The sequence below is a fragment of the Hyaena hyaena genome, unplaced genomic scaffold (genome assembly GCF_003009895.1).
Source record: "Hyaena hyaena isolate Hyena2069 unplaced genomic scaffold, ASM300989v1 scaffold_40, whole genome shotgun sequence".
Taxonomy (NCBI): domain Eukaryota; kingdom Metazoa; phylum Chordata; class Mammalia; order Carnivora; family Hyaenidae; genus Hyaena; species Hyaena hyaena.
Window position 1 is genome coordinate 198238 of NW_024080672.1, and position 72089 is coordinate 270326.

Consider the following 72089-nt stretch of genomic DNA (forward strand, 5'->3'; position numbering starts at 1 on the left):
GACACACTAGAAGGCAAACTTCCAGATACAGACAGAGAGACACTTAAAGAGCTATTTAATAATTGCCTTTTTTCTTTTTATCTCTCTTTTTAGAAAAATTTTAACCTATCATAGAGTCACTAACAATTGATGCAATGGAAAATATGGGTGTATAAAAACATATTTGTAAGTGATTTGTCATTCTAGTTCATCTGTCAACCATATTGCTCTCTTAAATTATTTAAATATCATAATAATATTTGTCAGGTTACCCCTCTGTTTAATTTTTTACTTCATTGTGGTTGTGTCCATGATATTTACATAAGAGAGTGGTATGGCTTCAGCCTCCCTGTGTCCCTCTTCCCCTCTTTCCCCATTATCAGAGGCTTTTTAAGTGTTTGCAATGTTCTTTTTATTTAGACAAAAATTATTTCATCGTTACATTATAATATTCTTTAAAATATTTTAAATAACTTTTAAGATACTAGCTCTAGTGACAAAGAAAAATTGTTGCCAGTGACAGCCCATCAAAAGAGTACCATGACTCTTCATTCATTGTTGCCTTCACAGTAGAGTTGTTTGCAGATTACCGGCCACAGCTTTACATCATCTTTAGGGACAAGCTCCAGATTTCTTATTTTTCTTGTTTCAGTTCTGAATCCTCTATTTTCTTGAATCCCATTCTCCTAAAATGTAAGTAGTACAATATGCTCTCATCCATCATAACAGTAGCACAAGTGCATATAAAAATACAAGCCATGATCCTAATTGCTTAATTGTACTTGAGTTGAATTGCATTGTGCTTCAAATGAGTGACATATTGATGAGATCCTGAATTTGTAATGGGGTACTCAGACTTACCAACTTACCCTGGACTCTCTTCTCTCCCTCCTCACTGCCCCACTTCCAGCATCTGGTTACTTGCCAAATTCTACCCCCAAATAATATCTCAGGACCTCAGCAGAATGTCAGTGGTTCTCCTTTTCTTTTTTAATGTTTACTTATTTTTGAAAGAGAGAGAGAGAGAAAGAGAGAGCATAAGCATAAGCAGGGCAGGGGCAGAGAGAGAGGGAGACACAGAATCGGAAGCAGGTGCCAGGCTCTGAGCTGTCAGCACAGAGCCCAACAAGGGGCTGGAACAAAGGCTCCTTGAGATCATGACCTGAGCTGAAGTCAGACACTTCACTGACTGAGCCACACAGGTGCCCCGTCCTTTGCTTGATGAGTAACATCCAAAGTCCTTTACTTAGCCCTGAGTCTGCACTGTCTGATCTTACCCCAGCCTTGTCGCCTTCTTTCCTCTCCTCTTTGCACCCCTGCTTCTCTCACCAAACCGAACCCTAGCTGGGCTGGGCTCACCCTTGGTTTAGTACCATTGTTCATACTTCTCTCTTGGCCTGAAAGTATCTTCTCTTTTCCCAGCTGTCTCTGAATGGTCAAAACAGAGCCACCTTTCAAAGTCTAACTGATGAAACTCTCCCGGATTTCTATGTGTAAAAATACTCTCCCCTCCCCACCCCAGGCACTGTCCATTGTGCCATGCAATAGACAAAAAGCATGGGATTTATGGACCTGAAATTCTAGTAAAGAAGAATGGACCCTAAAAATATGTCAGACGGGAATAAGAGCCATGTGAAAATAAACTAGGAATGTTCTGCAAAGGTCTCACTTATAAGGCATCACAGCTTGCTACCTGACTTTCTACAGGCCTTAAAGTGTCATGTTCTACTCTATATACATTTTTTGTGGTTGTTCTTATATATGCTCTCTACTAGAAAATGAGAAGGGTCCCTGGGTAGCTCAGTTGGTTAAGTGTCTGACTTTGGCTCAGGTCACAATCTTCTTCTGGTTTGTGGGTTCAAGCGGGGCTCTGTGCTGACAGCTCGGAGCCTGGAGCCCGCTTCAGACTCTGTGTCTCCCTCTCTCTCTGTCCCTCCCAAACTCATGCTCTGTCTCTCTCAAAAATAAATAAACATTAAAAGAAATTAACAAAAAAAGAAGTTGCTTGCCTATTAATTTTTTTCAAACTCTTGCTTTTTGATTTCTACATAGTAGATAATAAATACTTATTAATACACACTGATAGTAATATAACTCATTTATAAAATGAGATCCATAAAAAAGAAAAAAATTGATTTAAAGTTGAGGAAGAAAACCTTCTGAATTTGAGACCTGGTGTATTGAAATGGCATCCTCTGTACTTGTAGACAATTCCCTCATAAGGGACCTTTTACGTTAAAGAGATCAAATGTTGGACAGTATGTCATAGGCTTAAATTCCCAATCCTGTCATTGAATTTTCCTATTCAGTGTGTGGCTATAAAGTGATGAGATTGATGCCCATGTGTGGCTTAGGGGAAACCACCTCAGTACTTTTTACCTATGGGCATGTTTATATCTGGCCCGTCTATAGTTCTCAGTTCACGTATTCATTTCCCTGTCTCTTTACCATTTTCCTTCTGAGAAACTTAACTTTCTCAGAAACTTTTGAAAAGAGGTCATCCTTTTTAATGTTTCCGGACCAGCTGTATATAACTGCTCATGCATTTTAACTGGTTTGCAGGTATTTACCATGGGTGCTTTTGATCAGGGTTCTGGATTTCTCGGGGCTGGCAGTTCATAGAGTAAAGTAACTCATTGGCAGATGGTGAAAGCATGGATCGTGGGAGCAAATCACTCCACGTCTTGGTGGCACCTTTGGCTGTTCTTCCAAACCTTTGGGGCAGATTAGGAACATGTCTTGAGATACTTTCCTTTATATTTCTTCCAAATCTCAGAGGCAGATTGGCCATTGCCCCAGTGCTTCTTTCTTCTTCCATGGTCCTCCCAAATCTCAATGGCAAATTGGCTGCTGAGTGTGGCATTTTGTTGACTGTGGGTGCACTCATTTTAATGACAGTTTTTGGACCCCAGTCTTGTAGTTCTTCAAAACTGAGACTTCTTTCCTTTTCTCCCTTAGGGTCTCCTTTAGGCTATGATTAGAGATGAATATTAAAATCAGTTATTGTTATAGGTAGCAGGTGTAAACCCCAAATTCACTTACGTCCAGACTTTAGTTTGCATACGTCTTAAAGCTATAAACAAAGTTTGTGTTTTTATGTGCAGAATTTTTAAATAAAGCATTCACATTAGGCTTCTTAAAGCAATCAAGTTTCTTTGTCCCTGGACTATTGTAAGACAACCATAAAATATTAATAAAAAATATAGTGAATACAGCAATATGTTTGAGCAGCAGGAACATAATAAAGTATTGAAATGAGGCAAAAGTTTATTTTGCTGAAGTTATTCTCTTTCGGTTTTTGATTCATGCTGTTTATGAAGTATTTCATATATTTTTATATTTTGAGTTTAGAGAAACCTTCCACTGCCTCTTCATGTCTCTTGCTTCTCCTCATTTCAAATGCCAAAGTGATGGATACATGAAACCTGCTAGCCATGTTTTGGGGAAGAGCTGGAGGAGGCTCCACTGAATTTCTTTCTTACCTGTTCATATTCAGAGCTCTACTCTAAAAGCATTGCTCAAGAAACCGCTTGCATTTTTATCAGTAAATAATCACATTTTTATTAAAGCAGTGGTTGGTTTGTGGGTTACTGCACCATTACTATAACAACTTTAAAGGAACCACGTAAGGGGGGCCTGGGTGGCTCAGTTACAATCTCACCATTTGTGAGTTCAAGCCGTTTAGTGTGCTCTGTCCTGACAGCTCAGAGCCTGAGCCTGCTTCAGATTCTGTATCTCATTTTCTTTCTGCCCTTCCCCCACTTGCACTCTGTCTCTCTCTCTCTTAAAACTAAATAAACATTAAAACATTTTTAAAGAAACCACTTAAAATACAACAGATATTTAATTAGATTTAGCTTCCCCATGAAAATTTGTCCCTAAGAAGATTAAAAAAATTTTTTTTTGAATGTTTATTTAGTTATGGGATGGGGGTAGGAGGGGCAGAGAGAGAGAGGGAGACACAAAATCCGAAGCAGGCTCCAGGCTCTGCGCACAGAGCTGGGCGCCGGGCTTGAACTCACAAGCCATGATATCATGACCTGAGCTGAAGTCTGTTGCTTAACTGACTGAGCCACCCAGGCGCTAAGATTTTTAAATGATTATTTTTCTGATTATAAAAAGTAATATACATATTATAAAAAGTAATATATACTCATTTCAGCAAATTTGAAAAATATATAAAAGCATAAAGAAGAAAATAAAAATAACTTGCAATTCCACCATCTAGGGATAACTCTTTTACTTAGATGAAGATTTACCATAAACTTACCAGCTCATCATTGCTAAGTAGAAAATATAACCTTTCTATTTTTGTTTGTTTGTAGTTGAAGCCCATTCAAATGTTCTGTGTATCCAGATCTTGTATCAGCAATTATTTATTACAACCGTGTACTTCTGGGTCCATTGAAAATTACTAATGCACCTTATATTTGTTACATAAATTGTACATAAATTTCACTCAAGAGGCCAGGCTGTTTGCTGTTTGTTAAAAATTACAAACTATATCAGTGCATTGTCATGGGAAGGCTCCAGTTAGACAAACAACAAAGCACAGACTTATTCCTTACTCTTTACAAAATACAAAAAAGCATTAGATTTAGGACATATATACATAGTTAATGCTAGTCATGTTAGATAGAGTTAAAAGACTTACCTCATAATATTTGTCATAATTTTCCTTGCTGTGAAAATTGGACATCATTAATTCATCTTTGCAAAAGATGCTTGATGTTAACAAGCTTGAAGTGGCTAAAGTCAATAAAATAAAGCATTTTGATGAAATAACTTTCATTTTGCTCAGAATCTAGAATTTTCTGTGTGCAGCCTGATGTCTGCAAGATGGGGAATTGTGGTCTTTTTATACTGTCTAAAAACAAAGGAAAGATTGATTTAACAGTGAAACCAAATCCCACATGTTTTAAGTACTAATATTAATTAATACATACACTAAACTATGCATTTAAGGAATGTGGGTCATTCATTCTAGAAGGGCAGCTATGTTCCTGTTTGCAAATTCATTAATTTTGAAAATAATTTTCCTCATTATGAAGGAGTTTCTAATTAGGTAAGTTTGGGGCCATGGTAATTAAGATTCCAAACAAACAGAATGCTTCGTTTCTTTCAGCTCAAATGAAAAATATTTTGGTGTTTGCGTCAATTCTTCAGAAGGAAAAAATAATACTATTCAATACATGCTAGCTATGTTAAACAAACAAAAAAAATATATTTTTTACCCTCACAAAAGAGTGAGGCATAGTAATTTCAAACTATCAAAGAAAGTTAAGAATGTAAAAAGAATTCTAAGTCACATAATACCCAAATAAAATGCCATTAATTAACTTTTTGTAAAATGCTGTTTGGTTATGAAAAAGCTTCAGGAGTAAATGTCAGCTGCGACGTGAGAGGTGGGCATCAGACCATGTGCAGGCATTCTGACAAACTGGCTGTCTCAGGAGAGGCTGGAGAAAGTTCCATGCCTTTTGTATTTGCCCTGTGGGCCTTATTTGGCAAAACCATATAAATCACTGGGATTTTATTTCTGTGGTGTGGCTGCATCCTACTTTCCTCCTCAAAACCCTTAAGAACCCTAGTAGAGGTTTGATAAGTCACACACATGCTAATTCTGTTAGTCCCCAGGCCCATATTATTTAGGTAATCTCGCATTGCCACAGGCATACTGACATCATGGCATAAGAAAAGAATTTATAGAAATAAGCGGCTATTTACTGAAATGCCAAAGCGAGTCTCTTTGGGAACATATGACTGGTATTCTTTTTTTTTTTTTAATGTTTTATTTATTTCTGAGCAGAGAGAGAGAGGGACAGTGTGAGCAGGGGAGGGTTAGAGAGAGAGGGAGATACAGAATCTGAAGCAGGCTCCAGGTTCTGAGCTGGCTGTCAGCACAGAGCCCGACACGGGACTTGAACCCATAACCGTGAGATCATGACCTGAGCCGAAGTTGGAGGCTTAACCAACTGAGCCACCCAGGCGCCCCTTGACTGGTATTCTTAAAGACTGGTCTTATCGTGAGAATACCTAGATTCTAGAGAAATTATTACTTGTTCCCATCTGCCCATTCAACCCTATCAGGGAAAAAAGACCTTACAGTGATTGATTTTTAGCTACTTCTAGATACAGACACTTAGAGGGGAGTTCACAGAAGATTGAACTATAAAATCACATCTTTTTGTGTCATGGATTATACCATCTGGAACCTTTTCCAGAACCTACCATGATTTGAGGTTTGATGCGCAGAAGTGAAGACCTTTTTCTATATTATAGATCTCCAGAATAAATTAGGGAAACAACGATGGGTAAACTCTTGAGTACCCCAAGGTCACACTTGCCTGCAGCCTCTCTTAAAGGCAGCTGACATCATTGGCCTCATTTGTTTTAGTCTGTGCTAGCCAAGAAACCCCACAGTAGGAGGCAATTAATTCAATTCATAGTCTAGGGTTAATTTTGTAACACTGTTATTGGATTATTTGAGCTTAATTTCCCTGAGGATTTAATGCATTTCTCTTTCAAATTGTTCCTTTGCAAACTGCTGATGGAACTTCCTTTTTTTTGTGGTCAGTAGATCCAAACTTTTGAGAAATGGGTGAAGCAAGGAGCAAGTTATGTTGGCCAAGTTCACACCCTGGAAAAAGAAGAAAGAATCAACCTGGGTCTCTTTCAAAGTACATTCTCTTAATCTGGTTGTTTTTAAACATTAACAGTGCATCCGTTTTCAGTACTGCTACTTGAGGTTCTGACACGTCTATTAGAGTTTTTCTGATTATAGTCAACATCTAGAGTAGCTGATATGACTAATTACTCCCCTGCCTCCACGAGGTTCAAACTTCCAAGTTTAGAGTGTAATTAGAGTTATCTTATTAATATAGGACTTGGCACTTTTCAACTGCATTTCAGTTAGCTTTGAAAACATTAGCTATAACATGACCTAACATACATAGTACGAAATCACCATAAATCTTTTGATGAAATGTGCTGCCACATGTATAACATATTTTGGGATTCTTGCTGAGACATATGAGCATAAAAAATATGAACAAAAATCTATCTCCTGGACATGTGGCATTTACATACAAGCTTCACTTACTAAGATTTTAGGGACCTGAAGGCTATTCACTTCTAAGCTTCTCTCTCCAGCTTGGACACTTCTGAGCTTTAGGCCTCCAGATCCTTGGCTTCTGACCAAACGGTCGGGATAGGGATGCTCCACAGGTATCTCAAGTTACTCAAGAAGCATTTGATTTCATGATTGCAGAAAATTCATCCTCGCAATATTGGAAAGAAGTGGCAGAAAAACGGAGGAAGGCTCTCTATGAAGCACTTAAGGAAAATGAGAAACTTCATAAAGAGATTGAAGAGAAGGACAATGAGATTGCCTTCCTGAAAAAGGAAAATAAAGAATTGGTGGAAGTAGCAGAACATGTACAGTATATGGCAGAAGTGATAGAGAGACTGCATGATGGACCTCTGGATAACTTGGAATCACCAAATAGTCAAGAATTTGATTCTGAAGAGGAAACAGGAGAGGACTCTACAGAGGAAAACTCAGAAATTGGTACAAATGCTGAAGAAGTTAAACCTTCCTCTACAGACGCAAAGCCACATGTATGAGATTCATTAATTCCTGACTCTTGAGAAATACACTGCCAAAGTTTACCTCCACTATAGTTCTTTGTAGCAGAGCAGACAAGTGTATAATGCAAAGTGGGAATCAAACTTACTTGTTTGAATCCTGGGACCCTGTTGTATTAAAATACAAATACTATGTATTTTAAATCTGCAATGATTTATGTAAATAGCATTTTCCCAGTTGTCAGACATGACTTGTGTATATTATGAATAAACTTCAGTTTCTTGTTGAGAAAAAAAAATAAATTGGAATTTATCTTTTTCATATAGGTCTCTCCTCCTATGTTTTCCATTTCAATGAAGAGTACTCTTTCTGTCAGGGTCCAGTCAGAGGATAGAAAATACATAGTAATTTGAGCAGTAATTTGATTAATATAAAGAATTATTAATTATAATGGGGATTAACTATAAAAGGGTAAAAAATACATTAGAGCCAAGGGAGAGTATCCAGGGAAAGGATAGGCTGATTGGGATTCATACCATATTGGAGAAAGTATGCATGGCAGAGAAGTTTCCTGGGTCACCCCAGGCCAGAGCCTGTCTGCAGTTGCAAGTGGGAGATAGTCTTCCAGGGTGCAGGTGGGCCACTGCTGGGAAGGCAACTTCTGGGGTATCTCTGAGACTCGCTGGGAATCAACTCCACAGGGATGAGTGCTACCAGATGTCCCGAACATGCACCACTGGCAGCCATGTGTAGGAACAAAAAGAAGCAAATGGAAACTCATTTGAGCCAGAAAGAGAAATCCCTTCCTCCTGTAGTAGCTTTCTAATGCCTTTTACTGACAAAACTTAAAATTATTATAGCCACCAAAGATAAATGCTTACTGGGTCCATCTCTGTTATCTCAGAGCATGAAATGAGGAGTGGACTTGGAGCTGAGGGGCAATAAATAGATAACTGGTTCAATCATCCACCCATTGGACCACTCCTAAATCCTTTGTGACTATCTCCTTCCCTTTCCTCCCTCATCCCATCTATAGTTAATGAACAATTGTTTCTAGTTTTGAGCTATTACCCTCAGTAATAATAGATAGTATTTTCTTGAGCACTTAACCACACGCCAAGTACTGTCCTAAGTACTTTGGAAGTTAATTTGTTTATCTTTCATAATAATCTCATAAGCAGTTACTATTATCATTATTCCTACTTTTCAGAAAGGAGGACTAAACTGCAGAAGGGTGAAGCAACTCTCCTGATCAATGGCATGGCCAGGATTTGAACCCAAGCATTCCAAACACGTTCTCACTCTGCCTGTCCAACCAGTCAAGCCTGGTCTCTTCTAGCTTCTAATTAATCTGTTCACACTTCTCCATCCCCATTGCCGTTACTCACTTCACCATTTTCTCTTGCTTAGACCTTTCTCTTGCTCCTATCCAAGTCTTCCTCCACAGAGTAATCACAAACATTTTTACAAAATACAACATATTTATGATTTTTTTAAAAAACCTTTCAGTGGTTTGCCATTTTTCTTGGAATCACTTAGAAAGCCCAATTTTAATTACTAGGAGTCCTCTTACCTCTTCTGCATTCTCTCGCTCACCACTCCCTACCACCTCTGTGCTTTATGATAAACTTCTTTCTTTCTTTAAGTTTATTTACTTTTGAGAGAGGTAGAGAGAGCACAAGTGGGGTAGGGGTGAAGAGAGAGAGATGGAGAGAGAATTCCAAGCAGGCACCATGCTGTCAGTGCAGAGCCTAATGCAGGGCTTGAACTCAAACTGTGAGATCATGACCTGAGCTGAGATCAAGAGTTGGGCACTTACTGTACTGAGCCACCCAGGTGCCTCTATGATAAACTTCTTTTATTCTTCCAAATGGATGCATTTCTCTTGCCTCCAGGCCTCTTGCTTATGATTTTCCTGTGCATGGAATATTCATCCGTTCCCCTCTTTCCTTCTTACACCTCTTCATCGTTTGGGTCTCAGCTGAGACATCACATGTTGCGAGAAGTCTCTCCTGACTTCCAGCTCTAATAAATGGCTCTTTGTTCTCCAGTTGTGGCTTTTTCATTCTGACTTGTCCTGTACTGTACCTTGGCCTCCCTCCCCTGTACTGCTCTGGAAACTACATGAGGGCAGAGCCTTGTTTCTGCAGATCACAGTGCTCTTTCCATTGTTCTATCTCACAGATGCTCAGAACATTTTATTTCTAAATGAATGAATACATTTTTCATTGGTATTAGGAATAGGAGTTAAAACTGAAGGTCCTTCTTAATGGTTTTTCCCAGTTTTGGCTGCTGACCAGAGTTTTCTCTTTACTGTGCCTTTTACATTATCAGAGCTTAAGTTTGTTGGCTTATACCGAGATCTTAACATCTTAACATTCTCCTGGTGAGGTTCACATCTAAGGCTTTCCCAGACTGAGACCCATACGTGGACAGTCAGGTATAGGTAGGTGGAATGCAAGCATGTTTTATCCTGTTACAGTGCAACATGCAGCGAGATAAATTCAATACATTCTGATGGCTCTTGCTGTGTTAATGGGTTCCAACAGCAGGTAAGGTGTGAAAAGGGAATAGACAGCCTTAAGGAGGGCTTCTTGACCATACTTCAGGGTCTTCCATTAGGTGGACTTCATAGGCTCCACTGGCTTAGGGCAGAAAAGGGTTCTCTTATTACTTGTTACTTTCTGATGCCCAGTAGATGTCCCTGACCTTTGACAGGCAGTTAGAGTAGGGGGCAAATCATTTCGACCAATCAGGAACTGAGCTGACTTGAGCTGGGTTTAGGACTTTTGTAAGGTTCTGGTTTATCTGCGCCTCCAGGAAAATATTTAAAATAAGGGGTTGTTTTAGTGCCATGGACTGCAAGTTTTTATTAAAATTTTTATGCAGAAGAGCCACCTTCCTCCACACATTGATCCGTGCCCTCTAAGGCCCTGGTGATGTCTACCAAATAGGTATCGAATATTAATATCCAGGAGAATTTTATTATAGAAACCTGTTCCTCATCCTCACCCAAGCAGTTTATTTCCAGGGCATTTATTTGCCTTTTTACAGTTTATTTCTTTCTTTCCATATAAGCATAGTCCAATTGTTGTGCTATGCATAAGAATTTATGGGCATTATAGTCTTATTTTCATTGCATGTTTGCAAAGTACTTTTTTAGCCATTTGTTAATGAATTTCAGGCCCCCTTTAGAGGTGGGTGATGGTAGTACTGTATAATACATCTCAGTATATTGTGTGCAAAGAGAAAGAAATACCTGCCTTGGTTCCAAATAAAATCATCCTATGCAAATTATATAAAATTACTGTTTTAAAAATGTGTGCTGGTGCCTTTGTTTCAAGATTTATGAGTGGCTTGTTATAATGAGCTTGTCCTATTTTGATGTCAGGATTGTATTTACTTCTATGTTTTTTATTATGACAGATGACAATGCCAGGGCTTTGTAAGGTGCTGATGTGAACATGAGACAGAGATTATTCCTCCATGTAGGAAAAACAGTTGAAATTCAGTTCTCATTGGAGTAACTTAAAGAATCAGTTTGTATGATACAAGAGTACACATTAAATAATTATAAAAATTAATTCAAATGATTTACTTTAGAAGGTTGATTAAATGGCAAGATTCCTATGTCTAAAGGATGTATTATAGAACAATATACTGAACAAACTTTTTAGTATTAAATCTTTCAAATGATCTGGAGTGGTAGTGTTTTAAAGAATTTTTAAAGCAGTTGTGCAAGGCTGATTAGGAAGCAGCCTCTCTACAGCACAGCTTTCCAATTCAAGCTTTAACGCTTTTTAATGTTTCATTTTTATTGACATTTTTTTCCTTGCAGGAAAAATGTGTGATTTTTACTGGCCTGGCAGGGGGTTATGGTACCTCTTGCCAAAGTGTCAAGAAAACTCAGAATTCTCTACATAAGGGACAAAGACCAGATGTTTAGTTAAAACAACACATAGCTTTTATACAAATATAGGTAATGGAAACCAAGACCTTTCCTGGGATTTTTTTTTTTCTCTTTTTTTTGGGCCAGTCTTGCCTTTGATATTTTTAAAATAAGCAAGCAGCCATCTTGTTATTCCAAACTGAGCAGAATAATTTATTCTTTCACTAAGTGTGTGCCTTTTCAGTATCTTGTTTTTGTTTTGTTTTATCTATGAAGGATTCTGCTCTAAAATGTGGAATGTGCTCGTCAAATACTGACTTGCTTTAATGAAAAGAAAAGTCAAGACTTTTAATAGTTTTGGAGTTTTGGAAGGACCTAGCCTAATCCACAGCCTGATTTTTCCACTAGCCTGAACACACCTTCACTGGGGAGGCAATTTTGTTACTTAAACCTACATGGATAGGAGTTTTGGAAGATATTTAGAAGCACACATGTTTTCCCATCTGAAAACAGGAATAAGGGCAGATGGGTAACTAATAAAAAATGAGTGTCATCATTAGACGTGGACATTTCTAGATGCTCTTTCATCTCTGATTAGAAGAGATGATAAGGGAGCTACTTGAAATGTACATGTAAATGGGTTGTTGCCTGTTTCTTTTTTTAAAAAAAATTTTTTTTACATTTAGTTTTGAGAGACAGAGAGAGACCGAGCACAAGTGGGGGAGGGGAAGAGACAGAATGAGACACAGAATCTGAGCTGTCAGCACAGAGCCCAACACGGGGCTCAAACTCACAAACTGTGAGATCATGACCTGAGCTGAAGTTAGATGCTTAACCTACTGAGCCATCCAGGCTCCCCTATCTGTTTCTTTTTGATTAGGGATCGTGTATTTTCTGTGCTCCTGAGTACTATTGGTAGGAGTTTCTCAAAGGCCCACAGAAGCCATGCAGTTACTGTTGTGAGCAGAAGGTGGCCTGGCTCTAACCGCCCTTGCATTAACACACTGGCGCTTTGACTTTATTCTTTTCTGTTACCAGTTGTTTGGCTTTGACCATTCTGCCTGCCCTTCTGTTCTAGATCTGAGCTCATGTGGGCACCTCATACCAGTGGGCACCTGTATCCCTTAGGTCACAGTGGCTGGATTTCATTACTGAGGAGTGGTTTGCACTTTCCTTCAATACTGGTTTTATTGGCCCCTAAAAAGGATGTGTCCACGACATAGCCAGGAATTACAGCATGGCGGTTCTGCTGGTTAAACTCAACCAATTCCATGATAAGTGAAACTCAACCAATTCCAAGCAAGCAAACAGAAAAAACCCTCACTCAAATAGTTGTCTTTGGAGAAGCACTTAAAAGCATACTTTTAAACCTGTAGTGACTTGGTGTATAAATTTAATTAAGGGAAGATTTTTCTGGCAACCTACAGATTCTAAAAGGTGAGATCTAGACAGAAAATTCTGTACTTACTGAAATTCAATAAGCTAAATAAATGTTAATGTAATCCTTTTAAATACCTAATGGATTTAATTTTATACTGGGTTTTATACCAGATGAGTTTAAGAAATCTGATATTTCCCCTTTGAGAAATAATAATAAAGAAACAGACAAAGCTGGTAAAGGTTTTAGAACATATTTAGCTGTGCAAGCAGGCATGTCATATCTAGGGACAATAGTTTATTGTAAACACAGGCTTGAATGACCAAGAGCAATTTTATGATGGTGGGATTTGGCTGATGGGCCCTGTTGGAGCCCTCTCTGTTTCACTGATAAGGAGTAATCGATGATCCATGCTCTAGAAGCATCCAGCTAGGAGACTGATATGGATCATTCAGTGAATACCATCTCTGTCCATGCCCCATTCCCTAATCTCTAGATCTGTCTTTCCCATGCTTCTATATTCTTTGGGCTGATTTGTTTGTTTAAATTTACCATTTCAAAACTTCCCTAGGTGAATATCTTAACCTGATCTAACCTGGATAAAAAATAGCCAGGGAGAAGGCGTTCTAGAATCCTGGGTGTGGTAAGAGATGAAAAAAGAGAGAAATCACTCTTGGCTTGCTTTGGACCTCCCTGCATATTGAGCAGTTTCCTATTCATGTAAATGTTTTGTAGTTGAGGCTTTTCATATAGGTACAGCTGCAAAACTAGGCTCTCCTTTACCTGATATATTACTCAGAGCCCCTTGGTTGCATATAAGTGAAATTTCTAATGTGTTTAAGCAAAATGGAGAATTTATTATGAGGGTATGGGGATGTCTTATGAATGGATTGGGACCTATAGAACATCTGGAGCCTAGGACTCAAATCACCTTTGGGGCTTCCTCCTGAATTTTCATTTCTTCTCTCAGTACATCAGTTTCGTTATTCCCTCCTACTGCTGTCTTGATTTTTCCACCTCTCAGCCCATTTGCTAATGCCTTCTGAGTTTACATAACCTCAGTTTCAGCCACCTCATGAGAAATTGCTTTATTTTAGTTCCAGATTCAAAATAACCAGGGAAGGATTCTGATTGGCCCAGTCTAGATAAGGTGCCCCATCCTGCACCAATCATTTATGGCCAGGGGTGGGTCACATTGCACTAGCACTGAAGATACTATTGCAAACCCGTGAAAGAGTTGGGGGTGGGTGTTGCTACGGGGAAGACAATACAAAAATGTCTAATATGGCTGGATAGATAGAGTGTGGGAGGGGAGAATCTGTAGTCTTCCCTTCCTGAAACCAATTCCCCATGCAGAGGAAAAGTACTTCCCAAGCTGGTTAAACATTTAGGTTCTGAGTTACAGTCAGAGGACAACTTGACTATTCTATTGGTGGGCATTTCTCTGTTTTTCTTTAAAGATGTTGATGAGGTCTTTATCCTAGCTCGGCAATACCAGTAGACAGTGCTTTCATCTGTGCCATCTGGGTCTTTGTTTCTGCAACCAGGTGTTCTTGTGAGATATTTTTGTGGCTCATGTGGGGCTTTGATAGTAAAAACAAAACAAAACAAAACAAAACAAAACAAATTCTAGATCTTCTTCCCCAGGGGCCGCTGAGGGCACAATTCCCAGCTATTTCTCCATATATCCATCAAAAGCAGTGCCAACTTTGAGAGCCTGTAAGACTTCCTTTCTCCCCTGGCAGGTGAGAGCCCTGGCTCAGGTGCTTCTCTTTGGCATTTGGAGGCGCTCCTGTTTCCACTGTTATGCTCAGCACAAGATATGAAGCACTGTCCTGAGAATTTCAAGACCAGGTGGTTTGGTCCCTAAATGGTCCTAGACTCTTTTTAACTTGGGCCTCTTTCCTAAATGTTTCACGCCCTTTATTTTGCTGTGGTGATACTGGCTTGCTTCATTTCTTCCCACTGAGTTTACTAAGGTTGAGTGAATTCTATGACCCAGAGTACAGTGGTTCATTGCTTTATGAGCAAGCAAGTTTATTTTTCTATTAGGTTGGCAGATTTGCCATTCTCTGTCTGACACTTGGGTAGTCTTTGGAAACCCTCCAAAATTCCCTTTCCTTAAATAATGAACTTAAATAATAGATTGTTAAGGGTTATTTTGGAGATAATAAAAATAAGACTGTTATTCCAAATATAAGTATATATTCTTTTGATAATTAGCTTCATTGTTCTATGTCAATTTTTTGACAATATTTACATTAAATTAGAAGTAGTAATAATGGGACATCCTTGTTCAGTTCTCCAAGTATATCTGTCTACAATAAAATATTTGCTTTCAGTGACAGAAAGTATTTTAGAAGTGTTCATTAGAACAATTTGATAACCGCGTATTCATTATTAATAACCTAAGACAGGGAATTACATGTTACGTGACTCATGTAACCAATAAGGAAGCTGCTATTTCCATAACTATAAAGAATTCATACCACATCCTTTTAACTATTCTGTATTATTTGACCCATTTATGGCTCATTTTGAAAGAGTAAGTTTAAAAAATTTATAAAGTTTTTCGAATGAAAAACCTGCCAGTTAATTTCTCCTTTCCACTGCTTGCAGTGGGTGCTCTCCATCTAAGAGTCTGGACCATTTGGTTCCACACCCCTCTCCTCTAACTACACAGTAGGAAAGGAAGTTTTGGGATATGCCGATCCTTCTCCATTGTCCCCCTCCTGGAGACCTTTGGAGGGTGGATTGTGAAAAAAGTTGGAGCCGGGAGGATGGTGTGGGTTGGCCATATTCTGGAACAAATGAAAGGTGTGGGGTGAAGGGCAGCTAGTCAGTATCCATGTACTCTCTGTTCAGTTGCCTACAGTTTCTGAATGGCTCACTTGGGGGGAAAAAGTTGGACAAACATTTAACAAGGCTCGGCTGAGTCATCAACTCCAAAAGTCCCCCAAAATATTGTTACCAATCACTGCTGTCACTCTGCTTTTGTTCTTCCTATCCTCTAGAGTTAATTATGGGGTGGAAGAAAGAGGAAGAGGGTTGCAGTTTAGGAGGGAGGAGAGCATACTTGGAAGGCTGGTAGAAGATGAACTTCTATCTTCAAGGTTTTTTTTTTTTTTTTCTGGCATGGAAGAGAGAATCAGGCCTAACGAGTGATTCTGGGCCTATCATTTCTTTTTCCTTCACCCTACCTCCCATCCCAAATCTCAAAGTGGTTGAATTTGGAGCTTATTGTAATTAGGGTCAAGGGGACCCTCAGATTTTTGTCACAACTGAGAACCTGGGGCAGCACTGTTCTTAACATAGGGCAAATTAGTACCAGGAGACGCTAACCCCTCTCCCACATGATCCCATTGCGTCACCCTCTCTCCCTTTGGTCAGGTCTGTGAACAACAGTTGTTGAAGTGATTTTGATGCAAAGTGACATTTGCAGACTGTGGCTACTGACCAAAGAATCTGAGCTAGGATATCCAACATTTTACAGGCTACAAAATCTAAGCTGGCCAGCATTTATTGCTTGTGCTAGCAGCTCGAGCCAAGTTTCCTAAGCCTACAGAGCAGACGTCTTCCTGCTGCTAATTTTACTATCAGCACACAAAAGGGAAATAGGAAATAATACAGAACAGTTGAACGACAGCATTTGCAAGAATGATACAGACTCAGGTGATCTGAAGAGAAAGTGACTTTCTTTTTAATAAAACCAAAAAGGACTCAATTTGCACAGAAATAAAATGGATAAAAGAAAAAGTAATGTAGAAGTTTTAGCAGAATTTCTGCATTGGTCTCCCAGGATGGCAATGATTGACATATTAAGGCAGCTACCAGGGAAATGTTAAAAACTCTCTAGGGAAACTTCCAATGTGATGGACAGAGCTTTAATATTACTATAGGATTCATCATGATAATGTAAGTCATGGATCTAAGCTCCCTTCATCAATTGGATCAGCCCTTTCCCAGCCTATTATACAGGTGGCACATGCTTTAAGTAGTGTCGTATAACAGGCCTGGAGTCTTTCTTTATCTGCAGCATCTGAAGTTCTGTTCACAGAAATAGTGACCCAGTGAGTCATTGATCTTTTACTATGTTATCTAGACTATCTGCATTTCTCCCCCCTTGTAATAATATTTAGCACTTCTTAAAATATATGTAGTTATACTTTTTTTCACAAAAGAAAAAGCATAATTCAACACATACCTGCAGTGAGTATGAAGGGAAGATCTGATTATTAATCTATTTGTTGATCATTATACAAAGAAGAAAAGTGATTTCTGGGTTGCCATTTACTTTAGTTATTTCAGACGTAATTAGCAATCATATTCATATGTATTATTCAGTCATTTTACTCTGGGGTTTTGGGTCTTCTTCTGACACTGACACCAAACAAAATGGTGGCATAGCCTCTCTAGAATTCTATAAGACAATGCAGCCTTAAGCAGTGGGAATAATTGTAGTGTTGATAGTAGTCATAATAAATGTTAAGATTTGTCTGTTACTTTTCCCACCAGGGATTCGAACATTCACTTGTGGAGCATACAGTCACCTTTTCTTATCTTAGTCTAAAACACACATGAAAATAAATCACAATCTGAGTACAGAACATGAAGTAGATGTAAAGTGTATAGACAGACAAGTAGACCCTCAAATTCTATAAAGAAAAAGGGGCTTTCTGGAGCATCTGAGTGGCTCAGTCAGTTAAGCATCCAACAATAGCTCAGGTCATGATTTTACAGTTCGTGGGTTCGAGCCCCGCATCAGACTCTGTGCTGACAGCTCAGAGCCTGGAGCCTGCTTCAGATTCTGTCTCCCTCTCTCTGCCTGTCCCCTGCTCAAACTCTATCTTTCTCTCTCGTTCAAAAATAAATAAACATTAAAACTTTTTAAATAAAAAAAAGAAAGAAAAGGGAGCTTTCCTTAAGCCAGGGAATCTTTGAGTATTGTGTCCCTCCTTTCTAGATTCCTGTAACACTCACTGACTCCACTACACCCAGTTCTATACCCATAGAGTAACCAATGTTCACACTTGGGTGTATCATTTCATGTATTTTGTTGGCATAAATTTTGAGGATGTAAAGGTTCTGAGAAGTCCTACTATAAATAAAGCTTCCATGTTATAGAATCCAGAATTTCTTAAACATTCTTTTGACCATGGAATCCTTTTTTTCCTTCCCAAATAAGATCTATAAACACATTGAGAAAAGCTGGCCTAATGAAGGTATTCATAAAATTGGCCTCTTCTATTTTCAGGCTTTGATTTTCATTGGAAAATTTGCAGTGAACTCCAACTTCTCCCTAAATCCTGGCTCAGGTGTCACTTCCTCTGTGAAGATTTTCCACTTGCCCTAGAATAGGTATATAATTGTTCATTCCCTTTTGCCCCCTAGCCCCACAGGATTTTTTTTGTAGGGAGGCGGTCTCTGTGGAAAGTCTATGTTAATGTTTAGATCATGAGCTAATCTATTTATTTTGTTTTTATTCTATATGGAGTATGTTTTTATTCTTAGTGCCCTATAGAGTGCCTGGCTCATTGTATGAATTCAACAAGTATCTGCTGAAGGAATGAATGAACTAGAGTCTGGGAACTTAGGCAGAAAAAATATCTTTCTGGTGTGTTGGTATGTGATTAATGAATGAACCTTTTTGAGTTAAGTACTTTTCCCATTATAGTGACTAATTTCCATACAGTTGATTGGATTGACACTGACTCAGATGTGAAATGGTTAATCATTTAGTCTGACAAAAATACAAGATTGATTGTTATTCCTTGTTTTCCCCCTTATATAGACATGGGAGGTATCTGTGAAAAATTCTAGCACCCAGTCATAACAGAGAAATTTTTCTTCTCTACTCACAATCAGCCCATAACTAAGAAGTTTTCTATTTTTAACTGTTAAGGGGAAAAAATGGAATTTATAGACCTTTTCACCTTTCATTAAAAACCTAGCCTTATTTAAGGAATTATAGATTTGACTATATTATGCCTATATACTTTTTATTTGTAATATATACTTCAAACATTTTTTTCCTGAGATACTCTAGGTTTCAGGCTTATAAATTTTATTGTGGCTTAGGCATGTTTTCCTTCCTTCATTTTTTTTTCTCATCTCTTAAAAGATGTTACTAGAAGGAAGAGAATAACCTCCTTCTCTGGTTCTACCTCACTCCAGGTGTACACCCATGGAGTGACGAATGTTAACACTTTAGTATATCACTTCATGTATTTGGTTGGCACAAATTTGGGAGGATGGGGAGGTGAGGACCCAGGCCAGGATAGAGGTTAGAAGTCTACATTTATAACATTCTTTCCTACATTTCCTTGATCTCTTAAAAAAATTTTTTTTAACATTTATTCAGTTTTGAGAGACAGACGGAGACAGTGTGTGAGAGGGGGAGGTGCAGAGAGAGCACAGAATCTGAAGTAGGCTTCAGGCTTGAGCTGTCAGCACAGAGCCTGACGTGGGTTTTGAACTCACAAACTGTGAGATCATGACATGAGCCGAAGTCAGCTGCTTAACCCACTGAGTCACCTAGGCGCCCCTCCTTGATCTCTTTTGAAGATGGTTCACATAGCCTCAGCTGGGTAAGGACATTAAGAGGAATTAATATGCTCAAGAAACTTAATTATGTTTCTGTCATGGAGACTAGGCTGGCAAATTAGCTAAGGTTAAGTCAGCTCATTCTCCAATATTGTTAGAATGTAAGAAAGAGGGACCACACTTCTTACAGGTTGTTAGACTGGGCTCAGGGGCACCCACTATCGATCTTCCCTCCCCCTCCCCCCCCTTCTTTCCTAGTAATGAAGGCTATTGAGCAGATACGGGACACTCATGGGTACCCCTGGCACTCTGGAAAGACCTAAAACAAGATCAAAAACAGTGAGAGCACTTATGAGATAGGGGAAGGGAGGGGAGGGAGGAGAAGAAGAAAGAGATAGAATAAGGGGAGAGTGAGACTATGATATAATGAGAAAAATACTTGATTTAGAAAGTAGATTTCAAAAAGCCCTCTATTTTGAAAGCACTCAATATAGGAAATTCTAGTTTCTGGCTTCTGTGTAACCTTGGGCAAATACCTAAGTGAGTTCGTAGTTTCTCCACAGAAAAGTTTGTGGATTGCTTGATGATCACTAGGAACTCTTTACCTCTAAAACTCAATGTTGAGGGGTGTCTGGGTGGCTCAGTAGGTAAGGGTCTGAGTTCAGCTCAGGTCATGATCTCGGGTTCATGAGTTTGAGACCCACACTGGGCTCTATGCTGACAATGCTGAGCTTGGAGCCTGCCTCAGATTCTGTGTTTCCCTTGCTCTCTGTCCCTTCCCTGCTTGTGCTCTCTCTCTCTCAAAAATGCATATTTAAAACAAATAAATAAGTAAATAAAAGTCCATGTTGATGATATGAGATAAATAATTTGAGAGAGCTGGAGAGAAGAAAAAGATATGCATGTATGTGATTGATAAGAGTTACCCAAGTTAGATGCCCTGGAACGTGTCTGCTCAGGAGCAATTCCTGCTTCCTCAAAAAAGGCAAACAGTTGATTAAATCTAGACATTTTTGTTCATTAGCTGGCATCAAGATGAGAATCTGGCTAATAGAGAAACCTGTTATATAAGCTGCTTTTTATATAACCCCTGCCAGGAAACCAAAAGATGGTGGGCAATAGAGTCCTTGTTAACCAGGTAAGTCTTGCACCTGCAGGTTTATCCCAGGAAACCAAGCATGGAAATGGTGGCTGGATCCTCAAACTTTCAGTATTAGATCAGGCAATTTTTGACAGAGCACAAACTTCTTGGCTAAGAACCAAACATTCTTGGGAACCAATCTCTGTAGCAGGCGTTAATCTCGAGATTGTTTGAAGGCCAAAGCAAAGAGAATGAGTTTCCCATTTTCATGCAACTGCACTGATGTTTGAGTTCCAAAGGTGCTTTAGAAACAAAGCTCAGACTTGGACCCTCGACTATTGGAATTCTCCCAGTAGGCCATTTCAGGGTAAGCTTGGGGACAGTCAACTGTAGAATGTTAGGAGAGCAGAGAATAAGTTTCCAGGGCTGTGGGCTGTTAGTTGATTCCCCAGAAAGTAGTTCTGTGAAGCCATTCTTATTTTTACATATGGCAGAGCTGAAAAAGGGGTTATTCAGCAATCGCAACATTTTTTGTTTTATGTGCCTCTGAAGGCAAGATATGTTTTGTCCTCCATCAAGTCTTAAAAAATATTTATCCTGGAATCTTCCCATTTTTCTTTCCACATGGAAACTCTGATATTTTTAAGACTAGTTGTGAAATCATTCCTAGGTATGCACATTATATGGAGATCTTAGGAAAAGTTTTAAGGAAAATGAATATAAGATGGTATTTCTTTTATGTACCAGACATTACAAATCAGTCTTTTGTTGGGCTTTTCTTGATGAGCAAGATGTAATAAAATGATGTATATTCTCACCCTGTGGCAGATACACTTTATCTAGTGGGACAGAATATTAAGAGCCGGATGGAAGGTTAAAAAAAAGCAGGGCCATTTGAAAAAATGTCCTCATGATAGCATCATGAAAGCAATGCTATCTTCTGGTTAAATAAAGCATGAACAATAATTTTGGGTTCGGTATGTTCTTCAATTATGCATTTGATTTTGGTAATAAAAGACGCATGTTTTTCAATAATGTTTGGAATTTAAATACACTGTTCCTTTTTTCCAGTCTTCAGGAGAGCACTTACCAGTGCAAAAGCTACCTCTAACCCATTCTTGTCCATTAAAAATTAAATGCTTCTACAGTAAATTATTAAAAGAGCTAGGTTGGCTGCAAATCATCAAAGGTACCATAAACCATTATGCAAGCAAGCGAGAAGTCTGATTAAATCTGAGGGATCAGAAGGCATATACATCCCTCGATATCCATCGCAAACTTCTAAACTACAAAAGCAACCATAAAATGCTACATTAAATTACTTTTAAAAACTCTTTCAGGATTTTCAAAATTCAACTGTAACTTGCCTTTTCAATTAAGTATGAACTAAGAACCTTTACTGCAAAGCACAGATAAACTACCATTTAGAGGCTATTTCTACTTTCTTTAAACCTGCAGCAAAATTAGCCTCGTTTTTCAACTGATATCAGTCACTTAATGGAATTGAGGCATTCTAACAGTGTTTGCCAAAAAACTAGTTATTAATTAAGTCCTGTTTCCCCAAAGTGTCTTTATTATCTTTTGATCATATTGGAAAAGAAATTAATGGGCCCTGAAAGTTGCAAAATCATGTTGAAAATGTTGGAAGTATTTAAACAAGATATGTTTAAAGAGGCAAAAAAGAGATAACTCATGGTTTTGGTTTAAATGAGATAATATATATCAAATGTAAGATGCCTAGCTTAGTGCCTGGCACATAGGAGACACTCAGTAGAGGTGTTCTTGTTGGTAAGCCCATTTTTCATTTGAATAACTCAAGCTCCACGATGGCTAACTTGTCCAGTGCTCCCTGGATAGTGTGAGCCCAGTATTGATTGATTCTGAAGCACGTGCTCTTCTCTCTTTCACCCCAGTGTTATGGCCTTCTTAGCATCTGCCCTGTGCAGGCAACCATTGGGCTACTCATGTATGCATAAAATGGTCTACTGAAATAACTCCTCAACAAATGTAAAAGATGCAGGAGAGAGAAAAATATAAACATCGAGGTAACATTTGGCCAAATTGTGATAACTGAGGAGAAGAGGAACAGCCAGTACAAGCATTTACATTTGGGTTTTAGAGCAGGGTCTGCTCCCAGGGCTCCCACCCATTGTTCTCATCAGCCAAGTGTGGTGAGGAGAAATAATTCTACAGTTTAGCTGGGATCGGTATGGGTAGCTAATAAATCTGAATGAGTAAAGAAAAGCAGACATTAGGGCCAAACAAGTATCAATTGATTTCATCTGTCAGTGGTTCGCAAACTCCAGTGTACATCTGTATCCCCTGGAAAGCTTATTAAAACACAAATGGAAGGGGGCAACCCAGAATTTCTCCTTCTGTAGGTGTGGGGTAGGTCCTGAGATTTTGGGTTTCTAAACCAGGTGGCAGGTGATGCTGACGTTGCTGGTTGAAGGCCCTCACGTGGAAACCACTGATTTAGGTTATCTCATTTAATTGTCACCACAATTGTGATGTAGGTGCTATTAGCTCCATTTTACAGGAGAGAAAACAGAGGAGTGGTGAGTTTGGGAAACTTGTCAGGGTAACGGTTTATTTTCTGATTAAAGAGAAGCTGAGAAATTGCCTTCAAAGAATCTTCAGATTTTCTTAATCACTATGGTAGGTGACAGAAATGCACCTTCTTTCCTGCTTTCTTATGACCCTCTGGAGGCAAGGAGGTCATTGGAATGAGACAAAAGCTGTCATTGATACATGCCCAGCGCTGAATGGTCTACAGATGACAATGAAAACTGAAGCCATTCTTCCCGAGATCCTTAAGCATTTTAGATGGAGAAGCTGTGGCATGGAAAGGTTTAATGATTTGTTGGATTATACAGAGTGTATGAGTGGCAGCATTGGGATATCATATGACCTGAAACCCAATCAAGATTTAATTATAAGAGGAAAAATTTGCAGCTTCTGTTTGCCATCTTGATTGGTATCTGCCATGTCACATCCAAAAAGTGACTGAATACAGAGGCAGCATAATGAGATGAGATAGATCATAATACAGGACCCGGAGTTCATTTATATGTTGTATATTTATTGACTCTCTTTCACATGCTAGGCAGTGCTATTGGTGCTGGGGCTAAAAGGGTAAACAAGATAGATGAAATTCTTGTTTTTGCATTCTAAAGGCAGTAAGACAATTAATGAAGTAAAAAAGAAGAGAGAGATTCAGGAAATTTAAGGAGTAATAAATACTTTGAAGAAAATTAAAGTCAGATAAGTCAGAGAAAATGACCACAGACTCAGAAATTTATAAACATGGGTTTTATGGTTTACTAAAGATTCAGAAAGAAATGTGGAGGATTGACTACCAGTCAGAGGCTGGGGCTATCAACATTTCAGTTTTGTGGAAATGGTGGGGTTCTCAGCATTTCAGTTTTGTGGGTTCTCTTTTATCCATGAGTATAATCCAAGATTTCCCTTCCAAACTTCGCCAGAAATTATTTTAGGATCCTCAGATGAGAGAGGCTCCTGTACTTACATGGAAATAAACTGCAAATATGTGTATCTAACAAAAAAATTCAGGTATGCATTTCAAAGATAAGGGCAACAATGAGAGTAATAATTGATTCAAGCAACAATTATCAGTGGCTGGTCCACCTCATGTGTGTGCACATCTTTTCCCAACTTTGACTTGGGGTCTGTCACAGTGTAGCTTGAAGTCAGCCATGAGGTAGTATTTAAATCAGGAAATTGGCAAATGATGCAATGCAGACCTCTGAAAATTACTACCTTTTTCCCAAAGGGCTTGTTGTTATTGGGAAAAAACTCCCCCATAAGCCTCTCATGCTTCTATATGTCTTGTTGGGTATGCCAAGAATGTAAGGCCTGATCTCTCTTTAACCAGGCTATTTCTCAGGGTTGTATCTGGGAAGTTTTGAAGATTAAGGTAATGTCCTCTCTGGGACAAAAGGTAGGCTTGCTTACTGCTTGCTATAAAATTGGTAGATTCTTGAAGATAAGTGTTTCTTTCCTACAGTGCAATACACTGCATATGCATGTATCCATCTGGGTCCTCCTTGTTGTCCCCTTGGGACCTGGGGGAAAGGGGAACCAAATTAAGCATGCTGAAGCTCATGATGCTCACGATGTTTATTGTACTGTGAGTAATCAAGTCCATGGTCTGTGATACAAGCATCTTGGGTTTTCTACAAGCATCCATGAAACAGTAATAGGCTAACTTCATAGCTTATAAAAGTAGGGTAAAATCAAATTGCAACTTTGACTGTTCTGGGGACAAGGATGGGATGTTAACAGAAACGTGACCTTCTGGAAGAGGAAGGTTTGATGAACTAGTTTCAGAGAGCTGAGAATATTTCCTGTGATCTGGTAATGAGTATTCTTGCCCAAGTAGTGGGGAGGAGGGTTATGTGTGGAAGGTGTGAGTGGAAGAAGGGTTTCCTACTGTCCTGTTAATGAGCACAAGTTGAATTAATGCTTATAGGCTGAGCAACAAAAAGTAGGACTAAACAAACTGTCCAAATGGGGCCTGATTGTTACTTATTCTTTCATCTTCATGGGCAGAGGAAGGGGTGTTATCATGACAGTGGCCAAGTGGGCTCCATGGCCCTAGCTGAAAGGCAATATGTCTATGGCTGTTGAGCCAGGAGCCCCCTAAACCAAGTGATTGGTGTCAGTATTGAGATCTTGCTATTTAAATAGAGCTTTGGATGAACCAAAAACGTTGATTTGGATGAATAGAAAGCATTGGTTAATCCATAAGTGGTACGCCACTCAAAAAGAAAAGTGAACCCAAAACCTTGCCTAATAGCACAGAGTCACTGCACTCCTCATCTACCTGGCCCACTTCACAGCTTGGCTTGGTTGGTAAGAAGATGGAGTACTAGGCACAGGGGTCACCGAAAGCACCAAAGGCCCTCAGAACAGCATGGTGGAGCCATAGTGGCATGTGTTCAGGGGCAGAAAGAAACGGGATCTGGGGTCCTGGTGCTTGCTGGACAACAGGAGGTGTATGAAGCAGGAAGTAGTGCTGTGCTTAGGGTCTGATCCTCAAGTGAAGGGTTGAAAGGGGAGACAAAGCCTAGCAATAAACTTCTCTTTTGCTGCCTCTGCCATCCTGTCATAGCCTAGATTCTCCTGCTATGCTTTATTTCTCACCTGTCCACCTGGGAAGTAGCATGATCTGGTATCTTGTGTAGACTCTGATGTGCATCAGACTCCTTGGTGCTTGAATTCAACTTTGGAGATTTGGTAACAGTTCAAAGTGGGGAAGAGAAACTCAAGTGGCCTACTGTGTGGGGCTTCTGGGCCACTTCAGTCTACTATTATTGTGGTTTCCACTGTTGAATGCATAATTGACAATTGATGTTTTATATACTTGTACTGTAAATGCCCGTAAATGTCAGGGAATTTTCCTATTCACGGACTACCCCATATACTGTCCCCCCCCAACCCGTGGCTGTTCCAACAGGAACAATATATAAACCCAGATGGAAAATGGGACATCTCAGCTTTAGTTAAGGGTATAATGATTGCCAGAGGACTAGGAGAGGCAGCACTTTTCAGTACAAAAGACCATTTCTGACAGCCACCAATTGGTATCCCTCTCCCCTTGCCTCACTTTTTTAAGGCAGCTGATAATCTGCTAGTAAGCTCTTGTTGAAACTGAAAGTCTTATCAATGGAGGGACTCTCAGGCTGGGTGTACCCATTTGGGGATGAATCAAAATGGATTCACTAAAACAAGATGGAAGAGTCCAATAAGTCTTGTCAAGTGGAAATGGTATATTTAAGACTGTTAAGTCTAATGACATCTGAGTTTTACATGAAGAAGTGGCAGTCATCTCTTTGGGAGACACTTTATCCCAATTTTACCCCCTATTCCACTCCTGGCACCTTAACCAAATAATACAAGTATCACCAGAAATTGGACAAATGGAAATTGTGTGCTATCTGAAAAAATGCAGTGGGAGGAACACAACATATATGACATTCTTGCCAAAAATATATAACATGAATCCAATCTTGAAACATAGGACAAACCCATATGGAGAGCCATACTATAAAATAACTAGTCTGTATTCTTTCATATGTGAAGGTGGTGAAAGACAAAGACATACTGAGGAATTCTGTGTTAAAGAAGATTCAAGGAGACTCATGATCCTAAACTGGATCTTTGAATAATACAATTTTTTTTTCTATAAAAGAAATTATTAGGACAATTGATGACAAATAAGATCCATATATTACATAATAGCTGGGTATCAATATTTTCTAGATTTTAATAACTGTACTGTGGTTATGGAAGAACATGTCCTTGTTTTTTGATAGAAATACAGTCAGGTATTTGTGTCTGTAACTTTCTCCCAAACAGTTCAAGGGAAACACATACACACACACTTACATGCACACATATAGAATGATAAATGTGTTCAAACATGAACATTTTGTGCATATGAATCAAGAGTGTTTGGGGATTATTTGTGCTATTACTGAAACTCTTCTAAAAGTTTGAAACTATTTCAAAATTAAGTTTAAAAAAATGAGGACTCATAACTGACAAGGTGACACCTATACTGAGAGAAGATTTAGGCATAGTTTAAGAAGAAAAGGGACTACAGTATTCTTGAACTTCTTCAGGGAAGTGGGATGACTTTGAGTGAATGAAACATTAAGAATATTTGTATTTAGGGGCACCTGGATGACTCAGTTGGTTAAGCATCTGACTTCAGCTCAGGTTATGATCTCACAGTTTGTGGGTTCGAGCCCTGCATCAGGCTTTGTACAGACAACTCAGAGCCTGGAGCCTGCTTCAAATTCTGTGTCTCCCTCTCTCTCTGCCCCTTTCCCACTCATACTCTGTCTCTCTCAAAAAAAAAAAAAAAGGATAAAATTAAAACAATTAAAAATAAAATATTTTTATTTATTGAGTTTTTAACCTTTAGAATATTTGACAGAGTTATTTTGATTATGGAGGAGCTTTTTAAAAAATGTTTTATTTATTTACTTTGTGTGTATGAGAGAGAGAGTGAGGGAGGGGCAGAGAGAGAGAGGGAGAGAGAGAGAATCCTAAGCAGGCTTCACTGTGTCAGCTCAGATCACGATGTGGGGCTTGAACCCATGAACTATATGAGATCATGATCTGAGCTGAAATCAAGAGTCAGACACTTAACCGACTAAGCCGCCCAGGCACCCTGGAGGGGCTGATTTTATCATCAGCTGTGGGAAGGAGGTTTTTAGAGGCTTTAACTAGGATGATTGAGCAAAGCCTCTTTGATCTGAGTCCCAAAGGATGAGCAGACAGCTTTGCACAGATGTGGGGGCAGTGACAAACTAGGAGTGCCAAGGGGCTTTTTGGGCAAGATCTGGGTGTGTACAAGAGGCTGCAACACCTATATGCTCCTCCTAATTCTAATAGCTCAGCTGTGAGCAAGTCAGTTTACCAGTTGTGATGTTACTTTTCTCATCTCTGCTGTAGTCCAATCTGTCAGTACATTATAGTTCCTGATAAATATATAGTGACTGAATGAGTGGGTGAATAAATTAATCTGAAACAAGGGCAAGCTAGGACTCTGAAGACCTTATAGTTCTAAAATTTTATGATTCATATAATATTTACTGAATGTTTGCAGAACACCTGCCCTGGTGTCAAATGTTCGAAGTTGGAGGAAGATGGCATGAAAAATGTATGGTTCCTGCTTTTGCTATGTTTATAATCCAGGGAAACAGGCATCCAGAAAAAGTGATGCAAAATTTAGCATTAAAATAAATTTACCCAAGGGTCAGCTCTCCTCTCTGCTCTTAATAGGTGTATTTGTCCTCTTGGTATAAGTTAGTGTGCATTATTCTAGGTGTGTGTAAGAAGATTCAGAGTAAAATACATTTCTACCTGCTTTTTAGGTGAGGAGATCAAATTATACATTTCTTCAACATAGGCAAACTTTTTAGTAGGACGCAGTTTGGGGTTCTGGCTACAGGAAAGAATTGTGTCTGCAATGAAAGTGAATTTAATTCTTTTCTCACAAGGCCTGGAAGATACTGCTACTAATAATGACCTATGAAGGCTACTGTGTTCCATGAGTGGGGTATAATAGATACATTACCTGCATATATATATATACACCTATGTATATGTAGGTGTATATAGGTATATAGGTATATAATATCTGCAAGACAGATATTATTATGTAGAGATTAAAAGAAAATGTTTAAACATGTTAAGATTCTTGCCCAAGGTTTGGAGGGCACAGGGTCGGTCTGGCGCAGCACATATGAGCATATGGTATGTGCTAGGGAGGTGGGTTGACCCGCTGTGTGGTGTGATCTCTCCGATGAATCGATGAATCGTTGACTCCCATTTTAGACAGTGCTTCAGTCCCACAAGCATAGAGCACCGTTGGGTAGAATGAAAGCAAATCTACTGTAACAAAGAGGCCCTATAGTACAGTGCTGAAGGAACGAAGAACTCTATTCTCTTTCCTGAAGCAGTCCTGAATGGTTAGGTGAGCCCATTTGCTCTGTGCAGTCATTCAGTGTCCCTTCCACCTTGTTCCTTCCCACCTCTTAGGGCAGTGTCCTCCTCTACGTGACTGAAGCTAGTTTGCAGGCATGTCCATGTTCCAGCTCTTGAGAACGGCCATGTTTTAAGACCTAGCTGCGAAAGTGGTGCGTATCTCTTCCCCTTCGTATTCCTGATGGGGAGAACTGAGTCACAGGACCATGCTTAGTTGCCCAGGAGGGAGTTCAGGGCAGGAGGCTGGCTATATGCTCAGCTAAAACTCTGTTATTATGGAAGAAGAATGGAAACGATTGTGGTTAACAGCCGTAAATCTTTGCCATGAGGACACCGTGTAAATCGCAAGCATAATATTTGTAGCATAGTTTTATTTATTTATCTTCCCCCACTAGCCGGTGAGCTCACTGAGGACCAAGGACCGTGCTTTCACTTCTGAGCCCTTAGGACCTAGTTCACTGCCCCTCACATGTGAAGCACTCATTATATTTTTGTTGAAGAATGAGTGAGGCAAATTGAGTGTAGGTTTGGGGGGAGTAAGAGCAAAGATGAGCAATACTTTCATTGCCTGGTCCAGAAAGCAAAGCTCAGCCTACCTAGGGCACTGCACGCCAAGTGTGTATGAGGTATTTGATGAAAAGCTTTGCCATGAAAAGAATGAAGTAATTCAGCTTAAAAGAAAAACAAAGGCAAAATTCAAATGTGACACTCTGCAGCTCCGCTCAGAAGAAACAATTGCCTGATTGTCACCAGGTGACCTCACTTTTCTCTATAGTCATCAGCATGGGAGGATATAAAACAGGTGAACCTGTGAGTTTACACAACTTTTAAACAGAGGTGGAGGATGTAAAAGCAGTTTTGAAATGTACGGAGGAGCTGCATATACAAAACCTGGTTTCACAGCCACAGGGTGGGATCAGAGCAGGGGCCAGGGACCTTCATTCTTTGTAGACCTCACCCTGCATTCCTTGTAAAAGGAGGGTTTCCAGCTGGACTAAGTTGGCAGGACCAAGCAGGGCTACCCATCTTGGGCTCCTGGAGACAAGAACAGATGGCAGATAGGCAAAGCAAATTAATCAAGCCACCAAATGCTCTCCGATTTGGTTTTCAAATTCACTAGGCTAGTTATCCATGGCCACTGCTGTTACTGTACGTCATGTCTACTTGACAGCATTGTCCTGACCCTAGATCTGTGTCCCTGGCTCAAACTAAAGAACATGTGCATTGTGTTTCAATAAGTACTCCACTCTGTTCAAGGGAATTCTGGGGCTAAAAAACCCAATATGCAGCAATTCATGTGCAAAGGCTGTCTGTCCTTGGGGGCTATTTCTGTTTTAGCCTAAAAGGGCAAAGAACTGAGCTCAGTCTTTTTGAAACACAGGTTTTGAAAATGTTTCCTGACCATATTACAAGATACCCCATTGGGATTCTTGTCCATCTGTGTGGCAGGGTCAGTCATGACTTTTAAGATCTCTTCCCATTCTTCTTATCTCTTCCCACAGTGCGTGTGAGAACCTGGCTTATTATGGAGCAGACTATGTAACAGTCTAAACACCCATCCATCTCGTGTAGTATCTACTCCTCCACATGAAAGGCTTTTGGCAATAAGTAGTCAGCCACGTGTCAATATGGTACCAAATTCCAGAGGCAGCACCAATCTACACAGATAAGTGTAGGGTATTTGTTCTGTTCATACAGCATTTGGATGTGTTGTGTCACTCCTATAGGATATTTTTAAGATTAAAAAAAAAACATATCCTTCTAGGAAGGACTGTCTAGAGTGCAATCTGGTTATAGGCGGGGAGATAAGGAGACTGGGTAAAATCAGGGTATGGGGCTGGCCATGATGAGCACATCTTTAAGGACTATAAAAATGTCCCAGATGCATTTTACGGTATATTCAGATAAAGTGACCTCAAGGCAGTGTGGCATACTGGACTGAGAGTTAGAAAATCCAGGTTCTGGCTCCATCTCCTCTGCAACCTCCTGTCACCTCTCTGCAGCAGTTTCCTGTTTGAAGATGAGAGGGTAGGACTACCTAATTAATCCTTAACGGGTCATATCTGCCTGGGGTGGCAGGTCTCAGTGAAAATTCGTGAGGATGGAGAAGGACAAAGAAGATAAACTGCAGATGGGGTCAACTCTAGGAACCCCATTTTTGTTAATCAAAGGATGTATTTGACACAGACTTGGTGGGCAAAACCTTAATCAGAATGTTTTGTTTGCTACCAGGAGAGTGAAAACCAGGAAAACAGTTGCCACAATATTTTTGAATCAGGGCTGGTCTTGAGATGAATCACGATACATTATTTGGTTTATACCAAATTTACCACTTTTCAGTTTATAAAGTGCTTTTAAGCCTTACTCTTTGGGGGCAAATGGAAATTATGAATTTATTCTAGAGATGAAGTTGAGTAGCTTCCAAGACCTACCAGCAAAGGGTAGGCAGGTTAGAACTAGAGATGTAATTTAGAAGGCCAAAGCTCTCCTCGTCTATCCCAGAAAGTGTCCCTCAGCACTGCCGAAGTGCAAGAAGTGCCTATTAATTAAACCTTTAGCGTGGACTAGTGATCAGACCAAATTGGTTATCTGTCATATAATTAATGGCAAAATCCTGGAAAAATAAAGCAGAGATGAGATAGGATTTTGTTGAATGGGAAGGTGGAAGGAAAGATCTAGATGCTTTTAGGTGCTCATGTGAGTAAGGCAAGTCCAGGGGGGAGCTTCAAGGGAGACCCAGGGGCTATGCGAGTGCACTGAAAAAGCTTCAGTGCTGAGGCTTGGAGAGGGCTGCTTCGAGGAGGTAGGTACAAGGACAGAAGTAGGTTTACAATGTATGGATTTTGACACCTTTAGTTATTCTATGGTTTTGTCTAAGGTGACCTTGCCTGGAGTACTGCATTTAGCATAATGAAAGAAAACAGTAAATATTTAGAAGGAGGTTCTTAAATGTTAGCATGGATAAGAATGGCTTCAGTTGCTGCTTACACATCTATATTCCAAGGCTCTTTTCCTGGCATTCTGACTGTATAAGTCTGGGATGCCACCTAGGAACCTGCATTTTCAAATAATCATGCTAGACAATTTCAATTCAGTGGATTGATTATTACACTTAGATAAATACTCTTCTGGATTTTCATGCAAATGGACATGTGGCATAATATTTGGGTAGTATTTAGGTCTTCCCTTATCTAGTGGTATTTTGTATATTGTGTGTTACTGCTCCTGGGAAGGGGCAGTGCCAGCCAAATCTAGAGGCAATGGGCAAATGCTCTGTGGAGCTTATACAGCTGCTATGAAAGAGGGATTCCCCCACCACAATCCTGTGCCCAGGCGTTGGATTGCGAGGGTTATGGAGAGCTCCTTCTGCATTTCCTCAGCAAAGATACAGCTTAACCATTTGTGCTTTCTGCCTCTGAGGCAGATTATGAAGTAGTTAGGAGGCTTCTTGGTGTGACTAGAAGGGAGTGGAAGCTAGAGAGGAAATAGGGAAAGTGAGCAGGAACCCAGGCCCCCAATACATCCATTAGAGAATGGAAAGAGCTGGCCAAATTTGAGTTATGGGGCCATAATTCTATCTCAGGATTCTGGCAATGGCATAAGCCATTTGAATTCTTCATTGTTAGTTTATGAACACTTTACCCTCCCTACCCACCCCCCCTGCCTTGGAAGATTAATAGCTCTGTAAATTACATTGTATTAAAATATATGTATTATATCTCAACATGAGGCTTTCATATGGGTCTGAAAGTTCCCTCAACTTGCATGTCCTTCCTTGGGTAACATGTCTCGCTCTGTGCACTAATGCAGTTTCAGTTTTGTTAAATAAAAAGGGACTTCCAGACTGACATAAGCTCCACAAAGGCTGTGGGCCTCACGTCGGACCATTCTGGGCTGGGAACCAGCAAAATGCAAAAGCATGAAGGCAAGAAACACAGGGACATTTGAGGATACTCAGGAAGAGAAAAGTGCCTGATGTAGAGACCTTGAGTAGGTTGAGATTATTTGTGTGTATGTGTGTGTGTGTGTGTGTGTGTCTGTATGAGAGAGAGAGAGAGAGAGAGAGAGAGAGAGAGAGAGATTCTGAATGTACAAGGTATTTAGACTTTGAGGACAATATACCTTTGAAGAGTAATACCTTTGAACGTATATTTGAAGAAATACACCTTTGAAGATTTCTTTGTAGGGAGGTGCTCTGATGAAAATGATACCCAGGATGGATTGGTTGCTCAGAATGGTCCTTGGGATGACAGGCTGGTTGGAATAGGGCCGTGATGGGAATGAGCAGCTCTATTTTGCAGCCACATTTGCATAATGACATTGTTTTTAATTACCTATGTTGTGTGTGTTTGGGTAGCTTGCTGATTTGCTGGTGGACATGATGGGTAAGGTGCCCTTCTGCTTTTCTTTGAAGAGGGCAGAGAAACCCACATTGTCTCCCTGCCCCCTGATTCTATATGGAGGTGTACCTATGTCCAAAGTTCTTAGTTTTCATACAAACATATTACAGTCATCATAATCCAGGGACAGGGTTAAGGCCAGCAAAACCTGTGTTTCCTGATTTCTCATTCAGTATCTGCTAAACTCTCTAGATGTCACAGTATTATCTGTAAGGTGATTTATTGCTTTATTGAAACAGCATTGTCTAAATTCTTTAAATCAGGGGGCACCTGGGTGGCTCAGTCGGTTAAGCATCCAACTTCGGCTCAGGTCATGATCTCATGGTTCATGGGTTCGAGCCCCGCGTAGGGCTCTGTGCTGACAGCTAGCTGAGAGCCTGGAGCCTGCTTCAGATTCTGTGTCTCCCTCTCCCTCTGACCCTCTCCTGCTCTCTCTCTCTCTCTCTGTCTCTCAGAAATAAATAAAAAACATTAAAAATTACAATAAATAAATAAATTCCTTAAATTAGAATCCAGATTCTCTCCCCAGAAGGTCCTTATTAGTTTCAGCCCTTCGTGGCTGGGCTGCTAAGTAATAATACCGGGGAAGGCTCTGGAAGGCAAAGAGGAGGGAAGAAGTATATGTAAGAAAAAGAAAGATAAAAGGAAGGAGAACTACAGTGAAAGGGGGAAGGAGGACAGAGGGAAGAGAAGCAGTAAAAAGCAGCTGAAGGGTAGGAGGGTGATCAAGGGCATGGGTTGCTACAAATACCCTCCAGCTGACCTAGAGTAAGGAGGCATCCGGGTAAGTAAGAGCAACCCCTCGCTTTCACCACGTGGGGGCAGACTCTGCTTACAGGAAAGAGACTCCAAGAGAAGAACAACTTTCCAAGTCAGCCTGGTGAAAGCCTTCGTCCTGGTTCAGAGAGGATTCAGTATTGACCTAATCACTTGGTCCCTATGGCCCTTGGGGTCCCTGGATAGCTACAGCCCTAACTCTGGGCACAATGCCCGGGTAATTAAAAAGATGAAAAAGCCAATTTTCCTCAAACTCAGATTTTCACATAATGTGGAATATGGAATTACAGTTAAACAGGTGCTACAAATAACAAAACACTTTGACATCTTACCTTACTGTTTAAAATGTATGGGGTGCCTGGGTGGCTCAGTTGATTACATGTCTGACTTCAGCTCAGGTCATGATCTCCTGGCTTGTGAGTTCGAGCCCTGTGTCAGGCTTTGTGCCGGTAGCTCAGAGCCTAGAGCCTGCTTCAGATTCTATGTCCCTCTCTCTCTACCCTTTACCCAATTGCACTCTGTGTCTCTCTCAAAAATAAAATAAAAACATTTTTAAAAGTACAGTTACCCACGTTTTAATGCAGCATTCTCTTTTCTGTATGTCTTTCTCTTTACTGCAGGGTTATTGCATATATATTATATGTGTCTTATCGTTCTAGGCATTTCAAAAGGTTGGACAGTGCTCTTAAGTTCTTCTAGCTCTTTCTCAATCTTCACTTCTGTTATATTTTCAATGCAGGATGATGGAATCCAAGGGAATGTGTAGGTCAGTTTCCAATAATAGTAATAAATAGCAATTTACAAACTCTGAGCCTTTGTGTTAAAACATATTTAGCTCAAATATTTTTATTTGGAGAATGGTTGAAAGCAACCAAATTACTGCAATGAGTTCTGTGGTGCTTAAAAAGCTATTGTCGCATGCATCTGACTACTTCTGAACATAATGTTACTAGCATAGTGATAGCAGAGGGAAGTCTGAGCTGAGATATTAAAGGGGAACTACTTTTTCTACTTAAGTTGTTAAGTATTATTATCCCTGATAACTGCATTCCAGTGTCCATGCTGTTTTCCTTCTGGTAGAATTTGCCCTTTTTTGAACCATATAGATCAAGTTAACTCCAGTGAGTTTGTATGTTTTCTAAAATAGACCTCCTAAGTAACCAATTAAAAAAAAGAATCTCTTAAAAATAAAAATCTTCTCTTTGAAATGGTAATTGGGCCTCTGAGATAAAGAATCCCATTTGCAAGTCTAAAAAGAGTAATAAGAACTTTCTCCTATCTACTAGTTGAGTAAGGACTGAGGAAAATGCAACTTTAGTTTTCTAAAAAAATTAAAAAATAAAGGGATAGCAAATTGATCAAACAACTGTGGAAAGTTTGGCTCCATTAGTCTCGTGCTTTTCAGTATGCCTCAGCTAGCAATAAGATTCAGTGTATGTGAGTATGTGAGGCAATGGTTTTATTCAAATTGTCTGTTAAATTTGGTGACATAAGAAGAAATGAGGCAAAACTGCTGTTCTGTTGAAAAATCTTGTGTTCCACCATCTCCTCATCTCTAAGTATAATGAGAAGAACATTACCTCTCTTTAAGATTTACATAACTTTTTATGAAACACCATCACACTAATTTAGTCAATGACCCCTTTAACTTATAATCCATTACAAGGGACTGGGAAATGATTATTTCTGGATGTGGTTTCCGTTTTCTCCTTCTATTTTGCAAGCTGCATGTCGAAGTTATGGAGCCCTTGCAAGAAAAAAAAAGGTCTTCTAAAATGATTTCTGGTTCTTGAAAACAGAACTGACTATAAAGAGTGATTTGCTATTTTGGTGTCTGTCTTTATAGCAGTGGAAAATTGGGAGGGGATCAAACATCCTCTCCAATTTGGCCACCACCTGCTTGGTTTAATAGTGTTTTTAAATGAAACCCCTGATACATCGTCATCAGAGCTATTTACACCTTGCCGAAACATGATTCACAATTTTCTAGGATATAGATCACGGATATGGTTTTATAATGAAGAAATGTAAGGACATTTGGAATTTTCTCTGAAAGCTGATGTGCTCTCTTATCTGAAAATCCAAGGCTTTGACTCAGATTTTCAGATTCCCTCTCCAGGTTGATTAGTGTAGGTAAAGAAAGTCTGATGGATACAGAAGGGTTGACAACACTTGTGAGCTCTGGTTTTTTTTTTTACACCAAAGTGTAGTGCCAAGATTTTGGCTTTCTCTTATTTGAATCCATCCCCTGAGAGCCTTGTTTGTTTTTAGTACCTAATTTTATTGTTCATTCTTACTAACCTTCAAATCTCAGTGCACTTTTAGAAGAAAGTAAACCAAAAGTAATTACTTGGGGAACACAAAGGCCATATCTATATATGAGATCAAACATTTCCAACCTTCCCTTGCTATTTACCTCTAAATAACTACTCTTTTTTTCCTAGTGCTTTCTACTTGTTTTCCTGACAAACAAACAACAGGGAATGTCTTCAGGCTAATTATACAGGACCATTTTGGGATCCCGCAGGGAGTAGGATGAAGTAGAACTCTATCTCCACTTTAGTTTCATGGGGAAACTAAACCCCAAGGGAGGTCAGGCCTATGCTGACTCCTCAGATGACAGGTAATTGTGGTATAGGCAGCCTTTCCCTCCACTAAGCAGAAGGACCCTGAGTATCCAGGGGATGACTGCTAAGCTATTCTGTGGTAGCTTCTAGTGGTCTAGTGTTGTCGCATAACCAGCCCCTTCCATCCCCTCATCCAGAAGGTTGAATGTGGGTGTGAAAAGCATGAGAAACAAAAAGAAGCAGAAAAGGTAACAGCACTGCCCCGGAAATACAGACTTCCCTTCTCTTTCGAAAAACAAATCTCAACATGAAATCCGATAGTTGCATTAAGAATTGTGAGAATGTCTCAGAAGATCCAGTGTTCTGCCCACGCTGCAAGCCTAGCCCCAGGCACCTGCCAAGTCCTGCATGCTCGTAGGAGCTGTGCACACTGGTCCCTAAGAGAAAGGGACTCTTTCGGCTACAGACACCAATTCTGACCTCTTTTAAAAGGAATTTCAGGGGTAGCCTCTTGCTTCAGGGATCAAATGATGTTTCTGAATCTCTGACCCTTTCTGCATCTCTCACTTGTACTTGTTTTTGCCTGTTTATTTTTTTAGGCAGGTAAGCAATATGGCTGCCAGATGCCTGAGACTTAACAATAAACTACCTTAGGGACCCAGCAGCCCAGGGAAGGAATGCAAAGTCAGGTCTGGAGTCAAGGTGGATGAGGTTAGTTCTACTCAAACCACAAGGAATGGGCTTTCTGCAGGAAAGATAGGTTCTACTACCAGAAGCACATGAGGAAGTCATTCTGGGTACACAAACCCTAAAAATGTTCAGTACACAGTCCTTATCTATGTACACTAAGAATGCCACTGATCCAGGATCAATACTATATTGCCATTGTGTTATAGTGTGGGTTTTGTCTCTTAGGGAAACTGCATCACTGCTTTCTTTTCTTTTTGTTTTCTCTTGGGTCCGATTTGAGCCTGTACCTTGACTTCTGCCCACGGCCTTTGGTCTCTGCCTCTATGCACACGTGGGACTTCTATCATAAGGCATTATGCTCACTCATCTTATCAATATTTCTTAACATTTGTAGATTCCTTTAGTGGCTGATACTGCCTTTGGCTTCATCATAGATACTCCCAGAATCCAATATCTGTCTTCTAGAGTGGACATGGCTCTCTGTCCTTGCTCCACTGGTGACCTTGTCTGGATGGAGCATTGTTCTTTATGTCTGTCCAGATTGGCCTGGTCCCTTTTGGCCCCTTCTGGCCTGCTCTATCTCACAGCCAGACCTAAGCAGGTACTGACAGGGAGATGACTCGTTATACTCCAAAGAACCTGCCAACTTTGTGCATGGACTGATCCCTGGCCAACATACTGATTTACTAGCTTGCAAATAAGGTCCTGGAGAAATGTAAGGGTATGAGCCTTTAGATGACAACATCGTACACGTGTAGTGGGTGCACTTTTCCCTTTCATGTGCATGGAAAGTATTAGGAGAGGAAATATTCCCCTCAGGACGTATTTTACATTGGCAGTCATGTTTTCCTGGAAATTGATTTAACTTTTAACACTTCAGAAAGGATCTGATGTAAAACACTTAATAGCCAGAGAAAAGGACTGTATTTCCCGTCTTTCAACACCACCATGGCTGTAAAATGCCTTTCTCCACTGACTATTGTATATTGTTCCATACATTTTGATATCAACACACTTCATTCATTCATCCCCTCATTCATTCACAAACATTTGAACATCAGGCATTTGGAAAGGTACCTAAGAATGCAAAAATAAATAAGACCATGTCCCTACCCTCAAGGGGCTCTGCTCTCAGCAGTCAAAGTCCCAATTAATAAACACAGAATTCAAACATGATGGGACAGATACTCTTAAATGCATCTAGGACATCAAACATGGACTCACAGGAGATAAAGTTGTGGAGTGAAATGGGGGTGGAGAGAGGCAAAGCCCACTGTAAAATGAGCAAGAATTCACTAGGTGAAACATGGAAAAAGAATGTTCCAGGAAGCATATTCCAAGAAGGACCATATTGGGTGCCTTAGGGCTTGAACCAGCATGGAAGATTTGAGAAAGAGTAATAGTTACAGCAGAGCATAGGGTATAGGAGGGAAGAGAGAGAAACAGCAGGATATAAGCTTGGGGTTATAGGCCCAGGCCAGATCATGAAAGATTTTTAAAATTATAGTGAGGAGATTATATTTTATCCAAGGGTAAGAGGAAACTCACTGTAGTATTAGTGATAATGTTGCCTAGAGAGGGCGAGAATGAGGCGGAAAGATCAACTAAGAGGCTATGACTCTAGTTCAGGCCCAGAATGGTGAGGGCTTGAATTAGTGCAGTAAAGGTGGGCTTGCCTAACTGAGGCAAGGGAGCAGATTTAAAATACATTAAGTGGTATCAGAAAGTGATAAAGATTCAGGATAAATGACTGGTTTTAGTGTTGGGTAATAAAGTATGTGGTAAAGCCACTAAACAGGCCTGTGGAGTATATAGACTTAATTTTGAAAATTAAAGTCTCAATTCAGTTTTAGATCTAACCGATTAGAATTTAAAGAGGAACATCCAGATACAGATGTCCCATAGGTGGTTGATATATAAGCCTACAGCCCAAGAGGGAAGTCTGAGCTAAAGATAAAATTGAGAGTTGTTTGCAAGAGAAAGAGCGGCTAAACTATTAGGAGTATGAAGTCATTTAGAGAGGACACACAATGCCAAGGGAAGGGGGCCAAGGACAAAGCCCTAGAGAACACTAACCTTCAGTGAGAAGCAGGGGGAGCTGCTAGTGGACAGAGAGAGAGGTCCAGGACAAATGAGGAGGTTGGGGAGTTCACAGAAATTTGGGGTACAGTATACTTTAGTGAGAAAGGAAAAGTAAACTGTGCCATGAGAAAGAAAGGCAAGATGATGACTGATAGATTGTCACTGAATTTGTCGATGAAAATTTCCTTGATGACTTTGCCTGAATAAAAGATCAGCAGATTTGAGAGGGAGGAGACTGATTGCAGAGACTTGAAAAGCCAATGGAAGGTGGGCAAGTAGGAATAGCAACGTAGAGTATTTGTATGGCTGATTTAATTCCCAGTTCTCTCTCTTTTGACTGTAACCTCAGGGGAGGATGGGCAATGCTGATCTTGGACAACATTATAACCCTGATAATGAGTGCAGTAGGCATTGTAGGCATTTTAATAAATATTGAGTGAATGACAAAAGAGAGATACAGTGGTAGATGAGGGGCATAAAATACAAGAGAGGCGTTTTATTTTCTTCCACTAAATTTGAGGAAAAAATAGATGAGCTTGAAAATACATGTGAAGCAAGGTTTCAGAGAAAGTACAAAGAGAAAGATTTCTGATGTATTACTGCATAAATTTGGCATTGTCTCTAGCTTTTTCTAGAAATCATCCTCAAACAAAAATGAACATAAGAAACAAAAATACAAACTTCAGTTTCACCAAACTTCGGTTTTGGTGAAATTAAGGAACTGTAAATTCCCAAAGCAATGGTAATGGAGAAGGGACAGGATAGTTTATAAGAGTTGGGGGAGGGGATGTAGAGACTGCAGATCTCAAAAAGCCAGCAAAGTGAAATGGGTGCCTCCTGAGGCAAAAAACCACAAACTTCATTGCAACAAGATGCATATACAGGAGCCAGGGGTGCTCCTGGATGTTGATCTTAAGAATCAGAGGAAACAGAGCCAAATAAGTCACGTAGGAAGTCTATATAGAGGAAATGGACCATCTCCATGGTGTCAGGGGAGAAGATAAAGTTGCTATTGTGAGAAGGAACCACTGTTGCCAGTCATCACCACTCACAAAACCCTGTAATGAGAAAATTTCAGTGGCCCTGGCCCTTCACCAACATATACCTGCAAATAGTTGGTCCAGAAAAATTTATGTCTTTCGGTAATGAGGAATCAAGAAGTGAGAATCCATATATATATGGACTGCAGAGAAAAGAAAGAAGGAACAGGGGAAAGTGTTAAACAAAGGATATCCATGAAAAAAAATGTTGCCTTAGAGTAGATGAATATTGCAATGAAACACATTGCATGAATTTTAAAAATAATCAATGAAACAGTTGTTCTTATGAAATAAGAGCTTCAAAAAGAGATGTGAGAGCCCAGGGAAGAGATGGTACAATGTAGGAGAAGATGAAATGTAAGCTGGAAAAGCTCACAAAAGGAATGTAAGAAAGAAAGTAGTAAAATCATCCTAGAGATGGTGGCAAAATTGGAAGGGAAATGGTGAGAATAGGTACTCTAAAACACAGTAGAAGATATAGAGAATTAACTAAGAAGAAAAATAACAAGTAAAGAAAATGTTAAAAAAGAATGAAAGAAAATGATATATGGAAAAAACAGGCAAAGAAGATTCAATATATACAAAAACATTTCAACGACACTCAGCTTCCCTAATATTAAGAGAAAGGCAAATTGAATATACACTGAGATTAAGACTTCTATTTCTAGCAATATCACAAAGACACAAGTAGAGTCTGCTCTGGGACAACATGGATATTGCTTCATGGTTTGAAGAGAAAGAACACCATTTTCTATGAGACTAGAGGGAAGGAAATAGAATTGGTTCAGATACCAGAACTTCAACTTCCTGGCTTCACAGACAGAGTTGCTCTGTGTAGAAACAGTCAGGCACATCTGCCAGGGGAAAGAGGGTGGGTGGAAAGGAAGGAAGAAGCATCAGAAGAGTACTGGAGATTTGGAAAAACATCTGTTGTGGGATGGGGGAGGGTTATTTGGAAGATGTAGAAGAATCGGATGAAAAATGTCTCTGAGTTGCGGTCTATACATTACGGTCTCCTTCAGCATGGCTCAGCTGCCTGTTCGGGGAGTGAGGACGTCAGCAGTTGGAGGCTACAGAGTAGATCAGGTGAAAAGACGAGGAGGAAGAAGTGCTGGCAAAGAATGATTGATGTGAAAATGGAGGGGTGAAAGGAAGGTGGAGATTTAGTGGATTTTAAGATTTTAGAAGTTGAGTATTCCAAGTCATGGGCCACGAGGAAAGGGGAGGTTCCCTTATGTCCTATGTTTCTCCTTTTACCCAAAGTAGAAGACATGCTAATCTCCTTAGGCAGCTCCCAGGATATTAATTAGGTCATATTTACTCATGGTGAAGTCAGTTTTTGAAAAGACATCAGTTCTTGGATGTGACTTCCTCTCTGCTTTCACCCAAGTGGCCAAAGTGGTTTTCTGACGAGAGCTTATTCCAGGGACCACTGTCCACCTTTTCTTTGTCTGCCTTCCTTGTCCATATAGCTTAAAGAGAGAAGCACCATGGAATCACACCTTTGTCCTTTTCCTGCTTGCAGAAAGGAATGTGGTGAGAGCCAAGACACAGGGTTGGGCCTCATATCCTGCTTTAATCTAAGCTTTTTTAGATTATGGGAAAAGGGTGCTCCTTATGGTCCAGGCAAACCCACTATGTTTGCTTTCCAGGGTTAGGGAGTCCTTTGGGGAAGAGTGGTTAAGACCAGAGACTCTTAGCAAATATCTTCTTTATAGTATGGACAATTGCCTCTAACTTCTAGCAACAGGAGGAAAGAGTATCGGGGATGTTCATGGGCATGGGGATCTGCTGTAAGAGAGATTGAAGGCCACTGAAACAGGAGGAGAGCTAAAGCTCCACGTCTTGTGTTAGCCTTAGAAATGTCAGAAGCACTTTTGATTCAAGCTGGTAGTAAAATGCTTTAGCAGGGAGTTGACAGTTCTAAAACAACCATCTCAAAAACCAGAAGACATGTTGTGGCTTTTATAGTTGAAAAGAAAAGGTGTTTAGGACTAGGCAGGAAATTACCACTGCTACTTCTGGTACTGCTGTTGCTACTACAGTAATAATAACTTAGTAATAAGCCAGTAGGTGCAGTAGCACATTAAATGAGTGCTAAATAGCAATTCCTAAACTATCACTATTTACAGCAGTGGACACATGAATATTCATGTAAATACAGAGGTTTATATTTCAGAGAAGTAAAGTCCTGTAGGAAAATAGTTTGTTATAAGGGGGATCCAAATCTCTTTACAGAGAGATGTAACAGAAAATCTGCCATGTGTGATAGAACAGAGTGCTCGTTAATCTCACTTGGGACCTTAACCTTAGTCTTCATTTGAGATTCCTAAATTGTAACTGTGGCTTCTCTATTAACATTGATGGATTGATAGCACAGTGTTTGAATAAATGAAATACTTAATTTTAGATCCAAATGACATTTTTTTTCTCGAAAAATGTATTTCCCTGGGGACAGGGTTGGGTTATCTACATATAATCTTGCGGATTGAAATGGGATTGAGAAAATCCCAGCTTCTCGGTGAATGAGTCCTAAAGGCTCCATAGCTAGTACGTGGGATGAAACTTTTGGCTATAGAGAACACGAATAAAGGTAGTAACAAAAGTTAGACAATTTTTGTGCAATGTTTGTCTCTTAAATAAGTAGTCAACATATATACATATTTTTAATAAAAGAATCAACTTTAGTGAAGGTACCAGGAGTCAAGTTGTAGAAGAAGATTTGAACAATTTATTTTTCATTGATTGGGTGATTTTGGGTAGAGGAAGAGAAAGGCACCAGTACCTAGTAGTGACTTAGCCATTCTCAGTAATCCAATTCTGAGACCTAACCAGCTCTGGAAACTGGCCTTCAATAGATCCTACCTGGGTCCATCTGTCTATCTTTATCTCTCTCTCTCTTTCTCTCTCTATCAGTTTTATACTAGCTATATTGAGATATAATGCACATGTCATATAATTCACCCATCTAAAGTGTACAATCCCATGGTTTTTAATATTTCTTAGAGTTGTGCAACCATCACCACAATCAACTTTAGAACATTTCCACTCCAAAAAGAAATCTGGACCTTAAGCAGTCACCCTCTTTTCCCCCAGTACCCTTCTCCCTCAGCCCCAGGCAACCACTAATCTATTTCCTGTCTCTATAGATTAGTTTATCCTGGATATTTTATATAGGGGAACCTTAATATATGTGTTTTTTTGTGACTAGCTTCTTTCACTTTAGCATAATGTTTCCAAGATTCACCCATGTAGTAACATGTATCAGTACTTCATTCCTTTATTATGGCCAAGTAATATTCCTTCATAGGACTACACATTTTATTCATCCATGCATCACTTGATGGACATTTGGGTTGTTTATACATTTTGGCTCTTATGAGTAATGTTGCTATGAACAGTGTACAAACTTTTGTGTAGACATATGTTTTCATTTCTCTTGGGTATATACCTAGGAGGGGAATTGCTGGGTCTTATGGTACCTCTATGTTTAAACTCTTGAGGAACTGCCAGACTATTTTCCAAAGTGGCTGCAGCAGTTTACATTCTAGCCAGCAGTGAAGGCAGGTTCTAATTTCTTCACATCCTTGCCAACACACTATTTTCTGTTTTTGATTAGAACCATCCTAGTGGGTGTAAAGTGGTATCTCATTGTGGTTTTCATTTGCATTTCCCTGATGGCCACTGGATTATTTGGATTATTTGTCTTTAAGTTTGAGTTGTCTTTATTTGAGTTGTAAGCATTCTTATACATCCTAGATGCAAGTTTTTAATAGGATATGTAATTTTTAAATATTTTCTCCTTCTGGGTTAATTTAGGTAACAGGTTTAGCTACTGTTAAGAGCTTTCTGAAAAGAATGAACAAAAAATTTCTAGGATACTACCTACATTTATGATCACCATATGGTTCTAACCAGGGGCTTTTTTTTTAAGTTTACTTATTTTGGGGATTTTTTTAAAGTTTATTTATTTATTTTGAGAGAGTATATGAGCAGGGGAGGGTCAGAGAGAGAGGAAAAGAAAGAATCCCAAGCAGGCTCTGTGCTGTCAGTGTAGAGCCTGACACAGGGCTTAATCTTAATGAACCATGAGATCATGACCTGAGCTGAAATCAAAAATCTGATGCTCACCTACTGAGCCACCCAGGTGCCCCTAACCAGGGGCTTTTTATATGTGGCTTTAGGTTTAGGGAGAATGAAAAAATGCACTTGCTATATAAAATCAGTCACAAATTTCCTTTCTCTTTCACATTTGGTGACAATACAAGAGGGAGAAGAAATTTGTACCATACATAAGCTCCTAATATTCTACATTAGCTTTAGTGGTTTTCCTTATATTTAAAGTGCAGGAGCTGATTTAAAGTTACTGTGATGGAATAGCTAGATTTTGGGCTTTCGAACTGAAAGGCATTTAAAAGAATTGCATTCTTACATTCTTACATTTGCAAGATCTAACCTTTCCAAAGTTCACCTTTAACTTACTTCTTTTTAAAGGAATTAGAAGTCTTGTTTACTTTGGTTTTTCAATATATTCTTTTAGGGAAAATTTATTTGTTTCCAGTTATTTAACATTGAGTTCCCCAAACAATATCTTTATTTGTTGCTCTATTTTAGCAGCATCACAACATAAGTTTTAGCGGTGCCAACCAAAATAGCTTTCTATGATTCACCTCTAACTGGATGGGCCATAGGAACTTTAATTCCATATTTAAGTTGCCGTGGAGATTTATATACCCAAAATGTTGCCTGGTGCATATGGTTATTCAGCTGCTTTTTAGGGTAACTCTAGACTAAGTACTAAGAACCGTGGAATGTGGGAACTCAATCTTAGAGATGGTTTATTACAACTCCTCTTATGGCTTATAGTAACACCATAGTAAGCACAGGTCAATATATGTGATCATTTTTTCTATTCTTCTGTATTTTCCAAATGCTCTAAATTAGCATGTATTATTTTATAATCTATATGCAATTCTTTCAAAATTTGATCTTTTATTATTATACAAGTACTACTTGCTTATTGTAGAAAACATAGAAACTACTTATCAATAAAAAAAAGAGCAAAATAAATACCACTTCTATTTGTACCCTATGAAGATGACCACTATTAGCATTTTGGTGTGATTCCTTCCAGAAAAATTTAGATGATAAGGCAAAACTGTTATCTACTCTTTCTGGCAGCAGTATATTGTGAAAATCTTTGTATATAATAAATACATTACATATTTGGAGAAAATAATCTTGAAATCCATGTCCATGTTTGCCAATTAAATTAACCTTATGAACTAGTCAGGGAAAGGATGATTTCCTCTATTTTATGCTTGAAAAGATAGAGGTGAAGAGAACTTAATTAACTTGTTCAAATGCTCAAACTAAAAAAAACAGAAATGGGACTAATATTTTAATTTTACTCAAAACTCAGTGTTCTTTTCACTTCTATGCCGTTAATAGGCTGATGACACTATAGACACTGAATTGTCAAGACAGGAAATTACAGAAGATCTTAATTAAGGGCATTCTTGAGTCTAAGTAAACAAAAAAAATATTGGATTGAATTATGAACTACTGTTGAAAGGAATTACATGGCTTTTTGTGCCTCATTAGCAGCTAATTAATTGCTACCATGTAAATACCTTAATTATGCAAACATCTTATGAATAAAGGAGAAAATAATTTATAAACAAAGGAAAGAACAGATGTGATTCCCCACATTAGATAATAAGATGATTGTCTAAAAAGTACTCAACTAGTCAGAGAGGTGAGCTGAATCTATCAAAATGATATGTAACATAAATGAAGGCACAGTTCACCACTTGGGACCTCCTAAGTCTGCTGCATTATCTGTAGAACTCCTCCATCATGAGGGACATCAACTCCTCTCCATGCTTTGCTCAGTTATGGTGGCACCTGGGAAAATATGTGGTGAGCTGAAAGCTGCTGTATCAGGGCAGGAACTGGTAATAAGGATCCATTCTGCTTTGTTCCAACATGCTCCTCCTGGCTCCATGTACTGAGAGGGAGGTTGGCTAAACTCTGCTCCTATACCTGTATCCTTCTTTGCACTCAGAAAGGCACTCAAATTAATGCTCTGTTGTTTAAGACATAGCCCAATGTCAAGGATGCCAAAAGACAGAACAGTGTGGTGAAGCCATTGAAAAAGTCCAGTGGGAGTCTTTCCTTAGTTTGAGAATATCATCTAAGCGAGAGGCCAGCAAATTGTGACGTATTGGTCAAATATAGACTGCCATCTGTTTTTGGAAAAAAAAGTTTTTATTAGTGCATAGTAATATCCTTTCTTTGACATACTGACTATAGCTGCTTTTGTGCTACAATGGTAGAGTTGAATAATTGCATGAAGACTGTATGTCTGGTAAAGCTGAAAATATTTATTATCTGGCCCTTTATAGAAAATATGTGTCCATCCATGATCTAGAACAAGGATATGGGATATGGAGAAAAGTATAGCTCCAACCTCAACTTCAGGCATTGTAATTTAAAGAGATAGAGGCCAATGGTAGCATACTATAGGTGGAAACTGATTGCCATAGTGCAGGAACTCAAAATTAAGTTTCATATAGGAGGATAAAGAAGTTGAGATATTTTTAATCTGGAAAAGAGAAGGTTTGAAGATGGGGGAAGATGAAGGGGATTGGAAGATCCTTACCTGAATTAAAATACTCAAATAAGTGGCACCTGGGTGGCTCAGTTGGTTGAGGGCCTGACTCAGGTCATGATCTCATGCTCTGTGGTATCCAGCTCCATGACAGGCACTGTGCTGACAGTGCAGAGCTTGCTTGAGATTCTCTCTCTCTGCCATTCTCTCTCTCTCTCTCAAAATAAATAAATAAACTTAAGAAAATACTGAAATAATGCTGAGTGGAAGGACTTTGTAGCCCCAACTAGGACCATGGGAGACAGTTACAGGGAGACCATTAGGTGGGCTTTCTAACAATGAGGAATTAAAAAAACATAACAGGCTGGACTAGGAGGTAGAGTTTCCTTGTCAGAGCTCGAAGTTCTCATGGCTATCTCTACTGTCTACCATCACCTCTATATACACATCATTTCTAATTCTTATAAATGACCTTCTATTATTATAAACTCACTTGGTGGATGAGTAAACAATTCAGAGAGAGTAAAACATTTGCCTAAATTCATGATGCTAGCAAATGTCAGATCTACAGATAAATAGGCTGTTGGATAAGAGTTCTTTAAAAACTTTTTTAAAAGATTTTTTTTTAAAGTAGGCTCACACCCAGTGCAGAGCCCAGTACAGGGCTTAAACTCATAACCCTGAGATCAAGTCCTGAGCTGAGGTGAAGGGTCGAATGCTTAACCTACTGAGCTACCCAGGTGCCCTGAGATAATTTTAAAAACAGAAAAGGGCAAAGAATAACATAACCAACCTAGATAGTTCTACCACCTAGAATTTACAGTTATTAATAGGTGTCACTTTTGCATTGTCAAAATATCTATAATATTTTTTCTAAGTTGGTTGTATCAATATAGTTATAGTTATAATTACATAATTTTAAATATCCTTTAGAAATGATATAATTAATATATACACTGAAATGTACTTTTAATACTATTTATAGACACTGTCTCCTTTTAAAACCAGGATCAACACCTGGATCTCCTTGTGCCTGTTGTAGCTAATATTCTTCAGTTCTCCATGATACTATCTGATCACAAACTGGTTTGAGGGCCTAAATTATATACATATTGTTTATTTTCATTGACAAGTTAATTATCCAATCATTGCTTCCCTTTGCATTTTCCTGATACCGAACAAGGTCTTACATTATTAAACAAGGTCCTATTTTACAATCAAACATACACTGAAAATTGGAAAGGACTGATTGAACATTTTTGCATCATAATCTTATTTCATGTTTTTTTTTCCTTTCCTTATTTTACTTCACATTTTTCATCTTGAAATAGTTGTAGGAGCTGCACTTGACTGGTAGTCAACACAGCTGACTGAGTTGTTCATGTTTTCTGAACCCATTTCCTTCCATTTTCTCTGAAATCCTGCCAAACTGCTGTGTACTCCAGACACAAAATGACTCCGGTTAACAGCCCTACCTTAATGATATGGAAAGTGAGAGCATGCTGCTCTTCTAAGATGAACAGAGCAATCCCAGTAGAGAACTCAAAGTTATGGGTCATTTTCTTAATGAAAATGTTGATCAGATTAAACTGGTTATTTCGGTGACTTTTGCTCTTCTTGTTCATGGGAGAATTGTGCCTCCTGCTAGGTAATGGCCCCCAATGCAATCACGGGGGTCCTATGGGGTGGGGGGCTCTCATGTATTCCCAGACAAATGACAACCTCAGCTTTTCCTCTTTCATTCTAGGATATTCTGATATCCTCCTTCGAGGGTTCTGCTGGGTCCCCCAAGCATCCCACTGTGCCAGCCAGTTCTGTGGTTTCCTTTCATTATGACCCTGAGCCCCACTGCTGATGAAAGGAAGCTCGTGAGATGTCAGAGCTTACTATGGTTTGTGTGGCACAGTGGGGACACTGACTCTTCGTGTCCTTTCTATTGGAGTGATACCAGTGCCCCTTGTGACCAGTGCCCAGCAAAAATTTTGGTAAAGCTGTTTGTGTTCGTTTGCTGGGGCTGATGTAATAAGTACTACAAAGCGGGCAGCACAAACAACAGAAACTTATTGTCTCACATTTCTGGAGGCTGGAGATCTGAACTCAAGGTGTTGGCAGGCTTGGTCCAGTCGGAGGGTTGTGAAGGAGTATCTGTTCTATGCCTTTCTCCCAGCTTCTGGTAGTTTTCTGGCAAGGTTTGGTGTTTCCTGGCATATAGTAGCATCACTCTGATCCTTATCTTCATGTTCACATGATGTTTTCCCTGTGTGTGTGTGTGTGTCCAAATCCTCCCTTTTCAAAAGGACATCCATCATTTTGGATTAGGGCCCATCCTATTCTAGTATGACCTCAGCTTAACTAGTTACATCTATAGCTCAGGTCATGATCTCATGGTTCATGGGTTCAAGCCCTGCATCGGGCTCTGTGCTGACAGCTCAGGGCCTGGAGCCTGCTTTGGATTCTGTGTCTCCCTCTCTCTGTGCCCCTCCCCCATTCTTACTGGAACAGGCCTTCAAATTCAGTCTAGGCCTTTTAAGAGGAGAATTGACTTCTCATATATTTTTCTAGCCTAACAAAATCAACCATAAATTAATAAAACGAAAAGTCAAGGAAAATAAATTTGTTGTTGGTTGAAAAAAAAATTTAACCCGTTTGCTTAAATGCCAATTAAGTAAAAAAATATTAATGCAGTCATGTGTTCCATAAAGGTTTCCATGAAAGCTTCTGATTAATCTCATGAAAAAATAGAAATATGGTCTGTTTCAAACAAATTATTAAATATAGTTATCTATTGATTACTATAATTTGTAATGCTGTTATGTTAAGAATTCATTTCCTTTTTTTTTTTTAAATAGTTTATTGTCAAATTAGTTTCCACATAACACTCAGTGCTCATCCCCACAAGTGTCCTCCTCCATGCCCCTCCCCCCCTCCCCCCCACACCCATCAGTCCCCAGTTTTTGTCAGCACTCAAGAGTCTCTCATGGCTTGCCTAAGAATTCATTTCCCACACATACCCCTTTAAAAACAAAATGTTTTCTTGAGTCTGTGTTGAGTCCAGATCACTCATACCTGTCTTCCAAATCATTTGAAAATTGGGATGGTTGAAAACAGATTAGCTCCCAAGGAAGGAATGTAGATTCAGTGGGCAATCTACTAAGTGGATTGTAGTCAAAGAAGCCATAGAAGTTAATAGTTAGTGATTCCTGAAAGGGAACTGGGAGGAGAGCTTTTGGTAGAAAAAGAGAAGTTAATTGGGGGGGAGGGATTAAAGATTTGAGAAGGAACAACATATTGATGGAAGCCAGGAAGGGTGAATTTTGATCTCAAAGGAAAGAGAGAGCTATAGATTGAAGGGGTTTCTTTTCTTCTGAGTCAGGAAGAAGTGAAGGTGGGCAAGGAGGGGATCATTAGAATTTTACCTGGTGAAAGTTTAGAGATCTCATCTTAACCTCATTTTATGGAGGAGGAAACTGACATCCAGAGAGGTGAGGTGACCTAAGATCACTTTATGCAGGAGAAGTCCCAGGTGTACTCCAGGTTCGGTTCTCCTTCTCTCCTTCATCATATCCACCCTCATTTCCACTTCTTTGCAATCACACTTTTTGTTTCCCTAGCATATTAAACAGTTGTTTACTAGATATGGTTGATGGCTGTGGAAAAGAAAAAGGGTAAGAAAAAAATAATAAAGGCAAATTCAGTTTAGATGAGAAACAATTTAAGTGCTTAATTGGTTGAAACAAAATCAGGAACTGGTGGTGCTCTAGTCTGCCTGGGATCTTCCAATGAGAGTCTGCATGTTATCTTGTATTCAAAATGAAAAAAGTAGAAGTCTTTGTAAAAGCAGTTCCTAGCATGCAAGGTGTGGAGATTATATGAAGAAGTCCAATTTGGACTGGAGAGAACATTGACTTTTTAAGAAGTGGAGGCAGATTACAACCCCACAGCTGATATTTACATGGATTCATATAGATTATATCAGTGGCATTAGTCAAGTTTCCATGAAGTCACAAAATGGTGGCCTGGAAGAATGTGGCCACATGACCACTTTTCTAACTGTGCCGCACCATTGTTTTGACCACATTCTGCCAAAGGTAAAACATTAATGGTTCCACGTTTCTCACTTTGATTCCAAATCTATCTATGCTTTCTGCCAATGCTCTTTAGTCAAAGACCCCTAGGAACACACTTGTATTTGAACAAAGGCTTATCACTCGTTCCAGTGAGGGAGAATGTACACCATGGGGAGCCACAGCATGTTTTCATAAGAGGGCATTAGAAAGGACTTACTATAGGACTTGAGTTTGGTTTGGTAACTTGAAGAGGATCAATGGAAGCAGGGGTTGGTTCAGGATTGGGTTCTATCTGAACTCAAGGACAATTCTGTCTCTCTCAGTAAATCTTACCAATTAGGATGGGAGCAAAGCTATAGCTCTAATTGGGAAGGACACACCAGTCACTCAGATTAGCTGGGCTTTTTGGTATTTTGTGGCTAGGGCAATGTTCATGCTTTGTCTCTGTTTAGATGTGATTGCTGAGTGGCTGTGTTTCTGTCTTGTTCCATTTGGTCACAGAGTGGCCTTGTCTGATGTTGATTTTCTGTGAAATTGTTTATGAACAACAGGACAATGTCAAGGCCCAGCTAATCATACAAGGTCAGCTCCTTGGATGTCAGGGGCTCCTTTTTCTCTCCTATATGAATTTATTTAGAGAGAATAGGGCAAAGTTTCAGTGTGTAATTTTCAAAATTGAGTATATGGATATGTGTAATCGTTATATCATTACATGCAATTGAGTGGTGTGTTTTTTTGGGTACGTTTAGTAAGAGCACTGGACCCCTTATACTAACCACACTCACTTTCCCACAAGACTCTCCTTCTTTTTGTTTCACATCTATAGGATGTGCTCTGTGAATTTTGGGTTAAAGCAGCTGTAGAATGAGTACAAACAAATTAGCACCGGAAGACTGGACTTACTGCATTAGCACAGTTACCTAAACCAACTATGCTGACCAGCTCCAGACAGCACTGCAGTCTCAGGATTCTCAGATCTTTGTGACTTTTAAATAGTTGAGAAGGTGAAGAAATAACTCTAAAGTATCGTTTCATGGTTTCATTTGCTGTGGTGGTGCCTGAAGCTTCTATTTATGATTTGTAGCACTCTTCAGGGGATTTAAAATTGTGAAAAGCAGTAGGTATCAAAAGTAGTCATTTTGTTCCTTGGTTCATGGACTGTCTTCCACAGTCTTGGCATCACCCTTAAAATTTTGGGGGAGAAACATTGATTTGTGGCCACTGCGTAGTAGCAATTGCATGTAGGGTTGCCAATGATCACTTGCAAACCAAAGGCATTTTAAGAAATCATCAAGTAGCTTGTGTTAAATAATAAAATTTGGATTTTTCTGATTTGGGCTCCAGAAAGTTAAGGGCTCCTTTAACTATGTAAAATGTTATATTTGGTCTCATCCAGAAGAAAAACAATTCAGAAGAGAGTATATAGAATATAGTAGATGTAAGAAAGCCTGGGTCTCAGTCCTGACTAGGGAACTATGCATAAGTTACATGATTTTGGATTTTTTTGTTTTGTTTTGTTTTGTTTTTGTCTAAAATGGCCATGCTAATGCTTGCTTTTCCTATATCAGAGTTACTAGGCCAAGTAAGATCAAGTTTATTAATGAAAAAGAAAATGCTATTTAAAATTTTTTTATTTTTATTTTTTTTATTTCTAGGAGGGAGAAAGAGTGAGCAGGGGAGGGTCAGAGAGAGAGGGAGTCCCAGACTGAAACAGGCTCCAGGCTCTGAGCTGGCAGTCAGCACAGAGCCTGACGTGGGGCTCGAACCCATGAACCGCGAGATCATGACCTAAGCGAAAGTCTGACGCTTAACCGACTAAGCCACCCAGGCGCCCCAAGAAAATGCTATTTTAAATTCCACATGCCTATAAAGAATTGGAGCCCTGTAAAGAAAATATGGCAATCTGCTACTGCTTCTCTCCATGAGGAAAACACTTTGATGGGTTTTGGAAATACAAAAGTAAGTCTGGCCATAGTTTGGGAATAGAGAATGAGAGAGCCAAATTGCTCTGGATAAGCTGAGTATGAACATGAAGTTGGACTGTTTAGGGGCAGTGAGGGAGAGAAGCAGTGTAGGAAGAGAAACAGGAAGAAGGAGGAAAAGGAATAATCAGCAAAAGGCATGAGGTCCAGAGATATACTGGAGAGTGCCTGATGGAATTTTCAAGAATAGTGATGGGTAATATATACTTAAATTTATTTGCAGTGCAGCCACTATAATCTACCACTTCGGATCTTCAGTACAGGCTTTTTAAACACAGGATCTTTATGTATGCACCTTGCTTAAAACGAAGGTGGGAAGGGTCTAGGTTGGGGACAATCTAAGGAAAAATACCAACAGCTACAAAGTGCAAAACAGAACAGAAATGACCATAGAATATAAGTTTCCTTAGTAACACGAAAAGGTCTTGGGCAGGCATTCCAGAGAGTACACAACAGAAGGTTGAGCCATTTTGATAGATCTTGAAGGACAGGGTGACTGAAGGTGATATGTGGGTAAGGAATATCAAAGTGTTGGTGGGGTAGGGGGGAATAAAGCAACAACAGCATACATTGTTGTCATGATTTGAGGACTTAGAGCAATATCTAGATAACTCAAACTAAAATAAGTTACAAAATTTAAACCCCTGTGCTTCTAATACATAGCTAATTTAGAAAAAAAAGTTTAATTCTTAACTTTTAGTCTTAATATTCCCAGTCAAGAAACAATTTCATAGGACCTATGTAAGGAAGCAAACATGTACCTCCTTTTTTTTTTTGGTGTCAAAAAGACAACTAATTTGAAGTGATTCTGTGATATTCATGACTATAAGGTCAGGTGCAACACTTTGAAACTCAGTTTTCAGTGTTTTCTATTTACCTACAAACTGAGCTGATGTTTTAAACCTGAGATCATATTTGGAACTTAGATTGCATATTCAAGTTAGAAAAATTTGAGGTTCCCAAGGTTTGTTTTTGAGGCTTGATTGAAGTATATTCTCTAGTGCTTGAGTGAGGGGTGGAGGGAAAGAAAGAAAGCCAGAGAGAGAGAGAGAGAGAGAGAGAGATTGGAAAAGATAGGGGACTTGGGACTTTTGTTTTGTCTTTCTTCCTTTAACATTGCCTGAAACAGGTAAATGTCTCTCTGTAGTAACCTCCATCCTTGCTACTCGAAATAAGGTCTGAGGTCTGGCAGCATCAACATTACCTGAGACTTTGTTAGAAATGCAGAATCTCAGAGACCCACTGAATTGGAATCTGCATTATAACAAGATCTCTGGGTGAGACTGCATGCATATTCATGTTTGAGAAGCACTTATCTAGGAAGTGTTATACAAATATGTTTCTGGGGTCCCTGGGTGGCTCAGTCAGTTAAGCGTCCAACTTCTGCTCAGGTCATGATTTCACAGTTTGTGAGTTCAAGCCCCGCATTGGGCTCTGTGCTGACAGCTCAGGGCCTGGAGCCTGCTTTGGATTCTGTATCTCCCTCTCTCCGTGCCCCTCCCCCACTCATTCTCTCTCTCTTGCTCTCTCTCTCTCCCCACCCCCAAATAAATAAACATTTAAAAAACTTAAAAAAATCTTTTTCTTAGGTGATATGAGAGCCCAGCTGTGGAAAAGGGAAAGGATATCACTGCTGCCACTAGACATTTCATTAGAGATTTGACTGTGAATTCAATGTGAATTTTGCACCTTCGGGACAAAGAAGGGATGGTTGGGACTTGGCCACTCCTGGGGCCCCCTGCAGGAGCTTACAAAAAGGCATGGTTGGTTCTCAACATGCTCTTCTGACTGAAAAGAGACTAGCAATGGCCTTCCAGGAAAGCAGGTGTAGCTTATATTCCCATTACTTTGAACAGGATTTTACTTATTTTATTTATTTATTTATTTATTTTTTTTAATGTTTTATTTATTTCTAGGAGAGAGAGAGAGAGACAGCGTGAACAGGGGAGGGTCAGAGAGAGAGGCAGTCACAGACTGAAACAGGCTCCAGGCTCTGAGCTGGCAGCCAGCACAGAGCCTGACGCGGGGCTCGAACCCATGAACCGCGAGATCATGACCTAAGCGAAAGTCGGACACTTAACCGACTAAGCCACCCAGGCGCCCCTACTTTGAACAGGATTTTAAAGCCGGCAGAGATTTTGAGAAGTAATCTAGCTGTTAATGTTCCTAGTGAAAGGGCTGAGGGAAAAAAAGTAACACTAGCTTCTGAGGTCAGAAAAAGTGTCTTCTCTTTCCTTTGTATCATCTATAAACTCCTGGTAGAGTGGGACCCTTGCAGAATAAGCACTCGATAAATGTCATTAACGGTGATTTGCACCACAGTGGTAATATTTTTAATGCAGCTCATTCCAACAAACGTTCCACTTCCCATGTTAACTTTTATATACCCAGCAACCAAAATGTACACTGCTGAGTGTACAGAATATTGGGCTCCAGCTTAAGTGTGATTAGATATTGATTTCTGAGCCCCGCAAACATTTAGCAATGCAGAAACTCTTGAGAACTGGATCATTACAGACTGTGGGGCTGACGTTGGCAGAATTCCAACAGTCACAATTTGTGGAAAAATTCTAGAGTTGCTGTAAGGCCCAGGCTATGGATTTGACCCTTGTGTGTGTCCCTGATTTGTGCCCTGGTCCACTGATTATCCTTCTCGCCCTGTCTTTGCACGTGGCTTTGCAAACATATGCTTTTGTTCACCAAGGGTACTAGGCAGGGAGAAGAGAGGTATAGTATAAACTCATCATGACTACTGGGGAAAAAAATACAGCTCAGACTTCCAGGTGATAAGCTTGCAGTGAAGAATAGCACAACATTACTCTTCTGTATTTGTATCGTACATAGTATTGCTCTTTTTCATTTGCTGCCGGAGCTGCTATCAAAGAACTGTGAAAAAATATCTATTTAAAGCTCAGATATATGGTCTTGAGAATAAGAAAGGCTACTCTATTCATATGCTGTGGAAGATAAAGGTGGCTATAAATTTTTAACATTCCTCTCTCAAGAATTGGGGTCCATGTCTCCTCTCCTCAAATTTGGGCAGACTCTGTGACTTCTTTGATCAACAGAATGTAGTGGTGAAAGTGATATTTGCCAGCTTCTGACCCCCCAGACTTCGAGAAACTGGCACCTTCTATTTTCTGTGTTTTGGAACCCAGCCATCATAGTTTGAGAAGCCCAAGTCACATAAAGAGGCTCACACAGGCATTTCAGTCAATAGTCCTAGCTGAACTCCCAGATACTGGCCAGGATTAAACAGCCATGTGAGTGTGCCATCTTGGGTGTCCAGTCCAGTTGAGGTTTCAGATGACTCCAGACACTATCTGACCACAGCTGCATGAAAGAAACAAGGAAAAACCAGCCAGCCGAATCGAGCAACTCATAAAATTATGAGAAAGAAAAATAACTTGTTTTAGGCCACTGCATTTTTTAATGGTTTGTTGTATACCAATAGAAAAGTTACTTTATTTATCTATAGTAGTAGGCTAGCCTGAAGCTCTGTAAATCCATTTTCACTCTTGCAGACGTGATCCTAAGCCTCACCCTTAAAAGACTCTGGGGTGCCCAATGCAAACATTTGGCTCACCTGAGTTTGCAACATGATACCTTCTAAAATTTTAACTCTGAAAGGTGCCTTCTTATTGAAAAGAGCCTATGCTTGCTTAATTCAGTTGTCACAGAGGCTATCAAAATGGTGTGGCCATCAGGTGTTCCTGGCTCCGTTCTCAACCCCATATCCAAAAGCAGTTGTTATGCACACTCTGTACATTTGTCTGCTTGTGATTCCATGTGGTCAGTTCCTCACCCATCTCCTCCGAGTGTCAGCTCTTCTGGCAGAGGGTCCACCAGAGCACCAAATAAGTGTCCATAAAGTTGCCATGTCACTACCTCTCCATCTGATAAATGGAAGCTCCCCAAGGCCCATGACTGTGTTGAAGTCAATATTCTATTTTGATCTCTCTTTCTAATCTTACCTGTAGGGAATTGTGTTAGTCTCTAAGTCATGGCACAGTAGGGCCTGGGATTCTTAGAGAGTTCTGGTGCAGACTTCCAAAGGCAAATACCAGCCTCCATGTCTGCTCTGTTTTAGCTCAGGATTCTTAACCCTGGCTGTACATTAGAATCATCTGGGGAGTGCTCAAAAAAGCCAAACTACTCATGTCTGGGTCTCACCTTACAGTGGTTAAATCAAAATATCTGGGGGTTGGGGCACCAGCATTGATATTTTAAAAATTCTCCCAGGTGATTCATAGATGCAGATGCAGGGAAGGTTGAGAAGTACATCTAGGCCAATAATTCCGTTGGCCTCTTGTTTGTGGTAGAAAAAAAAGAATAGTGTATCTGTATATCCAAATCTTACTGTTCTTTAAGGCTTAGCTCAAATATTATTCTCTTCATGGGGCTACATTGTCCTACAATTGGCATATATTCTTCTTCTTTTGAATTAGTGGTGTTTTATTTTACCTGTGTTTTCTACCTGTTGTATATTTTACTATCTCTTTTCTTCCTCTTTGTACTCAAGCTATGTCTCTGGCACATATGTATATACAGTGAGAGCTCAATAAATATTTATTAAATGAAGACGTGGATGGATGTCAGGAAAGCCATCCCACTTTGTCATTGCCTTCCCTTGAACACCAAGTATGCTTTAGTGTGGATGGAGATGGAGATGTCTGTGTATGGCCTTGGTCTATGCCCCTCAGTTAGAATCGCCTGACAGTCATCACACACACTCCCAACTATGGCAGAGCTGAGCCACTGTTGCTCTTAAATCTTTCTCTTTGGTTACTTCCTTGTCCTTATCTTTCTTCTTACTATTCAGTTTTTTTTTCTTGTGTTTTTAAATGATTCTTCTTTACAAAGGTCTGAATACCTCTGTTCTACTCTTGCAGGCATGGATGGTCATCAGAGGGAAGATAGGTGCTCCACATTGTGTTTCGGAATGAAAACCTTTTGAAAGTACCAAGACTGATAAGGCTGCCTGTTTATCTCCCTACCAGCAAAGGTCTAGCTATTTACTGAGCTAAAATGGTAAATATTCTAAGAGCAAGCTCTGAAGTCACCAAGTCCCTTAGTACTGTTTACAGAGTCTCTGTGGTAGCTGTACTGATGAAGCCACTAGATGTACATCTTAGCCAGCAAAAGAGCCAATGGATAATTGTTTTGGGTTTTAGGGCCTCTGCTGAAATGTTATTGATTTTCAAGTTTCCAGTAATCTTATAACTGGCTTCAAAGAGATGTCTCAGTGTGCTCCTTTTCCCCTTTTGTGTGTAGCATTTTTTTTTTTTTTTTTTTTTTTTNTTTCCAGTAATCTTATAACTGGCTTCAAAGAGATGTCTCAGTGTGCTCCTTTTCCCCTTTTGTGTGTAGTATTTTTTTTTTTTTTTTTTTTTTTTTTTTTTTTGTTTTTTTTTTTTTTTCTTTTTTTTTTTTTTTTTTTTTTTTGCATCCTGCTTTGTACTCATTCATTATTTCTTTTGCTCTGAAGCACAAAATTCATCTCATTTTTTTATTTGGAATTTTAAGAGGTTACTAGAAAAGTCCTCAAGCCTGCCCATAATCAAAGAGTTTCCCTTTGAAGTTCAGATCTTTCTTAGCTCTAATTCAAGAGGGAGTTATGATTCTTTGATGGACTCATGGCATTTCTTATTGGGGATATAAAAGGTCAGATTTTAATGCCTTCTTGTGATATATGCATCTGGCCCAAGATCAGGCAGTTTTGAATGATGGAATTTGATAATAATTTAGTGAAGGGGTAAGAAATGAGAAATTAAGGCCTTGCTTCACTGTCTGAGCTGTACACCAATTCCTTAGCACCTTGGGTAAGGGTTTGTGAGTTAGAGCTGTGGCTTAAAATAGCCTTTCAGGGACATCATGAAGATGCTCTGGGAGTAAAAGCAAAAGCTCATCTTAGCTCATGTTCCAGTGATTACCTGACATCCTGCCTTGGGGAAAAAAAACTGCCAAGGTATAAATCCTTGTCTTCTGGACATTCAAATGGATATTTACCTATTACATCCCATTTTGTCCACCTGCTTCAAAATTCTTACGTTGTCACTTCCTTTTTTCCTCAATAAGAGTTTTTGAGTTCACAAAGATCTCTACCTACTTCCTTCCTTGTTTGCATTTAAAAAATGCTTAATATCAAATTAATCAGAATTCTCCCTTCCCAATCTAAGAAAATCATTTCTCATTCTTATGTGTTACATGAATCAAAGAAATGACCCAACTAGCTGGAATTTATTAAGAACAGAGATAATGTGATGTGGTAGAAAAAGCACTGGGACTGGATTGAAGTCTTTAAGCCTTAGACTCTCTGAATTTCAGTTTCCTCCTCTGTAAATGACCCCCTAGCCTCGGTTTTCTTATCTAGTAAATTGCTTTGAGGCTTAAATAAAGCTATAGTCTCTTTGGAATGGTTCTATTATCTTATTTTTTGAGGCATACTAATTGTTGCTTGAGGTACCTGATAATGTCCCCTTATAGTGAATTCTTTACTCATGTGGTGTTAATTTTTGCTTGTGGGTTCATTCTCAGCTGGGAATAAATTTGGCCCGTGTGAATCCTATGTGTTCTGCTTTGCAGGAGTATCTTTACAGAAAAGTTTTATATTTCCTATGGCTGGGTGTCCCAAGATTTTCTCTTGTCCAAGACAAATTTTCATAGTAATTTGTCAGTTTGCTATTCATTTGGACTCCCTGTCGACATATGGCACAGACTAGGACTTTGGGGCCCATCACAGCTGATACTTCTTTGCTTTTTCTCCAGCCCCCTTGGAAAGTCTCCCCTTCCCCTCCTACAAAGAGAGTGGGGCTTATGGGTGAGTCTGTGTCCTAGCATCATATTTCATATGGGTCCAAGGCCTCATCTCTGATTTTCATGGGGATTTTATAACACTAGTTTCCTGATGTTTGTACTTGCAGCCAATCTGCTGTCCCTGAGGGTTCTGGTGCATTTTCTCATTTGCTATGAGTTCCTTTATGGGTTTTTTGTAACTAGAAATTTCCCTTTCTGTCTTTTGGGTTTGGCTTTTTTTCCTGTTAAGTTATTGTAGTTTATATGGTATCTCTGTTTTATAAAGGGAAAGGGGATATTAACTCAATTTGCAATATTGCTGGAAAACCAGTATATAATTAAAAATCAAATTTATAGTCTTTACAAGTATTTTTCCTTGTGTACCCACTTTGTTTTATTTCATAAAGACACTTCTGTTCACTGGAAGAAGCTTTGCTTTTCAGATGCTGATGTGCATAGGAATCCTCTGGGGATCTTGTTAAAATTCAGATTTTGTGGATAAAATTAACAACACAAGAAACAACAGGAATTGTTGAGGATGCGGAGAAAGGGAAGCCTTCGGAATGCAAACTGGTAAAGCTACTCTGGAGAACAGTATTGGGATTCCTCAAAAAGCTAAAAATAAAACTATCCTATGACCCAGCAGTTGCACTATTAGGTATTTACCCAAAGGGTACAAAAATATAGCACTGAAGAAGTATGTGCACCCTAATGTTGATAGCAGCATTATTAACAATAGCCAAAATACAGAAAGATCCGAAACATCCATCAACTGATGAATGGATAAAGAAGATACAGTATATACATACATATACACAATGGAATTTGACTCAGTCATCAAAAAGAAAGAAATCTTGCCATTGCAGCAATATGGATGGAACTAGGATGTACTATTTAAAGTAAAATAAGTCAGTCAGAGAAAGATAAATATCATATAATTTCACTCATCTGTAGAATTGTAGAAACAAAACAGATGAACATATGGGAAATAGGGGGAAAAGAGAAGAGAGGAAAACAAACCACAAGAGACTCTTAATGATAGAGAACAAGCTGAGCGTTAATAGAGGGAGGGAGGTAGGATCTGGGATAGATGGGTGATGGGTGTTAAGGAAAGCACTTGTGATGGGCACTGGGTGTTGTATATAAGTGATGAATCATTGCATTCTACTCTTGAAACCAATATGGCACGGTGTATTAACTACCTAAAATTTTAATTAAGAAAATGCAGATTCTGATTTCTTTAGGTCTGAGGTCTAGATGAGATTCTGCATTTCTAACAATTTCCCAGTTGATGCTGATGCTCCTGACCACACCCAGAGTGGTGGGGGTTTGAAAGAGACCAGTAATATCCACTTGCCAATAAATTGCTAATTTATCACTTGCTGGAATTCATCTGGTGTGGTTGCTTGATAATATCTCCATTCATCTGGCTGCTCTCGCATGTGAGATCTTGTGTTGAAAGCAGTCTGAAAATTGCAAAGAGCTATAAAATACTTCATTTGGAAAAAAATCATAAATTCAAAATGGAATTAAGTGTAATTGATCTTTAATGCCCTTGAAAGTACCCAGGATCCCCCATCAACTTTCCTAAAAGCTTCCTTCTACCTCCCATTTTCCTTCAATTAAACCTATTTTTCCTCAAGCTGAAATTCTGGGCAAATTAATAAAAGAATTAACTTTCCAAATCAATTTAAGTTTTCTTTGTTTAGTTACTTGTTAATATTAATATTGATTTCCTTTTTGTTGTAATTGTGTTGTATTATTTTGTAGGCTTTAGCCTGGAAATGTACTTGTTATAGTTAATGTCAATCCTAGAGAATAGAGTATTTGCCAATTCCAAACAATTGGCATATTGGGCAAATCTTCAGAATATTATTTGTATGATCAAAGTTTTAAATGAAGTTATAAGATTCTATTGTCCTAATGTAGGATGGAAAGCATTTTCCAAACTTTCTCCTTATGCCCAAAAATGTATAAAAGCAAATCGTAGGTTGATTGGCATCTCGACTGGTCTAACTTTGGCTTATTTACATCTTAATTTTGGACTTAATTTAGGGACTAAAATTGGTGTGACTTTTAGAATTAACCAAGAGCATACAGTGCGGTGTGAGGCATGTTAGCTTCCCTCATGTGGGCTTATAGAATGCTGAGGGTGACCTTACAACTGTGAGGCTCGGTGGAAGAGTGACACAATGAGAGGTGACAGCAAAGAGAGGCAGGGCTGGGGACAGGTTCTTGACTCTATAATGGTTGTGCCATCATGTTACCTGTACTACCTGGACAAGGCACATCTCTTCTCAGATCTCTGTTACCTCATCAAGGACATGAGGGGTTGAACAGGGCCATCTTATGACTCTTCCATTGAAAACCCTACTGTCTGCTTCCCATCACTTATGCCCATGTACCATTTGCAAACAAGTGAGCCACAGGACAGGAAGAAAACAGGTGTTATCATAGCTTCAAAGAGTGTGACCAGAGAGGCCACTAAACAAGAGCAGTGAAGGAATTTAGGGGAGAAAAAAACCTGATTCATGTTTCGTTTTACATAAGAAGAAAAAGTTTGAGACCTGCCTGACCTAAATTGACTTTTTTCAGCTAGAAAGAGGGTGTAATAGTCTGAATGATGATGGCCTCCCCAAAAGACATGTCCATGAGGAATCTGTGGATATGACCTTATTTAGAAAAAGGGTTTTGGCAGATATAATTAAGGGTCTTGAGATGAGATCATATTGGATTAGGATGGACACCTCAATCCATTGACAATTGTCCTTATAAGAGATGACAAGAAGAGAGGACACATAAGGGAGAATTTCGGAGGCCTTGGCAGAGATGAGAGGGATGCAGCTACAAGTCCAGGAATACGAAGACTTGCCAGTAGCTATCAGAAGCTAGAAGAAAGGCATAGAATGGATTTTCCCTTGGAGACTACAAGAGGAACCAACCCAACTGACATCTTGATTTTGAGCTTCTGCTTTCCAGATCTGTTAGAGAATAAATTTCTGTTGCTTTAAGCCACTTAGTCTGTGGGAGTTTGTTAAAGCCAGCCACAGGAAAGTAATACTGAGAGTATAGCAGAGCCACTGCTTACTGAATGTTTTAAATAAGTTTTACATTCATTCTTTTATTCCTCATGATCATTTTATAAAGTAGGTACTTTCATTATTGCCATTTTATAGGTTAGGAAATTTAGGCTCAGGGAGGTTAAGTAGCTGGCATGAGGTCACACAACTAATAAGTAGTGAGCACCTCTGCCCCTCTTTTTGTTCCATCTCTAAGGGCTGCCTCTCCCCTGTCAGTAGTGTGATGGTTATGGAACACGCTCTGTGGTATTTTGTTCACTGGCCAGTGCCTCCATCACCTTGCTTTCTATCTCAGCTGGCGATGCCACTGTCTTAAGGCTGCAGTGCTAGAGCCTCTCGAAAGTCCAGTGGAGTAGAGGATACAGCTTGCTATCTTAGAGTAATTTTACCTAAAGCCAGTTTAAATCAGAAAGCTGTTCTCTCCCACACTGCAAAAGTGTAGGAGATGTGACAAAGCATTCTCTTTTCGAGAACACGGTGCAGCACCAAGTGTATCTTTGGGCAGAAGAACTTCTCCATTCCCGCTGGCATTTCCCCCAGGAAGTTAGTGCTGAGAAGAAATTGGAAAATGTGAAAGTGCAATTCAGTTTTTGAAGGCACAGGGGATAATTATTTTTACATAAATAATGAGAAAACACTTAAAACCCTAACTACAGAAAAGGCACCCATTAAAATAGTTAAAAAAAAAAAAAACCTGTATGTTCTACTAGAATACTGTGTTCTGGAAGCAAGCACCAAGAGAGAGGCAAGGGGGTCTGGAACCCCTTTAAGATGCCCTTCCTTGCCTGAGGAGGCCATGAGAGGGAGCAGGTTTCCAGGGGTCTCTTCATTCTGGGAAATTTTCCAGACAGCAAGGCTTTCCTGGAAACATCTCAGTGGGTGGGGGTGGGAGTGTCAAAATGCAAGCACATTATTTGAACTACATCATTGCCTTATTGGGATGGAGAAGGAGAAAGCAACTCTCTAACCTCTATGTTGACGTTCACTTAGCTTAGAACCTTCTGTCAAATTTTGTGAAAGACAAAGCTGGTTTCTGAAAGATAGTGCTTGCATGCCCTGCTTTGCATTTGAGGCAACAGGGTCTACTGCTAAGGATATCTCTACTTGGTCAGGACTCAGCTATGGCTTATGGACCTTATATTCAAATGTTCTTGGAAGGAATGGAACCGTAATAGTAAGAAGAAGAATAAGGGGTATTTGTAAGTCACTTTAGAGGTTAACAATTGCATTTGTCTCTGTTACCTCATTTAATTTTCACAGCAACCTTGTGATTTAACAATCATCATTAACTATCATCTCAGTGAAACAGATCTGAAAGCCTTAGAAAGAGAAAATAGTCTGACCTGTTTGCTTACACTGGAAATATTACTAAATGAGATTATATGTGGAAAGCAATAAGAATGTCGCTTGGCTTGTATAAGTTTACAGTAAATGAAGCCACCTGTCATCACCCTCATTCTCCTCATTATCCTTGGTGTTTGTTCATTACTGCATGACAGAGTTGGCACTGCAGACAGTACTGCCGACCCCACACTGCTGACATTTTTCTCAAACAGGATGCCACTTTCTACTTGACTATATATTTTTTTCTTTTTTTTATTTAAAAAATTTTATTTTTTTAAAATTCAAGTTAATGTACAGTGTAATACTGGTTTCAGGAGTAGAGCCTAGTGATTTATCACTTACATATAACACCCAGTGCTCATCCCAAAAAGTGCCCTCCTTAATGCCCATCATCCATTAAGCCCATCCTCTCCAGCAACCCTCAGTTTGTTCTCAGTATTTAAGAGTCACTTATGGTTTGCCTCTCTCTCTGTTTCTATTTTATTTTTCCTTCCTTCCCCTTTGTTCATCTGTTCTGTTTCTTAAATTCCACATATGAGTTAAATCTACTTAACTATATTTCTTTAGAGTTTCTTCTATTTCTCTTTTTAAGAAAGTCAGCTAACAAGTAGAACTTACAGATTATGAGAGCAATCTGGCTGCAACTTGCCATTTCATGGATTGTCAGATTGATTGGGGTGATCTGGCTGGGCAGCACTTATTATATGTGGGTCAAAAAGGATGGTCCTTTCAGATAGAGGACTGAGATCAAGTAAATTCAACAGTGGAAGCCTTTTAAGATGATAGTAAGACTTCCAGGGGCACCTGGGTGGCTCCATCAGTTAAGTGTCTGACTCTAGATTTCAGCTCAGGTTGTGATCTCACAGTTTGTGGGTTTGAGCCCCACGTTGGGCCTGCACTGACAGCGTGGTGCCTGTTTGGGATTCTCTCTCTCTCTCTCTCTCTCTCTCTCTCTCTCTTTCTCAAAATAAATAAACTTAAAAAAAGAGTACCAAGAAACATGGGTATTTGAGAAGCTTGCAGAGGAAGGATTTTCCTGCATGTGCATCAGGCACATAGGTAAATTCCTTCATTTTTCCAGAAGCCTTAAATTTACACATAGCAGCTCTGGTTGGGAGGGCTGTGTTGGAGAGTACGGAGATGTGTACAGTGCCTTGGATTTGGGCTTGAGCATGAGCAGAGGTTTTTTGACTCTTGCCTACAATAATGAGAGAAGCTGGCTTGGAGGATGCCTTCTCTTTCTGGATGTTTCCATACAAAGAGTTCTTATTTTTTTCAGCTGTTAATGAAGAGGACAAGAATCCCCATTCCCCTGGGCTCTTGAGCATAAGGATCAGTCTAACTTACAGATATTTATGGAGAGGGGGTATGGAGTTTGAGAGAAGACAGCTGGTCTGACAGACAAACTTAGGATAAAAATCATGGTGATCGTGGACTGGCTGTTCTCACTACCCACAGAATAGGTGCCATTTTTCAGAGCCTCCAGAAAGTGTAAGAACAGAGAAAAGGAGGAAGTATAAATTCAGCCCACCTGAAAGAAAAGGAAGCCAAAGCAGTTTCAGAGGTGGTGTTGGGTCAGATTGCCTATCCAAGCCAGATGGAAGGAATCTTCACTTTGATTTAGCTGACCCAAAGGGCATACAAAGAGTAAAATCTCATGGTTATTAACCTGCCAATGATGTAGGGCAAATTAAAGCGGCTAAATTTCCAGTCTTCATTAATTAGCCAAAAGATGTTTGATGGGCTATGTATAGAGCATTGAACTCTAGACAAGGTTCCATGTTGTAGAGATTGGGTTTCAGGAACAAAGCACCCCCCCCCCCCGCCCCAGTATGGAGGAGGCAGCCTGGAGGGGTGGCAACAGCTGGACCTGAGGTCAGGAGCAACTTGGGCAAATTCCGTCAGTTCTCTGAGTCTTTGATTCCCAAATGTATAAAATAAGAGAATGGTCTTAAAGGTTCTCTAATGTCTTTGATCCCAGTTCCATTCACCAAACACCTTATTAAATTCTCCCACCATGGCCCTATGGTTGATGATGGCTCCTAGCCTCCTTATTTGGGGAAGAGTGTATTCATTTCTACAGTATGCCACATGGCAATACATTTGCTTCTTTATAACCACAAAATAAACCATGTGGCTCTATTGTCTGGGCTGAGTAACTTATTTTATTCACTGGACACATATTTAATTGAGTTCATACTATGTACAACATGCTATAGTCATTTGGTTCAAGTAGTGTGAGGTGAGACATGGATCAGCTCTGTAGGGATCACCTAACTTCATGAAGACTAAAGTGTTTCAGTAGCCAGGGGCTGCTCCTTTCCTCACCAGCCACTCAGCAAGTGTATGTGGGGGTCACCAAAGAGATCTGGTTTGTGTATAGATGAAGCCAGCTGAAAATAGAGCAAAGAGGAGAGGAAGAATGGAAGTGGACATCTGGAGACTGAACTGGCTTGTCCACAAGGTGTGTGACCTTGAAGACATCACTTACAGTCTTCACTGCTCAGATTCCTTAGCTGTAAATGAGGAGGAGTTTGGTTGAGATGGTCTACGGAGTTCTTTCAACTCTAAACATTGTATAAATATAAACCCATCAACATGCCTAGAAAAGACTCCAGGACACATATCAGAGATGGTGGATCACAGGTATTGGCCTCATACTGCATGAGTATTTGTGCTTGAATATTTTTAGAGAGAGAAGACCCAAGGCCAACAGTCCATGGATGATTCTCATAAGGTTATCCAGGAAGAGTAGATGGCAATTCTTAACAGTTCCTAATTTGTAGTCTGCATCTTCAACTCTGAGATACATTAACCCAGATCAGCAGACACAGAAATACCCTTGACAAGTGAGGGATTTCCACCTCTATTAGGCCACTGGTCAACAATATACCTGTATGTCTCAGTAATAACTACTTACTTAGAAACAGCCAAGGTTTCATTCAGGTTTACTGCGGAAAATAGTGCCAATTTCTAATCTTCTACACAACCAACTGAAAAGAAGTAATGGCAATACACATGTGGAAAGTGATATTTTCTTAGAAGACACAGGATATTTTAAGGTATAATGGTGGAACTGGTCATTGGGATAGTGGACGAGGTGGTGTTTTGTTTTTTGTTTTTGTTTTTGCTTTTTTTTTTTTTTTTTTCAGAAAAAACAGAAGAATCCAGTTCTTTATGTTTCTGATGTTTTTCACAGATGTGACCTGTTGGTTTCAACATCAGATGTTCATATGTCGGTTTGATTTATAGAGTGGCTAATTCTGAGGATGGGGAAATCAGGACAGAGATTTTGGAATATCAATCACAATCTTCATCTGCTTCCTTGTCTGGTATGGCTATAATTTGTGGGCTCTACATGTAAATTAGACATTTTCTTCTTCAGCAAGGAAACTAGAAAAAATAATATGTGTGTGTGTGTGTGTGTGTGTGTGTGTGTGTGTAAACAGCATACGTATCTGCTTTAAGGAGATAGAGTTTTAACTTTTTGTTTGATAAATGGGGATGATCTTTGTCCTTAGTTATTCATCCCTAGCTCCCAACAAATTTCATTGAGACTAGAGGTTTGTCTCAATGTTTGAAAGAATAATGAAATCTAGTTGAGAAAACTTAGACCTCACTTTGATGTTTTGCATTCTCTCCCAGTGTTTGGGAGTGAAGGGAATTAAGAGGGCAGGTAGGCAAAGAGCAATCTTTGTGCAATGATGAGAAAGGATGCAAAAGACACTGGGCTGGGATGCTGTCCTCCTCCTGTGATGCCCACATCAAGAATTTGCTTGGGTGTGACCTGGCCAAAGGCAGCCAAAGCTCCCTGAGGAGCTACTTCTGGATGGAGATGGTTGAGAGTAGATCCTGTAAGTTCTGGGCCTATGGGGCTAAATTTTAACAAAGATTTCCCCCTCCTTTATTTATTTTTATAAATAGTATGTGTGAAAGTCACCAAATATGGGAAATCATTTAAAATTTGGGTTATCCTGGTTGCCTTTTCCAGTGTCCTTAGTTGAACAACCAAATCCATGTTTGTGTAATGCTGTTTGACTTTTGACAGTGGCTTCCTTTTTTTTTTCAAACTCTCACTCTGTTAGTCACTTCAGAAGGTTCAAAGACAGCCTGGCTGAGTGGGAAGAGGCCCTGAGGCTTTCTCAGAAGACCAGGCATTGAGTCTTTCCTTATTATGTGGCCTTAACAATTTATTGCATCTCAGTGACCCTTCTTCATCTGTGAGATGAAGATAAAATAATACTTGCCTACTTTGGAGGATACTGTGAGTTGAGAACGTGCCGTGCAAACAACATATGTTAGAAAACATCACATCTCAGTTCTCATTTATGTTGAAAGCTTGTTTTTCTCTTATTCTCAGTGGGGTTGTGAAGTGGCAGAGGATGGGTTGTGAAGTCCAGGGTGTAAACCTGTCTGCAGGTGGCCATAACGGGGTTGATTGTTTCCCTGTTTGCCTGTGATTTAAACTCATCTACCATGTTTCTTCTTGCTGACCTAATCCAGGATCATTTCCCTGTGACATCTGTGAGCATCTAATGTCCTGGGCATCAGCTGCCTGGAGAATTCAGGTAGTGGTCTCATTCTCCAGTGGGGAGATGGTGGATTTGCAGTAGCACACTCACAATTAGATAGATCAAAATTGGACCTGCTTCAGGATGACTAGATACAAGGAATATTTCCTCTCTAGTTCTGTAAATTTAAGGGGTGCATATCGCTTTTTCAAGAAAATGCCCAGACTTTCTTAGTATCCATAAAGTACATACATAGAACATCAGGCAGTGGTTAAGATCAGAAGCTTTGATCCAGAAGCCTACTTTCAAATTCCATCTCCTTTACTTTAAGCTGAGTTACCTTCAGTAACTCACATACCTGTCTGGGCTTGAGTTTCCTCATCTGAAAATGAAGATATGACAGTACTACTCAAGTAGGATAGAAAATGAGATAATTTGTATAAAAGCATGGTGCATGGCATCTGGTAAGGTCACACTACTGTTAGATACTATTATTTAGTCTGGATGAAATTAGTGTTTGCTGGAGTTTGAGCTGTAATTTTTGACAGATTGTGTGAGCTGAGCTAGATCAGGGATTGGCAGACTATGGCTAGAGAGCCGAATCCAGTCCAGATCCTGTTCTTGTAAATAAAGTTTTATCGGTACACAGCCAGACCATTTTTTATGTGCTTCCTGCTGGCTTTTACGCTATGGTATAAGAGTCAAGTAGTTGTGACAGAGGCAATGTGACCTACCTAAAATATTGACTGTTTGGCTCTTTACAAAAAAAGTTTGCCAATTCCTGCCTGAAACTGTTGACTTATTTGAGTTCTGATTCCTCTTCTGTTCCTAACTTGTTTGATATTTGATTAGTTAATTGCTTTGTTTTCCTCACATTTATGAGGAACAGCCAAAGAAATCTGGTTGACATTTGGCACAAGTTAACCCCTGAAAGTGAGGTGATTGGTGTTAGCATTGCTAATTTAGTAGGCAGGCCAGAATCTCTAGTCTATAATCATGCCTATGGGAATGTGACCCCGAGTGATTGAACATGTTATAGGATGCCTTTCATGAGGGCCAAAGCAGACTGCACTATATATTTCCTGCCTATTATGGCTTTAACTCACAATTTTATCTTTACCTAATGCATGTACTTTGTAATTATTTTTAAAAGGAAAAACAATTGCAGAAAAGATGAATCAAGCTCAGCGGCCATATCAAAAGAAGGCTTATTTTATACTGATATTCTCAAGATCTGTACTAAGACTCCCAAGAATTGCAGACACAGATATCTTCTATACTGGACATTTTAAGACCAGAGCTGAATATAAAAAAATGTGAGAATGCAGATTATCCTAAAAATGACATTTTTATGATAAAAGTAATCTATTAAAAAGTCACATGAATGGCTACAGTCATTTGACGTTGTTAACAATATAATGATGTGTTAAAATGCTAGAGGAAGGCTTATGTCAGTGTTTGATGTTTTTATAAGTTGCTGCTATATAAAAATGTCAAATAAGAATAATCTTATACTTGACATTTTTCACTTGGTTTTCACTCTCAAAATAGCTCTGTGAGTTCTGGTTATCTTTTTGCTCACACTTTTGATTTTTCCTTCCCTAAATAATTTTCTGTGCCCATCCATGTCACTACTTTATTTCCTGCTTATTAATTTTTTTCTTCCTTTTAAGAGCTTTTGGTATTCTCTTATATTCCCTTACAGTCCTCTCCAATTTCCTCTTAATATAAAAGAATGACTTCCTCTTTTTTTTTTTTTTTTGGTCAGAATCCTCAAATAGTATCCCCCATATCCTTCTGGCCATGTTCACACAGTTTCTTTTCTTCACATAACCAGACAAACAGGAACATGAATTCTTCCATTTCAGGAAATAGACTTGTTCTGTCCCTCCTTTTGTAACATTGTCTTTTCCAAATTCTTTAAAAATGTCTGGCCTTCTGTAATTCATTTTATCTAAAAGGATCACTCCCAGGCCTGTGTCAGTGTGCCCTGAGTATGCAGACAGGCACTCCTGGCTTATGTTTATGACCTTACATGCATGGTGAGGTGGGTACTCAGCTCCTTTCTGCTTGAGGTGGGCAGGGGTTTTATGGAAAGAGCTTTTCTGAAGAGGAAGGGGGAATTGGGAAAAAGTCATAGGTAGGTGCTGTGGGCGATGTAATAAACAATGACCCCTGGCTTTGGAACGGGCTTGCATTTCTGCTGTGTGTGTGTGTGTGTGCGTGTGTGTGCGCGCGCGTGCGCACGCACATGTTTGCCACGCTGCATGCACACATGTTTAGATAGTTTGGGATCTTTTATAGTATTTGGCTCCCTCACAATATAACATACACACAGATGCTCTGGACTCTCACAAAGAAACGATAATATGTTTTTATAATGAGTTCATACATTTAAGATAAGTCAGAAGCTGAGTTTGCCTCGTGGTTTTATGATGCCATTGAAGGTCTTTGGGCCTCAGTTCCACCAACTTCTCTCCTACTCTGCAGATGTTCTCTTCCTCTTTACACATCCTGATCTTTCTTTCTGCCTATGTCCGTGAGCCCACTTCCTCCACACCCCGCCTGAACTCCTTCCTGTCAGGACTCCCTTCTGTCTCCTGCATCTTTGGTTTTGCTCTCTTCACTGGCTCAAACCCCCTACCCCCTGGCTCTTTTCTATCCTAAGAGATTCTGCCTTGATTCATCTGCTCTCAAGCCAGCCAGTACCCCCATCCCTTTTAAAGACTGTGTGTGTCTGCAGCTTCCACATCATCATAATCATTTACTCACTCCTCACATCCCTGTAGCCTGGTTTTGGCCCCTGCTGGTCCCGAGCTGGTCTCCTCAAGGGTCCAGTAAGTTCTGGCTCCTGAATCCAGCCATCTGTTCTTGCTCCCACCTTTCCTGACTTGTCTCCTCTACTTGGGACTCTTGCATTTCTGTCTCTTCCACAGCTTATATGCTGGCCTCAGCTTCTTTGTCCCTAAGTGGTCTGCTTTGCTGACACCCCTTCCTCAGGCAGGTCACACTGTAGCCTATCCTGACAGTTCTGTCTTTCTTTCTGTCTCTTCTGTCTTCACCTTTGTAACTTTATCTGTTCTGATCTCCAGAGATAGTTACTACTCTGCCTCCAGGATTCAAAGTTGCCAGGCTAACGCTGTTCTTTTCTCGGTGAGGTAGG

General features: G+C 39.6%; 2 protein-coding genes across 2 annotated transcripts; one reads left to right on the top strand and one right to left on the bottom strand.

Annotated features, from left to right (window-relative positions):
• Positions 1-613: 613 nt before the first annotated feature.
• On the bottom strand, positions 614-4771 carry NPVF (neuropeptide VF precursor). The gene is made up of 3 exons (XM_039229855.1): positions 4634-4771; positions 2550-2950; positions 614-665 (listed from the first exon to the last, which is right to left on the bottom strand). Exons 1-3 carry the CDS (start codon positions 4769-4771, stop codon positions 614-616), a joined length of 591 nt encoding a protein of 196 aa, XP_039085786.1.
• A 558-nt stretch (positions 4772-5329) lies between these two features.
• On the top strand, positions 5330-7715 carry LOC120230332 (geminin-like). The gene is made up of 2 exons (XM_039229900.1): positions 5330-5461; positions 7207-7715. The coding sequence occupies exons 1-2, from the start codon at positions 5330-5332 to the stop codon at positions 7603-7605; spliced, it is 531 nt and encodes a 176-aa protein (XP_039085831.1). The 3' UTR covers positions 7606-7715.
• Positions 7716-72089: the final 64374 nt, after the last annotated feature.

Excerpts from the sequence above, each read along its gene's own strand:
- NPVF (XM_039229855.1), bottom strand. The coding sequence starts at position 4,771 with ATGAAAGTTATTTCATCAAAATGCTTTATTTTATTGACTTTAGCCACT. Across the intron at positions 2,951-4,633 it reads ATTATGACAAATATTATGAG|CCTAAAGGAGACCCTAAGGG; the intron begins GTAAGTCTTTTA and ends CTCTAATCATAG. Across the intron at positions 666-2,549 it reads CCTGATCAAAAGCACCCATG|GAGAATGGGATTCAAGAAAA; the intron begins GTAAATACCTGC and ends CTTACATTTTAG.
- LOC120230332 (XM_039229900.1), top strand. The coding sequence starts at position 5,330 with ATGCTGTTTGGTTATGAAAAAGCTTCAGGAGTAAATGTCAGCTGCGAC. Across the intron at positions 5,462-7,206 it reads GAGAAAGTTCCATGCCTTTT|GTATCTCAAGTTACTCAAGA; the intron begins GTATTTGCCCTG and ends GATGCTCCACAG.